Below are 72089 nucleotides of genomic sequence, written 5' to 3' on the forward strand. Positions count from 1 at the left end.
AAAAACAAAAACAAATCTAAACCTTGACAAATTTTGTCTAAAAACAACTAGAGAATTTATAAGCCTTTTTATATAGAGTTATACAGAAATCTTTTAAACTCCCACCATATGGCACTAATCAGCCTTTAAAATTTGGATTTAAAGGCTATGGGCCCTATCATACACTCAGAGCAATACGACACCAGGCGCGACGCAAGTGTTTTTTGCTAGTTTCTGCTCTGAGACTTGAAGGTAAGATCCAATTGCAGCTTTTATTTAGGGATATCCAAAGAGAAGTACAATGCCAGGCAAAAGTCAAAATCCATGAAAATGGTCCACAAAAAAACAACAAAACAAACCAGAGAAAGTGCTCAGGTGTTCAGATAACATACACAAAACCTCGATGGTCATGACATTGGTGGCTATCAAGGGCACTCCAGCAGGTAACCATGACAGTTTCAGCCCAGCGCAGTTACCATTTCCACGTTCTGCGCCACGTTGTTTAAATAGCAAATGCATTTGCATCCATCTGTGTGCCCATGCGCGTGCTGGTCTGAAAACGAGGTGTGTTCAGGTGTGTTGTTGGCATGTTGCTATTTTGAGGCAACTAAAATACATTGTGCCATTGACCAACTGAAACCTGGTCTAAAGTCAATGGCACAATATTTGTTTTCTTATTTAAAGAGCGCATTAGTAATATGTGCCTATATGCGGGTGCACAACGCACGTACATTCTGCTTATTATACACACAAGGAAGCGCAGCAGCAGACAAACATGCCAAATATTCAAAATAAAAGGATCACAATGTAAAATAATATTATTGTGTGCATAAAGAATAAAAATGCTTTGGTGGAATCTGGCTTTTACTGTGAATGGCCTGCTTGCTTTAACCTCGTGCACGAGCAGATCCATTTCCTCACTATAGATGTGTTCACTTTTTCCGCTTGCAAATTCCACCTTGTAAATAGCCATGCGCCATGGCACAAGCACAACTGGCTTTTAAAGGGAATGAGAGACATGACTCTGGTTGGTTTATTCATTAAGAGAATAGGGACAACCCTTTCAGACAATGCACCAGGCGCACCAACCATTTTTCCCGTCCTTAAACTAGCAAAAGTGCATTCAAGCTTTAAGCCCCTGGTATACTTCAGCCGTCCGCGTTTGTGCATGACGTAATTTTCGTCACGCGGAGGGCTCGCGGCTGGCCACACACTCCGTCCGCATACGCGTGCAACAGCGCATGCACAAACAGGACAGAAGAGTCTAGTAGGTGGCAATATGCACATACTGAGCACAATGTGCAGTCGTCGAAGAAGTGTGTGTATAGAGCGATTCAAAAATAAGACGTGTAAACTCAGAAGCATGCCTTCTCCATCATTTTTGTTCTTGTTCTCTTGGTGTATCTTCTAAGTTGCAATGGTGGATGCACTATTTTTCTTCTCCAGTCCTGCCCAGCGAATGTCCCGTTGATGACACAATGTCTGGAGTATAGAAAATGTTTTACTGCTCATGTGTTGAACTCGGTCATCCACGCACATCCGTGGTTTAGTATACTTTAAAGGATGCTCGGACACGTCTTGTGCGGAAAGTGAAGGGGCTTAAGTGCACTTCCGCCGTGCGCTTTAGATTAATTTAAAAATAGAACAAACAAGTTTGTATTATTTTCAATAAAGAAAAATGTATCATAATTATTGATAATTATTGCAAAAATATTAATTAGTACCATGAAATTTTCTCAAAATAAAAAAGAAAAGAAGAAAAAATATATTACTGAACAAAAATATGTTGCATTGATTTTACTGAAAATAAAACAAATGTTACATTTCAGGTATTCGGTCACTTTTAACCTTGAGCAACACAATGTAACCCCCATAAACAGTACCAGAGGGTTAAAAAAACTAATAATTAATGTGTTATAAATATTAACATTGACTATGTTGTTGTTGATAGTTTACAGTAGTTATTATTGCATTAACCAATGTTAGCAAATTTAACCTTATTGTAAAGTGTTAATAAACTTCAGATTTTCTGGTTGTCTAGTTTAAGTAATGTGGAGAAACCTGAATTTCTCCTGTTTATTTCCTGCATGGTTTTGTTTGAATAACAAATATGAATTCTATTGATAGAATTCTGGGTCCTTGCATTCCAGAAGCAGAGGTCACCTTTGCAATTCAGAGGCCCGTTGGTCCATTGTAAGGTATGCAATGAAACTGCAATTACTTTATTATCTTTGTTATATTTAATATAAAAGCAGACCCCTTCTGATGTGAGGCTCGTTTCAAGTAAAACAGCTGAAACATAGCAAAGGCTTCTACTGTCCAGAAAATATCCTGAAAGCATAAAAATTTTCTTTGGCTCAAACAATGCTGTCAGACTATTGTTTTCTGTTAGTGAATGTGTTTGTTCGTCATGTTTACAGATTCCCTGTAAGTAAAGCATTGTTCTTAGTAGAAGGAGTTTGCATATTATGAACTATTTAGCTGATGCAGTGCCTAAACGCTCCTGTCCAACATATACCCTATTAAAAAAAAAAAAAAAAAAAGTATATTTAAGCACAATTTATTTGTATGTACTGAAAAAAATGTTTTCATTCATCCAGTTAAAAAATAAATAATAAATAATAAATAAAAAATAATAATAATGATAATCTGACACTTAAAAGAATATCCTTGCTCTCCAAAGATGTATAATGGTATGAATGGGGGCATGTTTTGAAGACAAAAATCCATTATAAAAAAAAAAAATGTGGGTTAATAAAGGCATTCTGAAATGAAATGGGTTTTTGTAACAAATATATTATAAATATATATATATATATATATATATATATATATATATATATATATATATATATATATATATATATATATATTACAGCCTGCTCCTACACATGAAGTCATTAACATTACATGAAAGTATGAGCTATTTCTCAAATTCAGTAAAAAAAAAAATAATAATAATAATTAAAAAAAAATAAATAAATCCAAACGAGTTAACACATGAAATTGTCATGTAAAACATCTGCAATTGCTGATAAAGAAGCTCAACTAAAGCAACATATAACCTGAAATAAAGACAGTCTGGTTAGTAATAAGTGAAGCTGGTAATGCTGTTTGTGGAGTTGTTGAATCAGATCTTCAGAGATTTAATGTCTTTTATCTTCAGTTCATCTAAGGCTGTGTCTGAAGAAAGTTGTAGTTTGTGTTCTTATTTCTCTTTCTTTCAGTGTTTGTTCACAGCAGGTGTTTGAATGATTGAAAGAATGTTTCAGGAACATCCTACTAACCTTTAAATAACATTCTACTAACATTAAGGAAACTGAACATTTTCATGTTCTTGGAATGTTACAAATCAACATTCCTACAATGTTGAATTTTCAATCAAAATTAAGTTTGAGGAACATCATACCTTATAAAAACGTTCCTGTAACGTCAAGAAAACTGGAGATTTTTATTGTTCCCAGAATATGTAGAGAACGTTCTTATAACAAAATTCTGTTAGCTCGGATAGGCTATCAAAGTTTGATCTAAAATCTGTATTTGATAAAAACTTTGAAGTTGACATGACATCAAGTGTATGTTTATGTATAAAGAGAAGAACCCATCACCTGGAATACTGTTATAAGACAGAGAACTTGGTTCTTTCTGTTTCACTTTAGTAAGAAAACGTCTCGGTTACAAAGGTAACCCTCGTTCCCTGAAGGAGGGAACGGAGACGTACGTCGGACAGACCGACGAATAGGAATCTCGCTAGAGAGGCCAATCTACTTTGAGTGTAACTAAAACGAGCCAATGCACATTGGCATGCAATCATATGCATCAGCTGCTCGCCTCGCAGCGCGGGTATATAATGAGCAGCAGGTGCGTTGCATCTTCAGGTTTTCGCTGAGGAGCCGAACCGGATAGGCGGCAGCATCAGCGGGGTACAGCGACTGTGGCGACGGGACGTACGTCTCCGTTCCCTCCTTCAGGGAACGAGGGTTACCTTTGTAACCGAGACGTTCCCATTCAGTCGGTCACGTTCGACGTACGTCGGACAGACCGACGAATAGGAATCCCTACCAAAGCGCCACAGGAGCTGCCCCCTTCCAGCGCTCTGTTGTAAGCCACCTGAACCCCCTTGCCTGAGGATGGTGGGACAGGGCTAACACAGAGAGAGTCGATCACTGCTGTTCCCCAAAACCCATTCAGTGAGACTATTGGATAACGCTGGGAAAGCGTACCCTTCACTGGGAAAGGAACGCTGCGGAAGCCACATCCTTCCCCGAAGGAGTTATGTGGAGAAGCACATATGGACTAACCCTGTAGGGCTGTGCTACATATGGAAGAGCTGGGGTGACTCCAACCCGATGAAGGGTAGGTTCTCCCAGAGGGAAAGACACGGGCTTCGTTTAGGAGCAACCGTGGAACCAACCATATGGGATCCCCGTAGGGTCACACATATGGAACCCAGCCTAAACCCGGTTCTCAAGGATACAACGGAGTATAGGCCTGGTGCCAGACGCTCCGCCACGTCGGCTGCCGAAGGGATATCGGAGGACTCGACAGGGTCTGCCTTGTAGGGACTCTCTGGAGAAAAGAAGCGCATGTAGCGCAGCAAGCCGACACTAAGCTGGGGCCTCTCCGTGCCTCTGACCTGTGGCGAGAACATGGGAGGAGACCGGCTCGACACGAAGGCTATAGTATCTAGCGAACGTGTTAGGTGTCGCACAGCCCACAGCTCTACAAATGTCTGTCAGCGAGGCGCCACGAGCCAGCGCCCAGGAGGATGCGACACCTCTCGTGGAGTGAGCATGCAACCTGAGCGGGCAGGGCACGCCCTGAGCTTGGTAAGCCAGGGCGATGGCATCCACTATCCAGTGGGCCATCCTCTGCTTGGAGACAGCCTTTCCCTTCTGCTGGCCTCCATAACAGACAAGAGCTGGTCTGAGGTCCTGAGGCTTTAGGTTCTGTCTATGTACAGTCGCAAAGCGCGGACTGGACAGAGTAAAGCCAGGGCTGGGTCTGCCTCCTCCGAGGGCAGCGCTTGCAGGTTCACCACCTGGTCCCTGAAGGGAGTGGTAGGAACCTTGGGCACATAGCCAGGCCGGGGTCTTAGTACCACGTGGCTATCACCCGGCCCGAACTCCAGGCACGATTCGTCGACCGAAAATGACTGCAGGTCCCCTACCCTCTTGATGGAGGCCAATGCCACCAGCAGCAAAGTCTTCATAGACAGAATCTTTAAGTCTGCTGACAGCAAAGGCTCAAAGGGAGCAATCTGAAGTGCTCTCAGCACCAGAGTGAGGTCCCAAGAGGGTATGGAGAGGGGACGAGAAGGATTTAACCGTCTCGCCCCCCTAAGGAACCTGATGACCAGGTCGTGCTGACCAACAGATTTGCCATCTAAGTGGTCGTGGTAAGCGGATATAGCAGCAGTATGGACTTTGAGGGTGGAGGGGGGACAGCCTACGCTCCAACCCTACTGCAAGAAGGAAAGCACGACTCTGGTCGAGCATCTTCGGGGGTCTTCCCGGCGAGAAGAGCACCACTCGACGAACAGGTTCCACTTTGAGGCGTAAGCACGTCTCGTAGACAGTGCACGTGCCGAAGTGATGGTGTTAAGTACCTCAGGGGGTAAGTCACCTAGAACCTCCGCATCCAGTCCAAGGGACCAGACATGGAGTTCCCAGAGGTCTGGACGCGGGTGCCAAAGAGTGCCCCGTCTCTGAGAAAGAAGGTCTTCCCTCAGAGGGATGGGCCAGGGAGGGGCTGTCGCGAGGAGTGAGAGTTCTGGGAACCAGGTCCGGTTGGGCCAGTAAGGCGCAACTAACAAGACCTGCTCCTCGTCCTCCCTGACTTTGCACAGGGTCTGTGCAAGTAGGCTCACTGGGGGAAACGCATATTTGCGCAGGCCCCGGGGCCAGCTGTGAGCCAGTGCATCTGTCCCGAGTGTCCCCTCGGTCAAAGAGAAAAACAACTGGCAGTGGGAGGTTTCTGGTGAGGCAAACAGGTCTACCTGAGCCTCTCCGAATTCTCTCCAGATCAGCTGAACCACCTGGGGGTGGAGTCGCCACTCTCCTGGCAGCGCAGCTCGTGATAGCTCGTCGGCCACACGGTTGAGCACACTGGAGACATGAATGGCGTGAAGCGACCTCAGATGCTTCCGACTCCACAGGAGGAGATGGCGGGCGAGTTGCGACATGCGACGGGAGCGTAGACCACCTTGACGGTTGATGTACGCAACGGTTGCAGTGTTGTCCATACGGACCAGTACATGCTTGCCCTGAAGCAGGCCTTTGAGGCGGCTCAGAGCAAGGCGTACCGCCAGCAACTCGAGGCAATTGATGTGCCAATGCAGATGGGATCCCGTCCAAACCCCTGAGACTGCATGCCCGTATTACGTGGCACCCCAGCCGGTGGCAGAAGCATCTGTGAACACCACAGCATGCCGGGACACCTGTTCTAAGGGCACTCCTGCCCGAAGAAACAAGGGGTCCGACCACGGACTGAAGGTTCGGCGGCACTCCTGAGTGATTGGCACCCGGAATGTGCCGCGCTGCCACGCCCATCTCGGGACTCAGCCGTGAAGCCAGTGCTGAAGCGGTCTCATATGAAGCAGACCGAGCGGTGTTACAGCCGCAGCAGCCGCCATATGCCCCAGGAGCCTCTGAAAGAACTTCAGTGGGACCGCTGTCCTGCCATTGAATGTATTCAGGCAGTTCAACACTGACCGAGCACGTTCCTCTGTGAGGCGTGCTATCTGCTCGACCGAATCCAACTCCATACCGAGAAAAGAGATCCTCTGCACCGGGGCGAGTTTGCTCTTTTCCCAGTTGACCTGAAGCCCCAACTGGCTGAGGTGTCTGAGCACCAAATCCCTGTGTTTGCACAACTGATCCCGGGACTGTGCTAGAATGAGCCAGTCGTCGAGATAGTTGAGAATGCGAACACCCTGTTCTCTCATGGGAACAAGGGCTCCCTCCACGACTTTCGTGAAGACGCGGGGAGACAGGGCCAGCCCGAAGGGTAGGACTCTGTACTGATATGCTCGACCTTCGAACGCGAATCTCAGGAATGGCCTGTGTCGCGGAAGAATTGAAACATGGAAGTACGCGTCCTTCAGGTCAATCGCTGCAAACCAATCTCGGGGACGGATGCACTCGAAAATGCGTTTCTGCGTGAGCATTTTGATTGGTAGCTTGTGGAGGCTCCGATTCAAAACTCGCAGGTCCAAGATCAGTCGTAACCCACCGCTTTTCTTGGGTACAATGAAGTAGGGGCTGTAGAAGCCCGACCTCAAATTGGCTGGAGGGACCGGCTCTATCGCGTCCTTCGCCAGTAGGACTGCGATCTCCGCACGCAGGACAGGGGCATCGGCATCTTTCACTGTAGTGAAGAGGACGTCCCTGAACTTGTGGGGGGGAAGCCGGGTGAACTGAATCGCAAGCCGACCCTGATGGTCCGAAGGAGCCAGCGAGACGGACTGGGGAGCGCTAACCCGGCTCGCAGAGACCGTACAAGCAGGACCAAAGGGACCACCGGTGTACCCGCAGCAGGGCAGCGAGGTGGAACACAGGGACGCGGCTCGGGGGGCTCTCTTTGTGAGGCGGCCCGAAGCGGCGTCACAGTGAGCTAGGCAACACTTACCTGAATCCACGGATGGACAGAGGGAGCAGTCGAGGCTTTGGCTGCCCGCTGCTCGCTGCTGTCCGCTGGCGACAGAAGAGGGGGATGAGAGTGGTGAGGTTTTTCTCCTCCCACTGCTCTCCAAACCCTCTTCAGACCTGGAAATGGAGGAACTGCTCTTTAAAATTTGGGTACCGCTGCCTCTTGGGTCAGTGGCGGAACAGAAACAAACCCAATAAAGGATTTACCACCTGGCCCTCCTCCAGGGGTGGAAGAGCAGCCCCACCCATCTCTGGGTCGCCCGTCTCAGGGGTGATTCTCACCAACCAGTTAAACAGCTGCAGAGACGGGAGGCGTCATCTCCCCGCAATGGATACAGCAGAGCCTGCTGGGCCGGAGTTTCTTGCAGGGGACGACACCCTTGGCGACGAGCAGACTGAGGGGCGGCCCAAGAGGAACTCAATGGTTTGTCATGGGAAGCTCCCCGATCCGCTACTAACTGAGGAGAACCGCTGGGCTCAGTCCTCGACAGTGTCACCGAAAGGCCACCTCGTAAGATGGGAGCATTGAGAAAGCATTTAGCTTGACAACCTCTCACACCTCACAAGGTAAGCCAGGGGGCACTTCTGGACCACGGAGGTGGACATCGTCTGGCTGAGGGCCTGCGCCGTGACTTTGATCACGGTTAGTCAACAAGCGCAGCTCAACCCCAGCACAGAACTACCCTCATGCAAAAAGAGTGCCTTGGCCTCACATGCAGGGTGGGTGTGGTCTGTGTACAGCCACCCCATCCAAGAGGGTAGTGAGAGAGGAAAAACTTATGCAGATTGGCACCTTTGGCATTCCATATTTATGGCACCAATATACCCCCATACTGCCAAGTTTTCCATGCACATCTGGAAGACCCAAGAAAGCATGGCTGTAAACTCTGAATCTGAGTCAGCATAAGCACACACCATTACAGTGGGCAGCGTCACCCTCATTTCCAGAGCATAACAGCACTCTCTCCGATGCTGCAATCGACGTCTGTCCCTCAGCCGGAGCTCTGAATGAAATGCTAGGAAAGGGACCAGCAATCCAATCCAGAAACTGCACAGCTTGCAATGCGCTAGAGAGGGAGGGGCCCTAGGGGGTTGGTTCCCCGAAGGAACCACTCAACCTCATGTCACCCAAGCCATATCAGCAAAGTAGACCTCTTCTGGTGCACCAGAGAGGGCGCTACAATGGACATTACGCAAGGGAACCGCGCATCTAGAGCGCCGAGCGAGCGCTGGGTTGCCGTGACAACCCGCGCTGCAGCCCGGCAGCTCGACGGCACACGACACGCAGAGGAGCGAGAGGTTTGCTCTCGCTGATCTCCGCGGCCTCCCAGAGTGTCGGGCAGACCCGCGGCTGTGCTTTTACACACAAGCGGCAGCTGGCCAACAACAGAGGGGACTCAAGCTTCCCGGAGAAAGAAGAGTCACGACCGGCGTGTCGACGTGATCATGTTCTCATATGAAAACATGAACACCTACGAACATCATTTCAGCACGCGCCCAGACATGCGAAACGGTGATCGTGGCCGTCAGTGAGGACAGGAACGATCGCATCCAGAAACACAAGTAGGATGTCGTCTTTAAAAAGACGCGAATCTACTTGTGTAAGCTCTTTCAGGGACTTTACTCTTTTAGAAGTGCTGAAGCACGCAGGGGAACGGCCACCGCAACACAGACAGGGATTGTGTGCAGCCTGTCATGTGCTTTCTCTCTCTTTGAAGGCGCTCACTCTTACCAGCTGTAAAAACGGCTTTTCAGCGCTCAAAAGCGCACCGTACCGGCCGTGAGAACAGCCTTCTGACGCTGTCAAACAGCTATTTGCTCAAAAACGGCAAACGAAACAAAAACAGACAAAGAGAGGACTTCGACCCCGCTGCTGTGCTGTTCGCCCGCACTCGGAAAAAAAGAGAAGTTCAACCAAAAAGCTTGACTCGTCTTCTAGCAGACACTCGCTTGCAGAGAACAGGAACAAACACCGTTCGGCTCCGAAGCGAAAAGCTGAAGATGCAACGCACCTGCTGCTCATTATATACCCGCGCTGCGAGGCGAGCAGCTGATGCATATGATTGCATGCCAATGTGCATTGGCTCGTTTTAGTTACACTCGAAGTAGATTGGCCTCTCTAGCGAGATTCCTATTCGTCGGTCTGTCCGACGTACGTCGAACGTGACCGACTGAATGGGAACCAAGTTCTATGGCATTTCCAGCTCAACACTGTCCCCTAGCAGCCAGGAGCATTTCTGTTGCATAGTGATTATAACCATCTGATCATATTTGTTTTGTAAAGTTGTGCTGATCAGATGAAATCAAAATATATCAACTAAGAAAGGATAGATAAGAATGCATACTGTATAAATATGTTTAACATCTCTGTCATTTGTGCAGTCTAACAAAGTTTGAAGGCAAACTTAAATCTTAAAAAAAAAAAACTTAAAACTTAAAAAAACTAAAAAAATTAATAGCACAAATTGCACCAGAAGCACAAATAGTTCAGGCACGTCCATGTTTATTCATTTTATTTATTTATTTATTTTCTCTCTGAAATGGTGGATAATCACACAGCATCAGAATATTATGCATGCAAGCATATATTTTTGCATATGAGCACACAATGCTGTTTCTCTTGAACCTGGATGAAATCTTTGTCAGGGCTGCACAAAGGTCAGCTGCACATCTCCACTAACTTCCAAAACATCAATCTCTTCCATGTTATTGTAGCGACGGCTGAAAGTACGAGTTTTTTTACCACTGACAAACACCTCGTAATTATCAGCACTGCAAGAAATGGTGACCTGAAATGCACAAAGACAAAGATGTGAACTCATATATCCAGGCATCTGGGCGTGGATATATATTGATACAATATTATGAAGTAAATATCACAACCTCTATTGTACAGTCAGGGATCATAAAGTCATATGTACCAGAATAGTTTGCCCTCTCTCAAAAGGCATCTGTCCAGACCGTTCCTCCTCGCCCCACTTCCCGTTTTCATAACAGTTGCAAACAACCACTTTCTCATCAAAACGAAGACTGTAGTCAAACGCAATTCCAGTTCTGTGTCGTAGACTAAATCCTACTCTGTTGATTAAAGAAAATGAGAGGAACAGAGGAGTATATCAGTGACCAGGTAGATGTCATTACAACATTCCAGCAGTATAGTAGGATTTTTAAAAGCATTTTTAAAACAGAATATGTTTGATATTATATCTGTGTAAGAAACAACCCAAATAGCAAGAAACAATCTAAACAATATTAAATCAATGTTAATTTGTCAATTTTAAATGCATTGAATTAATGTCACTTTTGCAACACCCAATTAATGTTGAAAGAATTCTATTCAAAAAATTTCATCCAAAAATCTACAGAAGAGGATTTGGGCCAAGCAATAATAAAAAAATAAAATCATCTCGAGATTAAAGTTGTTAAATTTCGAGAAAAAAGGTTGAGATAAAATGTTGAGAATAAACGCGTTAAATTATGAGAAAAAAATTGTTAAAGTTCGAGAAAAAAGTCAAGATAAAATGTTGAGAATAAACTCGTTAAATTACGAGAAAAAAGTCGTTAAATTTTGAGAAAAATGTTAAATTATGAGAATTTAGAATTAGACATTTTTTTCATAATTTAAAAAATTTGTTCTTGGAATTTAATGACTTTTTTCTTGTAATTTAACAACTTTTTTCTCATAATTTAACGAATTTGTTCTCATAATTTAATTGACTTTATTCTCAACATTTTATCTTGACTTTTTTCTCATAATCTAACGACTTTTTCTCGTAATTTAATGACTTTATTCTCAACATTTTATCTTGACTTTTTTTTCATAATCTAACGACTTTTTCTCGTAATTTAATGACTTTATTCTCAACATTTTATCTAGACGTTTTTCTCGAAATTTAACAAGTTTTTTCTCATAATTTAATGAGTTTATTCTCAACATTTTATTTTGACTTTTTTCTTGAAATTTAACAATTTTTTTCTCAAAATTGAACAACTTTAATCTCGAGATGGTTTTATTTTTTTATTATTGCTTGGCCCTAATCCTCTTCTGTAAAAATCAATGGCAATATCATTGAATCAATGTTAAAATGTGATGTTGGCTCAACTTCATGTTTGCACTCTCAGAAAATAAAACACAACTACTGACTTAAAGGCACACAGTTTGAAATAAACTGCAAATAAAAGAAGTTAAATCTTTTATCAAAAGTTTTTTTTTTTTTTTTTCTTTTCACTTTTAACCAGGGATAAGATGAGTGAGTTATTTTACTTTGTGATGCAGAAAACTTTCAACCTGATCATCTTTGTTTCATTATAACATATTGTGAGTTTCAAACTCACACAAAAAGCCAAGAGTCAAACTGCTCAACTAAAGGAAACAACTTACCAAACATTTTCAATAAAACATCAACATCTAAATCTGATAATTCTCAAAAAGAACTTCTGCTGAGATCTTGAAAGATTTATTGTCTTCTTTTATCTTCAGTTGATTTCAGGCTGTGTGGCTTTAAGTCAGTTGTAGTTGTGTTTCAGTTTCTGAGAGTGCAAGCATGATGTTGAACCAACAAATGTAACATTGATTCAGTGCCATTACCATTGATTTTTTGTTGAAATTTCAACATTTTTTCAACATTAATTATGGGTACAAAAGTGATGTTTATTTAATGCAGTTAACATTGACACATTAACATTGATTTAACATTGTTTGATGGTTGCTTGCTATCTGGGAAATGATACTGCCAAACCTTTTTGCTTGGGGATTGATGACCCACTGGATGACAATGCATTTTCCAGGCTGTACTCCACCATATATGATGCTTTTGTATGGGACCATCTGTTTGTTGGTCAAAATTATTAAAGATATTCATCATATACTGTATATGATACATTGTATATTAACAATTAAGTTAATGTACTTAGAGAAAACATTGCATATTAAGTTATTTAATAAAATAATCTTAAAATGATAAATATTGAAAATGTGTTTATAGTGACATTTGTTTCATGATAATAACAACATAACAATAACAACATTTAGAGCTCTGTAGAAAGTCTTTATCAAAATGTTCTCTTCAGAATCACCAGAAAGTGTGAGATAAATCCAGTCCAGAAAATTAAATAAAACACAATTTTGTGCATACCACACATTTGTTGTATTGTTACTGGATATAAAAATGTTAGAGCCCCAAATAAAGGGTTTGCACACTTTCAAACCATTAGGTCATTCTTATTCTTTAAGTGACCCAGAGATTTAGATTATTTGTCTATCAAACATTTGTGCAAAATGCCTTTGCACACAGCAAAATCCTCAGCGAACACTGCTCAGTGTTTATATCTCAGGTGTTCAAAGAAACACTGAAGCAGAGTTGAAGTTAATGAGATAAGTGATAAAATATGTGATGACTGCAGAGGTGGAAAGTCCAGGGGTCAGAAAGTAAAAGTCCTGCCATATTTTTTATTCCACCCACTGAAGCAGTGTTAAAGTTAACGAGATTTTTAAGTGTTTAATTGTGTGATTATTGTTCATCTGATGGTAACAAGCAGAATCACCAAAGGAGAAAATCACAATTCTTAAGCCACCATCATGGAGATCAGGGCTTGCTTTAGTTGGGCTCTTGACCCTTGACTTTTTAAAATTAGATTTTGTTTGTAGTAATAAGTGAAGCTTGTAATATTATTTTTTCCTCTGCTGAGATATTGAGATTTAATGTCTTTTTTATTTTTTTTATTTTTTTTATTTTTATTTTTTTTATCTTGATTTCATCTAAGGCTGTGGCTGGAAGCCTGTTGTAGTTCTTGTGTTTCTGCTCATCTTTTTTTCTATTCTGTTGTTTCTTTCCTTCAGTGATTCTGCTTGTTAACAGCAGGTGTTCATCACTATTTCTCAATCATCACATAATTATCTAATTAATTTCAACACTCCTTCAGTGTTACTCTAACACTCTGCAGTGTGGACACATATGTGTTCATTAAACACTGGGGATTTTGTTGTAGGGTTTAAAGGGTTAAAGGTGTAAGATGAAAAAACATGCATATTGAAACACTTTTTTACAGCAATAAACTGTAAATTAATTTTACAGCAACAAACCGGAGAAAAACTCTGTTGCCAGTAGATTACTGTAAAATCATGAAAAAACAGCAATGTATTGTAAAATGTAAATCTAATAGAACTCAATAATTGATCAGTAGTAAATGTTGAATTTAAGTGTTTTCGCACAAGATGTTGGCGTTTAATGTTTTTTTGGGATTTAAAGGGTTTCTGCTTTCTGAGTTTTGTGGGTCATCATTGTGCTGAAGAGTAGAGCCTGTGTTTCAGTCAATGATGAGCTGACAAACACTGATGTTATGCAGTGTCACAGACACGTCAGGTTCCACCTCCCTGCAATACCCACGCACTCAATCACCGGAGTTCTAATCACCGCCACCTGCACGTCATCACCACAGCAAGCACCAGCACTATATCTGCCACACTCACACACACAGTCATTACCGGTCTTGTACGTATCAGAGACTAATGTATACACTGTAAAAAAAATCCCGTTGTTTCTACGGAAAAATACCGGCAGCTGTGGTTACCAGAACAATACTGTAAAAATGACATCAAACCGTAAACATACTTACGGAGTTACATGTGAATTTTACATTTTAAATATGTATATTTAACTTTGTATTTCAGTACACTGTAAAATTTACGGTAAAATAACGTATTTCATTATCTGATATAATGTTAATTTACCAACCTAATGAAGTACTAATATCTGTTTTGTACCTTTATAATTCACTGACAGTCACCAAACACAGTGGTGATAAGAGTCACATGATGAATCAAAGCTCATCACAAGCAGCTTTTCTACAAGCTGAGAAGGACAATACTAATATATAGAAGGAGCACACAGTGTCATTCACACACACACACTATACACCATCATGGTAACATGCATGACATTTTAAAAATGCAATAAACATTAGTTTAACAACATTAGATGTAGCATAAAACCCTAATGTACATAACTGATTAGAAAAAAAATGAGAAAAACTAAGAAGAAACAGAGTTATTTCAACGAAAATATATCAAATGTGAAGTGTCACGCAGGGAATTGTGGGAATGTCAATTTACGGTTTTTCATGTGAATTTTACAATTAATTGTTATTTTTCACTTTCAAAAACTGTGAATTTAACGGTATTTTACGATAAAATTACATTAAATGTAGCGTTAGATCTATTACAGTCATTCACTGTATATAGTACGGAAAGTTTCTGTAAACCAATTAACAGTTTTTCACCGCAGCATTTTTACAGTCTTTTACTGTTAAAATCACGGTCATTTTTTAATAGACCCTATTATGGTAAATAACTGTAAAAATTACAGAAATATGTTAAACCTTATTAAAACCTTTGACAGTAAAAAACACAGTGAAATTGTATAACAAATTACAGCATTTTATTTTGACCAGATACATTTTACGGTAAATTCCTGCACTGTAAAAAAAGTCAGTAAAATATACAGCAAAACACCGTTGAATTCCAACGGTAATGGAGCGTAAAACTAAAAACTTCCTTTTACTGTATTAAATAGATTGAATAACCGTTAATTAGGAGACTGGATAAAACTTTGTTTTTTACTGTAATAAAATGTTGAAATTATAAATATTTTCTGTGAAAACAAATAAATATGCATACATTTTACAATTAAATATTGTAATGTTGAAAATGTCTAAAAACCTTAGATTTTATGGTATTATTTGAGTAAAACTACATCTTTTGGGGTTGTGCACATTGGAATTCACAGTATAAATCTGTAGATTTTTAAGCAAACAAAAACATTCATTTTTACAGAAGCAAGATGTTAAAAAATCCCACTAAACACTGGACGTCGGATAGACATGCAGATCATGTCTATATTAGGTCCTTCGGTCCATGACCATTTCTGAACATCTATTCGACGTCCAAACTACACAGTTAAAAAACAAAACTGTCAAATTTACGGTAAAATACCGGCAGCTGTGGTTGCCAAGAATATATTTCAATTCAATTCAAATTTATTTGTATAGCGCTTTTCACGATATATATCATTTCAAAGCAGCTTTACAGAAAATGGATGTCAACATTACAATTTAAAGAATGTAGTTAGTAAATAATATACTTTAGGTAATTACAATCACTGTTAGCAGTTTAACTGAAGGTAGAAGTAATGAGCTCCTGGAAAATGAATTACATTAACAATAAATTAGGATATAGAGATTGTGCAATGTGAATGTTGATCTAGATGATTGCATCTCCTGAAGTCCTCGCAGGAGCTGGCGCCGTCATAAACCAATATACCATGAAAAAAATGTGGAATCTGTAAAAGACAATACGGTATACTGGTTCCCTTTCAGTCGGTCACGTTCGACGTACGTCAGTAGTGACCGACGAATTGGGATATCGCTAGAGAGCCCCTATCAGCTTCGAGAGAACTAAAACAAGCCAATGGAATTGGCGTGCGATATTTGCATAATGCACACCTCCCCTAACAGGTGGATATAAAAAGGGGGGCAGATGCAATCGCACTCTGTCTTTCGCTTCGGAGCCTACCTGGTGTCCTGCGGCTGTTTGAACTTCAAGCCTCTGAAGAAGTTTCGGCGCTTGTGTTGGTGTGACGACGCCTGCAGCGAGGTCGCGAGTTGGAGTGAGCCGGGTGGAAACATCCAATGTTTTCCCAGCGTTCCGCTGTAATTCCACTGGTCTGCGATTTGGTCTGGTTCCTCCTGTGTTTTTCTAAACACGTCGTGACGCTCCCTGTGTGTCTCGACACAAAAGAGCTGAAGTTTCCCCTTCTAAAAGAGCTTCACAGACAGACACTGCGTCTTTTTCAAGATGTCATTCTGTCTGTGCGTTTCTGGAGGCGGTCGTTTCCTATCCTCTCTGACGGCCACGATCACTTTCTCTCATGTCTGCTTAGCGTGCTGAGACTGTGTTTGTGGGTGGTCATATTTTCTTATGGAAATATGTCCACGTCGGCGCGTTGTTTGCTCGCCTTTCTCGTAAGGGCTTGAGCGCTCAGCGCGCCGTGTGCCGTCGAATTGCCGGCTGACAGCGCGCGTTGCCACGGCAACCCTGCGCGCTGTCTGGCGCTCTAGATGCACGGTCGAGACTCGGCTGCCTTTTAATGAGGTGGAGTCCCCTCACTTATTCCCCGATCTAGTTATTTTTCTGAATCAGAAAAGTGCTACTTTGGTTAATAAGCCTGGGTGACCAGAGGATCACAGTGGGGCAATACCCGCCGACTCATTCTCCGTGGGCCCCCCACTCCTCTAGTGCATCGCAAACATGTTGTGACTATGTTCGTGGGTGGATCATGTTTAGATACATGGCCACGTCGGTGCCCAGGGTGCCGTGTGTCGTCCAGTTGGGCGGCCACGTTCACTGTCCAACATGGCTGGTAGCTTCTGCATGTGTTGCTGGTCCTCCTTAAAATAAATATGGAGGACCTAACATCTTAGTCAGGGCTCCAGCAGAGGATCAGATGTCGACTGCTACATTGGAGAGAGTATTGTTGGGCTCTGAACATGAAGATGAGGCTGAGCGTCCCACGGTTGTGGCGTGCTCATGCTGAATCGGATTCAGACTTGGCAACCATGCTTTCCCGGGCCCCTGGGGGTGTCGTGCGACGCGTACTCGCCTTGCCGCGCCCCTGGCTTAGCCCGGATGTGCATGAAAAAACTTGGCAGTTTGTGGCCTTTTTTTGGCGTTAATATGGAACGCCAAGAGGGTCATAATCTGCACTACAAGTTTTTTCTCTCACTACCCCTAGGGTGGGGTGGCAGTGCTACGGGCACACCACCTCTGCCCTGCATGAGTCTTGGCCCCTGGCAAGTCTGCAGTAGGTCAAAGCACTCATTGCATGTGGGTAGTTCTGAGTCGGGGTTGAGCTACGCAGGATGCAAATCAAAGCGCAGGCCCCTGGCCAGACAATGTCCACCATGGTGGTCCAGAAACACCCCTGGCGAGTCTTGCTGGGATGTGCCGTCGTCAAAGTGTGCTTTCTCGATGCGCTCATCTCACAAACTGGCCTTGAACCCAGCCCGCTCAACCCGCAGTCACCTGACTAGCGGGAGACGGTCCTGGAGATATGGCGACCTGGAGCTGACGTAAACGGTTCTTTCTCCCCGGAGGAGGGCCGGGTGGAGAATTGGTCTGTTCCGCCGCTGGCTCTCCGGAGTCCAGCGGTACCCACTAAGAACTGTTTTCCGATCCTCTACGTCCCAAGAGTGTGGCTGGCGATGTGCAGCGCCCCGCGTTGCTACTCCCAGCCCCCTCTCACCTCGCCAGCAGGTGTCAGTGTGTTGGTGCAGGCCGCGCCCCGTGTGCCGTCTCCCATACGCACTGTTACCTCGCAGAGTCTGATCACACTCTGGGCCGCTACCACGCCGCCCGAGTCGGGTCCCCGTACTCTGGTTCGCTGCCCCACCCCAGGTACGTCTGTGGTGCGTTTGGTTCTGCTGGCTCGGTGTCTGGAGGCCTGGTTAGTGCCCCCAGCCCGTTCCGCTGGCTCATGCGTACTATCAGACTCGGCTATGCGATTCATTTCGCCCGGTGTCCTCCGGCGTCCAGGGGTGTCCACTTCACTTAGGTGTCGTTGGACATTGCACCTGTTCTCCGAGTGGAGATTGCTGTCCTCCTGGCGAGGGATACAATCGAGCCGGTCCCTCCAGCCGAATTGAAGTCAGGTTCAGCCCTACTTCATTGTACCCTAAAGGGCGGTGGGCTATGGCCAATCCTGGATCTGCGCGTCTTGAACCGGTACCTTCAGGCTGCCGTTTAAGGTGCTCATGCAGAAGCGCATTTTCGAGTGCGTCCGTCCCGGGGTTTGGTTTGCAGCATTCGACCTGAAGGATGCATACTTTCATGTCTCGATTCTGCGCTCGGGTCGAGCATGTCAGTACAAACTCCTACCCTTCGGGCTGGCCCTGTCGCTCCACGCCTTACACGGTTGCGGAGGTGGCCATTGTTCCCCTCAAGGAACAGGGCGTTCGCATTCTCGACTGCCTCGACGACTGGTTGTTCCTGGCCAGCTCGCGAAGCAGTTGTGCGTACACAGGGAGATGGTTTAGCTCACCTCAGCCTGTTGGGTCTTTGGGTCAGCTGGGACAAGAGTAAACTCGCCCCCGGGCAGAGGATCTCTTTTCTCAGTCTTGAGCTAGACTCGGTCGCCTGGATTGTGCGCCTCTCTGAGGAGCGCGTCCAGTCGGTGTTGAACTGCCTGAGTTCGCTCAAGCGCAGGATGGCGGCCCCACTGAAAGACTTCAGAGGCTCCTGGGGCATGTGGCATCTGCAGCCGCGTTTCGCCGCTCAGGTTGCTCCATATGAGGCCGCTCAACACCGGCTCTGCGACTGGGTCCCGAGATGGCCATGGCAGCGCAGCACGCTCAGTGTCCTCGTGACACGGCGCTGCCGCCCTACCCTCATCCGGTGGTCGGACCCTTTGTTCCTGCGGGCGGGAGTACCCCTTGGACGCTGTGGTCCACACAGATGCCTCTACCACCAGATGGGGGGCCATGTACAACGGGCATGCGGTTCGGGTCTTGGACGGGGCCTCGACTGCATTGGCATATCAATTGCCTCGAGTTGCTAGCAGTATGTCTTGCACTGGGCCGCTTCAAGGAGCTGCTGTCAGACAAGCATGTACTGGTCCGCTCGGACAAGCACGGCGGCCGTTGCGTACATCAACCATCAGGCTGGTCTACGCTCCCGTCGCATATCGCAACTCGCCTGCCATCTCTTGCTATGGAGTCAGAAGCATCTGAGGTCGCTTCAGGCCACTCATGTCCCAGGTGTGCTTAACCGTGCAGCCTACGAGCTCTTACGGCAGCCTCCACTTGCGGGCAAGTGGCGGCTCCATCCCCAGGCGGTCCAGCTGATCTGGCACTACTTCGGCGAGGCCCAGGTAGTCCTGTTGCCTCCCCAGGAACTGCCCTCGGCCAGTGGTTTTCCCCTGACCGGCGAGTCGCTCGGCACGGATACCCTGGCACTCAGCTGGCCCCGGGGCCTACGCAATATGCGTTTTCCCCAGTGAGCCTTCTCGCACAGCTCCTGTGCTAGGTCAGGGAGGATGAGGAGCAGGTCTTGTTAGTGGCTCCATATTGGTCACTCGGACCCGGGTTTCGGACCTAATGCTCCTCACGACAGCCCCTCCTTGGCCGATTCCTCTGAGGAAGGACCTCCTGACTCAGAGATGGGGCTTCCTATGGCACCCGCGTCCCGACCTGTGGAACCTCCACGTGTGGTCCCTGGACGGGATGCGGAGGTTCTGGGTGATCTCCCGCAGGCGGTCGTAGACACCATCACTTCCGCTAGAGCTCCTTCACGAGGAGCCTCTATGCGTTGAAGTCGAACCTATTCGTTGAATGGTGCTCCTCTCGCAAGACGAGAGGACCCCCGATCATGCTCGGTCAGATCTGTGCTTTCCTTCCTGCAAGAGGGCTTGGAGCGAAGGCTGTCTCCCTCCACCCTCAAGGTGTATGTTGCCGCTTCGCTGCACATCTCCATGCAGTTGATGGCAAGCCCTGGGGAAACACGGTCTGACCATCAGGTTCCTGAGGGGGGCGAGGGGACTGATTCCTCCTTGCCCACCCTCCTTACCCTCTAGGGATCTCACCTTAGTTCTTAGCTAACTTCGGCGTCATCCCTTGAGCCTTTGCAATTAATCGAGTTAAAAGTACTGTCTCTTAGACCGTCCTCCTGGTTGCATTGGCCTCATGTTAAGAGGGTTGGGGACCTGCACGCATTTTCGGTCGACGAATCGTGCCTGGAATTTGGGCCTGGGGATTCTCACGTCTTCCTGAGACCCCGGCCTGGATATGTGCCCAAGGTTCCTACCACTCCCTTCAGAGATCAGGTAGTGAACCTGCAAGCGCTGCCTTCGTCGGAGGCAGACCCAGCCCCTAGCTTCGCTCTTTCCAGTTCACGCCCTGCGTGTTTACGTGGATAGAACTTGAAGCTTAGGACCTCAGATCAGCTCTTTGTCTGTTACGGAGACCAGCAGAAGGGAAAGGCTGTCTCCAAGCAGAGGATGGCCCACTGGTTAGTGGATGCCATCGCCCTGGCTTATGTTCCCAGGGCGTGCCTTGCCCGTTCAGGTTGAGAGCCCACTCCACCTGAGTGGCCTCTTCCTGGGCGCTGGCTCATGGCGCCTCGCTGACAGATTGTAGAGCTGTGGCTGGGCGACACCCAACACGTTTGCTAGGGTTTTTAGCTTACGTGTAAGCTGGTTCTTCCCGTGTACTCGCTTCCACCAGCCGGTAGACGCGTTGAACCTGTGCTCGTGTCGGCTTGCAATGCCACTCCCGCCCCCTGGGCAGGATATGTGCATCTGTTGACTCCAGTCGTGTTCCCCGTTCGGTGAACCCTGTCGAGTTCCTCCACCTCCACCTTCGGCTCGGGCATTGCGGAGTGTCTGATGCCAGACCAACATCCATCTTCGATGTTGTCTGTTGGTTGGGTTCCATATGTTGCAATCCCTCTACGTGAGTGATTCCATATGTGTATTGTCCACGGTTACTCCCTACGGTGAGCCCGTGTCTTTCCCTTAGCAGAGCTTCTGCTTTCTCCTGTCAGATGAGTCTCCCCCTACTCAGGTGGAGCCATCCCAGGGACTCATATGCGTTCTGCCCTGCGGGCCAGTCCATATGTTTTCCATGTAAATTCCTTCCCCTCTGGGTAGGTAGTGGTTCCGCAGCGTTCCTTACGGGTTCGCTTCCCCAGTGTAGTCTAGTTTACTTAGTGGGTATATCGGAACAGCAGTAGACTTCCCGGCGTAAGCTCGCCCCCTTCTCCGTCCCCTTGGTGCGACGGGCGGCTAGAGCCTGCGCTGGGCACTGGAAGGGGTTTCGTAACTGTGGCGTTTAGTTGGGATCCCAATTCGTCGGTCACTACTGACGTACGTCGAACGTGACCGACTGAAAGGGAACGTCTCGGTTACGTATGTAACCCTCGTTCCCTGAAGGAGGGAACGGAGACGTACGTCCCGTCGCCACAGTTTCTGTACCCTCGCTGCAGTGCGGACACCGGTTGTCTCCTCAGCGAAAAACAGAGTGCGATTGCATCTGCCCCCCTTTTTATATCCACCTGTTAGGGGAGGTGCGCATTATGCAAATATCGCACGCCAATTCCATTGGCTTGTTTTAGTTCTCTCGAAGCTGATAGGGGCTCTCTAGCGATATCCCAATTCGTCGGTCACTACTGACGTACGTCTCCGTTCCCTCCTTCAGGGAACGAGGGTTACATACGTAACCGAGACGTTTTGTAACCCTAAATTTTACAGTAGACAACATATTTTTTTTTTACCAAAATCATGGTAGAAAAAAACAAATATATTTGTCAATTATACAGGTCCACTATTTGGACGTCCAACCATGAACCAACTTCACTGTTAAAAAAAAAAACTGTCAAATTTACGGTAAAATACCGGCAGCTGTGGTTGCCAGGAATATACCGTGAAAAAAATGTGGAATCTGTAAAAGACAATACGGTATACTGGTTTTGTAACCCTAAATTTTACGGTAGACAACGTATTTTTTTTTTAAAAAAACAAATATATTTGTCAATTATACAGTAATTTCATGTAAAAAATGCAACTTTCCATAGCTTTTTATGGATATTTGCAGTAAAAAAAAAAGTTAGAATATAATAATATTTACAGTAATTTGTTGTTAATTTAACAGTAATACACTGTAAAAAAAATCCCAGTAAAATTTACGGTAAAACAACGGCAGCTGTGGTTGCCAGAACTTTACCGTAAAAAATACAGTAGCAACGTTAAAAAAAATCTGTTTAATTTATGGTAAAATAACGTATTTCACTAACTGATATAATATTAATTTACCAACCTAATGAAGTACTAATATCTGTTTTGTACCTTTATAATACACTGACAGTCACCAAACACAGTGGTGATGAGAGTCACATGATGAATCAAAGTTCATCACAAGCAGATTTCCCACAAGCTGAGAAGAACAACACTAACATATAGAAGGTGCACACAGTGTCATTCACACACACACTATACACCATCATGGTAACATGCAAGAAATTTAAAAAATGCAATAAACATTAATTTAACAACATTAGATGTAACATAAAATTCTAATGTACATAACTGATTAGAAAAAAAATGAGAAAAGCTAAGAAGAAACAGAGTTATTTCAACGAAAATATATCAAATGTGAAGTGTCATGCAGGGAATTGTGGGAATGTCAATTTACGTTTTTTCACTGTAATATTTACAATGAATTGTTATTTTTCACTTCCAAAAACTGTGAATTTAATGGTATTTTACCATAAAATTACATTAAATGTACCATTAGATTTATCACAGTTATTCACCGTATATAGTACGGAAACTTTCTGTAAAACAATTAATAGTTTTACACCGCAGCATTTTTACAGTCTTTTACTGTTAAAATCACTGTCATTTTTTAATAGACCCTATTATGGTAAATAACTGTAAAAATAACAGAAATATGTTAAACCTTATTAAAACCTTTGACAGTAAAAAACACAGTGAAATTGTATAACAAATTACAGCATTTTATTTTGACCAGACACATTTTACGGTAAATTCCTGCACTGTAAAAAAAAGTCAGTAAAATATACAGCAAAACAACATCAAATTTCAACGGTAATGGAGCATAAAACCAAAAACTTCCTTTTACGATATTAAATAGATTGAATAACCGTTAATTGTGAGACTGGATAAAACGTTTTTTACTGTAATAAAATGTTGAAATTATAAATATTTTCTGTGAAAACAAATAAATACGCATACATTTTACAATTAAATATTGTAATGTTGAAAATGTCTAAAAACCTTAGATTTTATGGTATTATTTGAGTAAAACTACATCTTTTGGGGTTGTGCACAGTATAAATCTGTAGATTTTTAAGCAAACAAAAACATTCATTTTTACAGAAGCAAGATGTTAAAAAATCCCACTAAACACTGGACGTCGGATAGACGTGCAGATCATGTCTATATTAGGTCCGTTGGTCCATGACCATTTCTGAACATCTATTTGACATCCAAACTACACAGTTAAAAAAAAACTGTCAAATTTACGGTAAAATACCGGCAGCTGTGGTTGCCAGGAATATACCGTGAAAAAATGTGGAATCTGTAAAAGACAATACGGTATACTGGTTTTGTAACCCTAAATTTTACAGTAGACAACGTATTTTTTTTACCAAAATCATGGTAGAAAAAAACAAATATATTTTTCAATTATACAGGTCCACTATTTGGACGTCCAACCATGACCCAACTTGGACGTCATCTTGACGTTCAACATTTGACCTTTGAACGGGGTAATTTTTTTGGACGTCATTTGGACGTCAATAACAGATGCAGGAAATTGACATTATTAATATGTAATATTTGTTTTATAGGGCCTATCAACATGATTTATACATGAAGAGCTCAGATGCAAAAGCCTCTAAGTGCCATCTGAAATTTTCTTCTAGAATTATCATTTTTATCAAGCTTGTATATTTAAATTAAATTTAAATTTCACTTAAATGGCAATGCAAATTACCTATTAATTGTCATTTAAGTGAAAGTACTTAACTATCCACAGCAAAATCCCCAGTGTTAAATTAACACCCAAAGTGAACATATGAGTCCATCTTACCGGGTGTTAAAAAGTAACACTGAAGCAGTGTTAAAGTTATTAGATAATTGATTGATGATTCAGTGATGATTGACAATTAGATACCTCCCTTTTCAATAAAACATCCAGAGGTGGAAAGTCCAGGGGTCAGAAAGTAAAAGTACTGCTATATTTTTATTCCACCCACTGAAGCATTAATGAGATAATTAAGTGATTAATTGAGTGATGATTGACCATTATTGAAGACACCTGATGATAACAAGTAGAATCACTAAAGGAGAAAATCACTATTTTAAGTCACCATCACAGAGGTCAGGGTTTGCTTTAGTTGTGCTCTTGACCCTTCACTCTTTAATATTAGAATTTGTTTGGCTGCTGTAATTGAGTTATAACAGCCAGACAAGCAAAGAGGAAAGATGATCAGGTGGTGTTGGTTATGTTTTCACATAATCATTATTGGATCTGAATCATTGAACTCTAGAGCCCAATCTCTGTGTTAGATTTACATTATTGAGTAGCCTACAGCAGAAGATCAGCTTTATCAATATAATCTGAAGGATATCTTAAAAGTTGTTCTGATCAACAACAACAACAAAAAAAAAACCTTCTTTTAGGCACACACAGACATCAAGTATCAGTGTATGAATCTCAACAACGGTGACAAGCAACATATTCTGATCAACAGATCAACTCTAAACATTAGAAAACAAGCTTCTGAAAAGTCACAGAAAAACAGAAAAAATAAAATATGAGAATAAAGGAAATTACTAAGACAATTCAGCTCATAATTTATTCATGCAGCAATGCATGATGGGAGCCATGGATGAATTTTGATTGGTGGCTCCCAGAATGCACTGCAACATGCTTTATTATCCTCACCACTGTTGAGATTCACAGGATGATTCTTGATCTATGTGTGTCTAAATAAACCTTTTTTCTTTAGAACAAATTTTTATAAACCTTTGGATTATTTAAAAAAAAACTGGAACTTCTGCTGTAGAATCACAGTGCTGCTGTAATCAATAATGTAAATCTAACTCAGAGATTGGGCTCTAAATGAGTTCAGTGATTCAGGTCAAATAAAGATTATGTGAAAACATAACCAACACCACCTGATCATCTTTCCTCTTTGCTTGTCTGGCTGTTATAACTCAATTACAGCAGCCAAACAAATTCTAATATTAAAGAGTCAAGGGTCAAGAGCCCAACTAAAGCAAACCCTGACCTCTGTAATGGTGTCTTAAAAATAGTGATTTTCTCCTTTAGTGATTCTGCTTGTTATCATCAGGTGTCTTCAATAATGGTCAATCATCACTCAATTAATCACTTAATTATCTCATTAATGCTTCAGTGGGTGGAATAAAAATATGGCAGGACTTTTACTTTCTGACCCCTGGACTTTCCCCCTCTGGTGGTTGGACGTACAAATAGTGGACCTGTATAATTGACAAATATATATATATATATATATATATATATATATATATATATATATATATATATATATATATATATATATTTTTTTTTTTTTTTTAAATACGTTGTCTACCGTAAAATTTAGGGTTACAAAACCAGTATACCGTATTGTCTTTTACAGATTCCACATTTCTTTCACGGTATATTCCTGGCAACCACAGCTGCTGGTATTTTAGCGTAAATTTGACAGTTTTTTTTTTTTTTTTTAACAGTGTGGTTGGACGTCTAAATAGTGGACCTGTATAATTGACAAATATATTTGTTTTTTTCTACCATGATTTTGGTAAAAAAAAAAATACATTGTCTACTGTAAAATTTAGGGTTACAAAACCAGTATACCGTATTGTCTTTTACAGATTCCACATTTCTTTCACGGTATATTCCTGGCAACCACAGCTGCCGGTATTTTACCGTAAATTTTACAGTTTTTTTTTTTAACTGTGTAGTTTGGACGTCGAATAGATGTTCAGAAATAGTCATGGACCGACGGACCTAATATATACATGATGTGCACGTCTATCCAAAGTCCAGTGTTTAGTGGGATTTTTTAACATCTTGCTTCTGTATAAATGAATGTTTTTGTTTGCTTAAAAATCTACAGATTTATACTGTGAATTCCAATGTGCACAACCCCAAAAGATGTAGTTTTACTCAAATAATACCATACAATCTAAGGTTTTTAGACATTTTCAACATTACAATATTTATTTGTTTTCACAGATAATATTTATAATTTCAACATTTTATTACAGTAAAAAACAAAGTTTTATCCAGTCTCACAATTAACGGTTATTCAATCTATTTAATACAGTAAAAGGAAGTTTTTGGTTTTACGCTCCATTACCGTTGGAATTTGACGGTGTTTTGCTGTATATTTGACTGACTGTTTTTACAGTGTACCTGTCTAAAAGGTAGGAAATATATGGATACATTTATTTGGGCCAGGCCACAGATAATTTTTTTTTTTTTAAGCTGTTGCTTTAAGTTGTTTCTACATTAATTTGGAGAGTAACGGTAAAATTATTACAATATTAAAGAGGGGAGAAGAGTCAGGGGCCTCCAACATAAATTATGCCTAGGGCCTCCAAATGTCTAGAACCAGCCCTGTATATATCCCCTACATAACAGTTTATTTAAAAATATATGTAATAGTTACAACTGGGCGTTCAACTATTGTTTATTTTGGCGCGATCTCCATGGTAACAGCAGCTTTTCTGGTTGGTGGATCATGAGATTCACGTGATGCATCGGTTGAAATTTCTCCCACTGAAAGGTGAAGACGTCTGTCGGACAACCGCTGTTCTAGGTAAGTGAAGTTATGTTGTGTACGACCTAACATTAGATGTTATGTTATGTTAGATGTTTTGAATCAATATTTGGCCTTTTGGAAAGAATTGAACTTAATTTTTTTTTTTACAAAAAAGCCGCCAAATGCGGTTAAAACTCGCAGATTATTTTGGTTATTATGATAATGAATTCCATCACTCTATGTAACAGCTATCTTTAAAAATAGAATAACAATCCATTTTTGGCGCTTTTTGAAATACATGAAACTCGGATGCCACTTTGTTCTTTATTGAAGTGAATTCTGCCTATAAGGTAGCTGATTCACTGCCCCTTGAAACATGACAAACCAGGGCCCAGATCAGGACGCAGACAAACTGGCTAAACCGACCGTCTGCTAGCCGCCTCACGTCACATAACTCAGATAATTCACAGCACATAGAAACACTTTCACCTTGATATTATCACATAGAGACTGTGTCTGTACCTCGAACTAGTAAATACAAAAAACTTCCAAAACCTTTTAAGGGTAAAAATTTAATTGATGTTCAAAAAATGAAAATCACAGATAAATCAGATAAACAAATGATAAAGCTTGGGTTACTGAATATTAGATCTATTTCTTCAAAAGCACTTATTGTAAATGAAATTATCACAGACAATAAACTAGACTTGCTGTGTTTGACAGAAACCTGGCTAAAACCAGACGATTACATTACTTTAAATGAATGTAGTCCTCAAGGTTATGATTATCGACACAATCCTCGACAGAAAGGCAAAGGGGGAGGTGTTGCTGTAATTTATAGTAATATATTCAGAATCATTCAAAAGAATTTCAAATATAATTCCTTTGAAGTGATGGTGCTTTATGTAACATTATGTAAGTTGACATTTGTGCTGGCTACTGTATACAGGCCACCAGGGCACCATACTGACTTTATCAAAGAATTTGCTGAGTTTCTATCAGAGTTAGTACTGGCTGCGGATAAAGTCCTTGTTGTTGGTGATTTTATAAATAATCTCCCCGAGCAGTTTCATCGCCTTAGTATACCTGACAACATAGAAGAACTCGATGCTGCAACAGAAACTATTGGCTCTCTCTTTTCCAGCACATTAGATGCGGTCGCTCCTTTACGTCTAAAGAAGATTAAGGAAACTAATCCAACGCCGTGGTATGATGAGCACACTCGGGCTCTAAAACGAGCTGTTAGAAAAGCTGAACGTAGTTGGAAGAAAACAAAACTAGAAGTTTTTCGCCTTTCGTGGAAAGAAAAAATGATTGAGTACAGAACAGCCATAAGAAATGCTAGATCTACTTATTTTTCAAATCTCTTAATAGAAAACAAACATAATCCTAGGTATTTATTTGACACAGTGGCTAAATTAACTAGAAACAGAGATTCAACTGCTGACGTTTCCATAGAGCACAGCAGTAATGACTTTATGAACTTCTTTACTTGCAAGATTGATAATATTAGAGAGAAAATTATAAACATGCAACCGTCTACAGTTTCTCTTCAGACAGTGCACTGTAGTGTCCCTGAGGTAAAACTAGAATCATTCGCCGCTATAGGAGAGGAAGAATTATCTAAACTTATCAAATCATCAAAATCAACGACATGTATGTTAGACCCAATGCCGACTAAACTACTGAAAGAAATGCTTCCAGAGGTCGTAGGTCCACTTCTTGATATAATTAATTCATCTTTAACACTAGGACACGTGCCAAAAACCTTTAAGCAGGCTATTATCAAACCTCTTATTAAAAACCTCAACTAGATCCGAGAGATATAGTAAATTACAGGCCAATCTCGAATCTACCTTTTCTGTCAAAGATACTAGAAAAGGCAGTTTCAACACAACTGTGTTCCTTTTTAGAAAGAAATGGAATCTGTGAGGATTTCCAGTCAGGATTTAGACCATACCATAGTACTGAGACTGCTCTCGTTAGAGTTACAAACGATCTACTCCTATCATCCGATCGTGGCTGTATTTCTCTATTAGTGTTATTAGATCTCAGTGCTGCTTTTGACACTATCGATCATAACATTCTTTTAAAAAAGACTTGAAAACTATATTGGCATTAGTGGAATTGCTTTTGGCATGGTTCAAATCATACTTATCTGACCGTTATCAGTCTGTGGTAGTTAATGAAGAGATGTCGTATCGATCACAGGTTAAATATGGGGTACCACAAGGCTCAGTATTAGGACCGTTGCTTTTCACTCTGTACATGCTGCCCTTAGGAGAGATAATTAGGAAGCATGGTGTTAGTTTTCACTGCTACGCTGACGATACTCAGCTCTATATTTCCTCGCGCCTGACGAAACCTACAAATTCACAAAACTAACAGAATGCATAGCTGACATTAAAAACTGGATGACAAGAAATTTCTTATTATTAAATTCAGAAAAAAACTGATTTCCTAATCTTTGGACCAAAAACTTCCTCACGAAAAAACCTTGAATACTCTCTAACACTTGACGGGTGCTCCATTAAACCTTCATCCTCAGTTAGGAACCTGGGTGTGCTCTTTGATACCAATCTTTCATTTGAAAGTCATGTTTCTAGTATCTGTAAAACCGCCTTCTTCCATCTAAAAAATATATCTAAATTACGACATATGCTCTCATAATGACAATGCGGAACAGTTGGTTCATGCATTCATGACCTCAAGACTAGATTATTGTAACGCTCTACTGGGTGGTTGTTCTGCTCGGCTTTTAAACAAACTACAGTTGGTTCAAAATGCGGCAGCTAGAGTTCTTACTAGAACCAGAAAGTATGACCATATTAGCCCAGTTCTGTCAACATTACATTGGCTCCCTATTAAACATCGTATAGATTTTAAAATCTTGCTACTTACTTATAAAGCTCTAAATGGTTTAGCTCCCCAGTACCTAAGTGAGCTCTTAATGCATTATAGTCCTTCACGTTTATTGCGATCTCAGAATTTAGGCCAGTTGATAATACCCAGAATATCAAAATCAACTGAAGGCGGCAGATCATTTTCCTATTTAGCACCTAAACTCTGGAACAATCTTCCTAGCATTGTTCGGGAAGCAGACACACTCTGTCAGTTTAAATCTAGACTAAAAACACATCTCTTTGCTCTTGCATACACATAACACATTATCAATACATTAACATTTTTCAAATCCGTTAAAGGATTGTTACGCTGCAATAATTAGGTCGGCCGGAACCGAGAACATTTCCTATAACACTAGATATACCTGTACATCAGAACAAGAATGGCATCTACGCTAATATCTGTCTCTCTGCTTATCCTGAGGTTTGCCGGGTGCTGGATCCAGGCCGTATCCAGGTCAGATGGAGAACCTGCGTCTGGACCTGACTACAACGTAGCCCAGGATCCCCGTATCCGCTTGCATATATTTATATATAATCGATTTTTAATCTCTATAATAAAAATGTACAATTCAGATTTTGATCTCCATATACATTTACATATATATATCTTCCAAGGGGTTTTTTCCCTCCTAGGACTTTTTTCCCAGTGCTAGCACGCTGGGTTTTTCTCCTAGGGGGTTTTTTCCACCCCTGGAAGTCAGCCGACATTGGCTTAATGTAGCACCATCTTGTATATGTTACATATTACCACGCTTGTTTGTACAGTTTTAACCACTTCCCTTTTTTTCTGTGCTTCTAATATGTAAAGCTGCTTTGAAACAATTACCAATTGTAAAAGCGCTATATAAATAAACTTGACTTGACTTGACTTGAGAACCCAGATATGATGATTGACGCAACCGGGGTGAGATAGACCGCCTGCGGGATGTCCGAGGCGCGGTGCTTCCTATCCGGTGTGCGGAACAATATAGCCTAATGCTGTTAAAATGATAGGAAAAATCACAGCAAAATCAGCAACAGTAATTGACTTTTTGAGTTGAAAGTGATTCAAAGGTTGTACAATCAGATTTAATTATATCTAAATCTAATCTCTGACTTTGATAATCAGGATAGGTCTATGTCTGATATTTTTGTTTTAGCTAGTAGACATTCTTAAAACAATAAGAAAGCAATTTGTTATTTTGTAAGCATTTTGCATTTTGTCATGTAGAATCAAATCTGGAATAATCATTGTGCCACATAAACAAAGACATGTTTTTGGTATTTGTAGGAGGTCATTGTTAGTTTACATTAACCTATGCAATAAGTAACTGTTTAAGACAGACCAGTACATTTTGAAATTAAATGCACTTTTTTTGAGGTGGAAATAAGATGTTATGCTTTGAATGCGTTACATTATCAGTATTTCAACAGTGCATTGGTTACTCTGTTTACACCACAGTCTCCATATCTCAACATTTTTAAGGTTTTTGTTTGCTAAAATGGCCTTACTTGTCATAATACTGTTGTCAAACTCTGACAAACCAGTTAGTCATTCAATAGTGCCATATTATTGGCAATCATTTCCTGTAAAAAACAACAAAGCAACCTTATTTTTCATTTGGTACTTACATTTATTTACAGTAGATGGATGAATGTTTGTATATGTATTTATTAATTTTGTATTATTATTTTGTCTTTTAGCTGCTGTGAGGAAAAAATTGTCTGACACCACTAATAGTCTGCTCCTGATAGAGATGGAATAAGGAGAGAGCACTTGTGGAGAAATGAGGGGCTGCAGAGCTGTACTTCACTTCATGAGGACAGTCCTGAATAGGATCACGTTCTCCCTCACACATACAAACATTCTGATGTGTAAATTTGTTTTAACTATTTTTTTTTTTTAAATTTGCTCTATATGTGTTGAGAGTAAAATTACATTATAATATCTTTACATTTCAGTGCTAGATTCATTCATATATTCATGAGGTGGTAATAAGATATGCTTTGATTGTACTAAATAAAATAGCCTTCACACAGTTACACAATTCTGAATGTGGTTATTATTATTAATATTATTATTATTGGCTTGTGCAATATTGTTAAATAAACTAATTTTGAGAATTACATTTTCTTGTGACTCATTTCACATGGTTTGGGTAAGATTAGGCTGGGTTATGGCTCATTTTTGGGGTTTCTGGTTAAAGGGTGGTGGTGATATGGTTAACATATGGCTGAGAATTGGTACCAATAATAAAACCTGTATTGGCCCAGTTCAGGGCCAGTTAAGGGTGATTAACTGGCTGAGATTCGGGCCGGTTATGGCCCATGTGTGACCCCTGTCTTTAATCCAGTTCTGGGCCACTTCAGGGCCGTCATTCTTTGCGGTACTTGGGCCGAGGGAAACGTGATCGTGTGGCCCGGAGCTGGGCCAGAAAACATTTGCTATGTGGGTAGTTTTATCTTTTGTAAAACTCTAAACAGCCTCCTTTTATGACCAATTTACAAAGAGAATACTGTTACATCATCATCATGTCCTCCCTCCAACATTATTATCAAAATATCGTTGAACACACAATATCAATCATTTACAGAATGTTTTCATTGATCCCCCTTATCAAATGTAGAAAACATTACAATTATAAGTAGTGTTTTCTAAATTTGATAAGGGGGATCAATGAAAATAATCACAAACTAATCATGTTCCAGTTAGTAATGTTAATGAGAAAGCTCCAGATGTCACATCATCCTTTTCTGTGGCTTTTTTTTTTTATATCGGGATGTTTTGAAAACTACTGTGACTTATACACAGCTAAATAGAAAAATAACAATATAAAACCTCCAAAGAATATTTGTTGAACAGTTCCTAAGGAATCAGTTACATGCACATCCTCATGACGATCCTTAAGATTTACCAGCTTGTCTCCAAAAATATCCCCATAAGGACAAGAATTTTAGATATTTCCATCTTTCTGGGAACCCCATTTTGTCCCATAATGTACAGTAGGGTTAACCAGGACCACACACACAGAGAGAGAGAGAGAGAGAGAGAGAGCACACCCCTGATGTCTTTTCCTGTAATTCAGGGCATTTCATGTATTTCATGAGCTCTGTTTACTTTCTCTTTCACTTTAGCTGAAACAAACAGCCTATTCAAGGATCCTTCATACTGATCACACCCAAGGAGACAGAAGGGAGGAATAGTATAATATATGTGTTATGATTTCCTGCATAGCATTTCCCATTTTAACAAATGGCAGAAAAAAAAGTATTTGACACTAATACAATAACAGGAAAAAAGTGATCAGAGTTCAGGAACAGAAAACCAGGGAGATTTCCTCTTTCCAAACTTAAAATATAATTGAAATCTCAATGGTTGTTATTTATTAATTAAAATACAGGGAAGATACATTGCTGTACATTTTTGATTTTAACTACTTTCTCAATTGTCATTTTGTACTTTTGTAAGTGAATCCTTACTACCCATAATTAGGTTAATAAGTTAGCATTTTAAGCTCATTTTGAACTGAAAGTATGTGCTTTTTGTGCATGTGATATAGTTGAGATATGTGTGCTATGCATTATTCACTGTGATGGAGGAACCCTGCACACCCTGTTCAGGACCTGTACATATAAACAGTATTACTTTAATTTAACATTAATAATTAGTATGCAAATACCTTGAAAACAGTAATGGACTCTCTTCTGATAATCACTGAAAATAGTGCTCTGCACTCCTCCATGTTTCTTCCTTATGGCTAAAATAATAGGTGTGTTCGACCTGAAGCAGCGTTGCACAGACCAGTCAGTGTATGACATCCAAGTTCCTGAAGAGCGTGTTGAAAGCATACAGAGTCATCTGCTCTCTAATCACTCAGCAGACTTTTGCAGTACTGTATGTTTGCAGGAAGTTTTGAACTTGCTGTTAAACATGGACATTTTTGGGACATCTGGTCAACCTAAACATGAAGAGGGAAGAAGTAGAATTGTCAGAAAATTGTTGGGATTTTATATAATTTTTTTTTTTTAAATTGTTAAGATAACCTGAAGATTTGTAAGATGCTAAAAACAGCTAAGGCATACCATTTTATTTTATGACTTTTAGTTTTCTACAGTTTTGTTGAAATTGTGATTCGCTTCATAAATCATTTATGTTTTAAGAGCAACAAACTCATATCAGATTCATTTTGAGTCACTCATGTTGCAACACAAAAACACTTTGCTGTGATCAAAGTAATATTGTTTAATTGTTTTCAGTGGATTTCATTGCTTATGCAGCAAATTCACACATTCTGAAGTTACTCAATTCTGGTTGGGGTTTATAGTGTTCAGCAGGAAACTTATCTGAAGTCCTGCTTCCTCTGCAGAGCAAACATGTTTTAGTCTCTGTTTTCATCATTTTACATCTGATGGACAAGAGACTCACTGAAACACGGTAAAACTATTACATATTTCTCTGTTTTTACCTCATTCAGTCACATTACTGTTGTAAATAATTTGTAAATTTCATTAATTGATTTTTGAAAAAAAGTTCTTCTAACTTGATTTTGTTCAAATTAAACATACTTGGATTAGAATTAAATGAAAAATAGTATGTTATGATCCCTTTAAATATGTAGAGATAGATGTTTACATCATAATTGTTGGAGGTGCAGTAACTGATGTTTATTGGTTGTTGTAGGTGTTGCTATGGTGATGTCAGTCAGAATGGCTCCTCCTCTTCCTCTGATCTTTCTGCTCATGATTCACAGTGAGTCTCTGATGTTACAGCAACACTTCTGTAGGAAAACACCCTAGGAAGCAAAATTAGCTCAAATGAAATATTTATAGGGAACTATAAAGAGTTGTAAGATTACGACCGAGCAACTGAGTCGTCCAGCGTTCATTTGCTCGAACCGTAATAAGCTCTTGTTGCGGATATAAATATCCAACAATCATGAAAACACTGATTAAAGCCCGGTAACTTGATCACAGTTTAAGACATTACATTTCACATAATACAAGACACTTTCTTTTTAAAATCTACAAGAGATTTTATTTATTCTAACACAAACTAACACAAACACATACACACACACACACATTCATACGCGTTGCAGTAAGAAGGAAATGAGAGAGAAAGAGTTTTGAAAGAGAGAGAGAGGGAGAGAGAGTGAGTGATATGATTAACAGAATTCCTATCAATGCATTTCAAAGACCAGAACGAACCATGAATCATTAATTTAAATGCACCAGTTCAGTTTTCATCTGGAGGTACTTGCTTGCGTTGACTTAAAGGTGAATTTCCCTCGTCGTGCAGAGAAGGGTTTCCCGAGTCGATGATTGGTCCAGATCAGGTCCGTGTGGAACAATGAAAGGAAGTCTCTTTGTCGTTGGAGTTGAAGCGGCAAAAGTCGTTGGTTGAACTTTGCGGCGAAACTTAGGACACAAGACTTTCAGCGGTAAAGGAAAATTAAGTAAAAGAAAAGAAAAGTGTGAAGGTTGGATGGCTTGAATGAGCAGCTGGTCTGTTCTTCTTGTTACTCCATTGTTCTTGGTACTTGTCTTGGCTTCTTTTCCCAGAACTGAACCAACTCCTTTCTCGTTTACTAACCAACTCCCCCTGTTCACTATCTTGCAATATGATCATTTAAACTTAGTTGTTTGTCACCCCTCTGAGGAGTCTTGGCCAATCAGACATTGTCCTGTTTCAAGAGGGCCTTCCTCTGCCCCCAATAAAACATAAGTGTTACATCCTGGTCTGTTTCAGCAGAGAGTGCCATTTTAACATAATTTCTATTAAATGGAATTCAATACAATTTAAACAGATTTCATTCAAGTCAGGATATAGAAAAGGGGGAAAGAATCAAATTAAGTCCAAATAAGGCATACTTTCAGTCATTCAGTCAAGAGTTAACATATTTACACAAATTGTGAGTGTTCTAAAGCCTAACCGTTTACAGGTAGTACTTGTGGACACATAATGCAAAATGTATGTAGTTAAAAGATGTTTGATAAGTCCGTTTAAATTGTTGGAACAATTTTGAAGCAGTTTTATTTGTTCAACAGTCTCTTTGGCTTTCCTGTGAAGTAAGGAAACAAAAAGGTCTGCATTGTCTCTCTGTTTCTTTGCTCTGATGATCAAAGAAACTTTGTCTTCTTGGGTGACCCTTTGGAATGTCGCTTCTCCTGCTATCAGGAAGCATGTGTCGTAAAAGTAATCAGCCTGGCTTTATCTGCAGACGGGCTGGAGCCGGAACCTTGATTCTAAATTAGAAATATGTTTTGAAAGAATCATCTGAATGATTAATTTGTCTGGTTCATCCACAGTTCCTACAGAATTAAGGCCAAAAAGTTATATCTTGGTCTCATCCGACCAGAGAATCTTTTTTCTTACCAATTTGGCAAACTCCATGCAGGCTTTAATGTGTCTTGCACTGAGGAGAGGCTTCTGTCGGGCCACTCTGCCATAAAGCCCGACTGGTGAAGGGTTGACCAGTGATGGTTGACTTTCTACAACTTTCTCAACTTTCTACAAATGCATCTCTGGAGCTCAGCCACAGTGATCTCTGGGTTCTTCTTAACCTCTCTCACCAAGGCTCTTCTCCCCTGATAGCTCAGTTTGGCTGGACGGCCAGCTCTAGTAAGGGTTCTGGTCATCCCAAACGTTTTCCATTTAAGGATTATGGAGGCCACTGTGCTCTTAGGAACCTTAAGTGCAGCAACTTATCTTCAGGCAGTTCCTTTGACCTCATAATTATCATTTGCTCTGACATGCACTGTGAGCTGTAAGGTCTTATAGAGACAGGTGTGCGGCTTTCCTAATCAAGTCCAATTAGTATAATCAAACACAGCTGGACTCAAATGAAGGTGTAGAACCATCTAAAGGATGATCAGAAGAAATGGACAGCACCTGAGTTAAATATATGAGTGTCACAGCAAAGGGTCTGAATACTTAGGACCATGTGATATTTCAGTTTTTCTTTTTAAATAAATCTGCAAAAATGTCAACAGATGTATTGTTTTACTAGTACTTATGTATATTTAATTGTCTGAAACCTAAAATAAACTAAATGTTGTTGAAAACACTGCATAGTTGTGATACATGACATGCGTTGAGCACGTCCGTCTCTGGCTCAGCGCCAGCCAAAGCGCGAAAACACAGTTTGAATCTGGCAGTACAATGACGCCTCTGAACATTCTGAGTTTCTCAAACTGTGTTAAATTCTTACACATCAGTGTGTGAGTTTAGGGACAACACTTGTGTTAATTCTGACACATTCATTGAATCAATGATTTTAACACAGTGAATGTGTTAATTCTTACACATCAGTGTGTGCAGAGGTGTAAAGTCCAGGGGTCAGAAAGTAAAAGTCCTGCCATATTTTTTTATTCCACCCACTGAAGCAGTGTTAAAGTTAATGAGTTAATTAAGTGATTAATTGAGTGATGATTGACCATTATTGAATACACCTGATGATAATAAGCCAAAGGAGAAAATCACAATGTTTGAGTCACTGTCATGGGGATCAGTATTTGCTTTAGTTGAGCTCTTGACCCTTGACTAATATTAGATTTTCTTTGGGCTGCTGTAATTTTAATTTATCAGCCAGACAAAGAAAAAATATGATCAGGTGGTGTAGGTTATGTTTTCATTTAATCATTATTTGATCTGAATCACTGAACTCATTTAGAGTCCAATCTCTGAGTTAGATTTACATTATTGATTACAGCAGCACTGTGATTCTACAGCAGAAGATCAGCTTTTTCAATATAATCTGAATGAATTCTTAAAAGTTTTTCTGATTTTTAATAATAATAATAATAATAATAAAACTTTCTTTTAGGCACAAATAGACATCAAGAATCAGCCTGTGAATCACAACAGTGGTGACCATAAAAAAAAAAGGCTGCATTTGAAGGCTGCATTTGTCATTGAGTCGGTCTCATTTAAGAAAAATAACTGTAATAAAAATTGACTGCTGTTCCTCGTGAAGTGTAAAATACCTAATTTTTTTATTTATTTATTTGTAATCTAACTGACATATTCAGCCTTAAAGTGCGACCTCCGGAGGACGCAGCCGCTGAATTGGGACACGGATATAGAAACACAGAATGACCAGTAATATCTGAAGCAGAGCCGCCAGTCCATATTTGTGTTTAATATGAGAAATTTGCATTTTTATTATACATGGTTGCAACAACATTTACTTCTAATTTGTTGTTATATTATAAAAGTGATTCTTTGACTTCTGTTTCTTAAACGCTCAGTTGTTATTCTTTCAAATTACACAACATTACCATCTAAATGTTTCTGAGCACATGCAAATGGTCTTCTGTATAGCTAACTTGTGTGCTAATCTTGTATTAATGCAATGTCACAACTTTTTTGTTGTTTAATAATCATGATTAAACTGTTATATCTTTTGTGTTAGAAAGAATCATGAAATTCAGAATTACGTTATTCGTAGAAAGAAATTTCACCTAATAAAAGCTAAATTTACAGCATTGTTCAATTTTATATTGCCAGCAACATCATCACTATAATGTTAAATGTATCACCCAGCCATAAAAATAAAGTGTTGATATTTTTTTGCGCATTGTATTTGGGATGTAGATGTTCAGTGAATATTTCTGTATGTAAAATGTGTATGTGTACTTGGCTGGAGTTTGACTTTTTTGTTTTTTTATTTGCAGGATTGGTACAGTGCAAACACAGTGGAAGCACAACTCTATATCGATGAGGTGGTGTTGCAAGATTTGTAGATTTTCCTCGCCCAACCAGCGTACCCTAATCACACACTATAAGCTGAAACACTGCCATCAGGCAAGTCACTGTCCACTTCCATGCATCTATAAAGATTGTGTATGCACATTTAGGAGTGAACTGTCTCTGAAGAAGCATTTAACTCGCGACCATAGTCAGTGTGTTCAAGCCTCCTCAAAATTTTTTAAAGCAACATCAAATGTGAGCTGTGACCTGTGTAATTATTCAGAGGCTTGCAGTGTTTTGCAGTATTTTGCACATCTTAAAACACACATTAAAAAGAGTCAGTGAGGTGCCCCTTTCAAGACTGTAGTTTCCAGACCAGTGTGTACAGCACTTTCCTTGCTCATAAAAGTAAGAAACATCACCACAGCACTTTGAAAGATTTTCGAACAGACTTGTATCAAACTTGCATTCCTGGTGATTCAAACCCTGACAGTGCAGACTCTCAAATCCATTCATTCAGCCTAGATTGCCCAACAGTAGATAGTAACATAGATGTCCAAGACCTACAGGATTTGGTTAAACACAAAGTAGCATCACTGTTACTTTGCATGCAAACAACTCTACATGTCTCAAAAGCCACCACACAGGAAATTGTAAATGAGATTTTCAGTGTTTATTCAATTGTTCACTCCATTTGTTCAATTGAGTTCACTCCAAGAATAATTGAAAGTGTATTGGTTAAGCACAATTGTGCATTAACCAATGAAGTGACTGCTGCCTTAGCTGAGATAGTCGAAAAAAGAAATCACCTAACTTCCCTTTCAAAGAGTGGCCCTTTTGCAACCGAATACAAAAGAACCACTTATTACAAGGACAATTTTAAAGTAATTGAGCCTGTTGAATATTTTTTTAGAATCATCCTCCCAAAAAAAGTTTGTTTATATTCCAATTTTGAACGTTTTGACAGAGTTGTTGAACCGTGATGACATTTTGGATAAAGTCCTGCAGGAAACTGCTGACCGGTCCGAGATGGACTGTACTGCACAGGGAATCCTTTGCTCTCCTCAGAGAGTTTAAGCATTGCACTTGGGATGTATATAGATGACTATGAGGTATGTAACCCACTGGGAACATAAAAAAAAGCATAAGGTCTGTGCAGTGTATTGGGTGATATCAAACTTGCCAGCACAGTATAGGTCTTCAGTACAATCATTTTTTCTGGCTTGTCTGTGTAATAGCAATGATGTAAAGTATTATGGCTATGATGCCATTTTTCAACCACTGATTAGGGACATTCAAGTCCTTGAAGAGGAAGGATTGTATATTCAAAAATTGGGAACAAGTGTCAAGGGTTCTGTGTTCTATGTGTCAGCGGACAACTTGGGGGCCCACTCGCTAGCTGGCTTCCAAGAATGTTTCAATGTTGAGAAATTCTGCAGATTTTGCCTAGCTAGTCGTACGGATATTGACTTGCATGAAGTCAGAGAGGGGGTGTTTCAAATCAGGACGATTGAAACTCACAAACAGACCCTTGAGGAATTGAAGACGAATTCACCGGTTTCTTTGGATGGAGTAAAGAGAGACTGTGTTCTTGATAAACTTAAATGATTTCCAGACAGATTTTATGCATGACCTGTTTGAAGGTAGAGTACCAACAAAGTTAAGTCTTTTCATAAAGTCCCATATTTCCAAAAGGTACTTCACATTAGATGATCTTAATGACATCATCAAGTCTTTTCCTTTCAAGTTTACTGATAAAACTAACAAACCACAACAAATTTCAAAGACATTTGTTTCAAAACATTCAATTGGTGGAAACTGCCATGAAAACTGGACTCTTTTAAGGCTACTGCCATTGATGATGGGTCACAGAGTACCAGAAGGAGACAAAACTTGGCAAATCATACTAGATCTGAAAGATATTGTTGAGCTCCTAGCTACTGGGCAATTTTCTGATGAGACACTGTGCTACTTGGAGTCCAAAATCTCAGAGCACAGGTGCTTGCTGAAAGAGTGTTTCCCAGATTTCCACATTCTCCCGAAGCAGGCACGTGCACACATAGACAAAAAAGAGGCTTGAGCACCTGCCCTTTTTCTTCCTCGAGAGAAAGTGCCCTTTTTTCTGGGGTGCTTTTTTCTTTTTTTTTTCTTTTTTAAATAATAAATGAATATATATTCCTGTTTGCACACAGCTTCACTCACTGTCAAACAAATATATTTACTGAATAAAACAAATAAAAAAAAATACTATATCAGGTTGGCTTTGTTGAGTTCAGATGCCCTCACTCCGCGACACACCATTCATGCCCGAAAGTACTCACACACGCACGCGCACCACCTCACCTCGAGTTTGCTGCTGGCTGTAAACTTGTAACAACTATTCCCGCAATAATGCAACTGCTGTCTGGCGATGAGAAACGAAAAAGAAAAAAAGCCTAAGATGGATGCATCCTATTTCTTTCAGGTAGGCTATGTTCACAAACCTGAAAGTTTGGGCTATTTAAGGGTTATTTATACATTTAAAGCTGCATTAATAGTTTGACCACCATCAACACATCTGGCTGATTTGATACTAATGAAATTTATGTCATATTATAATTTAAATTATTTTTAACCATGGTAAAGGTGTCGGTCGGTCGGAAGCTCCAGAAGAGGAGCATTCCATGGATGCACATCCATGAACCACATTATTAGACAGTTTTCAAAGGATGCATGGTTTATTAAAACTATTTAAAAATCATAATACAGCATTAGCTACATAATGCTATTCTTAAATCTATGCGTACACAGGATAATACATCAATATCAGTTTAAACCCTCGCTCTGTCTTTGCATGTTTGATATCCACATATTCTTGTTGAAGAAATTACAGTGGCTGTAGCATTTCTATCACAAAGAAGTGGCCGAATAGTATTATTTAACTAATAATATATTTTTAATTATGGTGGTTGGCTTTGATCGTGGATTTGATCGTGCTATGCTGTGTAACAACACAAATCAGCAGGCTTTTGGCGCCCTCTGCAGGCATTTGTTATAATATATAATGTATTAACAGGTCAGGAAACAAAATTCTTGATGTGTTTAAATATGCAGATTAGCTTGTTTTGGTTAATTTAGAAGAAATCTACAGATGCAAACAGACAGTAGGCTTAAAGCAAACTCCATCTAAATGTGTAGGGTTAGGGTTAAAAGTTTTCTTTCCATTAGAGTAAAAGACATGGAAGCAAAAATGGACCACAATCTTAAAATTGTCCACTTCATGAAAGAAGTATTCCAATAACAAACAAAAAAATAAAATGATTTATTGATTTGTGCAAAATAAACAAATTATTAGTGAAACTATGTCCTTCTCCTTGGTGCAGTCATTTATTCTATATATATAGCTACTTGAAAATAGTTGCTGTTGACTTCTCTTGTGATAAACCTAGTGAATACTAAAGAAGACCATGGTCTCTGTGTGAACTGATTATTTTGTAGAAATCTGTGGAGTATAAACAAATTGTGTGAGTGTAATGGAAGTCAAAGTTGTCTTAATATATTTAAGAGTTCATTATTTTTTAAATAAATAATTATGAGAAGTGCCCTTTTTTCCACTTGAGCCCCTGTCCCCCAAAATGTCTGTGCACGTCCCTGTCCCGAAGCATAATTTTTTCGAACATTATCCTGAAATGATTCGTCGATTTGGGCCTCTGTCTGAGTTTTGGACTATTCGCTTTGAGGCGAAACACAACTTGTACATGATGGTAAAAACTTCAAGAATGTCTTGCTCACTCAGGCCAAAAAGCACCAGCTTGCTTTGGCTTACTACCTTGATTTGCCAAGTGTTTTCAAACCTGATCTAGAAGTAGGACACGTTGCTGTCGTTTCACTTGACACACTTGAATGTTCAGTGAGAGAAGCCATTGAGCATAAATATGGAAACAAAAACAATGTATTTCTTTCAACCCATGCATGTATTAATGGTACCAAGTACTCGGAGGGAATGTTTTTGTCTGTATGGCACACCAGTGGACTACCTGACTTTGGCGAGATTGTTAAAATGATAATTGTTAACAACAAAGTGTCATTCATCCTCAAACCCTTCAAAGCCTGGTACATAGAGCATTTGCAAAGTTATGAGCTGACGAGTAATTGCACTTCTGAACTGCAGGTTGCGGAACCCCAGGAGCTTAATGGATACCATCCACTTTATCCATATGTAAGAGCTGGCAAGCTATACATCACACCAAAAACCTTATTGCTTCACTAAGGTACATTTGTTGAAATGCACATGATTTTCTAGTAGTTCACATTTAAGGGTTAGTTCACCCAAAAATTAAATTTCTGTTATCAAGTACTCACCCTCATGTTGTTCCCCACCCATAAGACCTTCGTTCATCTTCGGAACACAAATTAAGATATTTTTGATGAAATTTGAAGGTATCTGATCCACACATAGGCAGCAACGTCATTGCACCTTTTGACATCCAGAAAGGTAGTTAAAAACATGGTTAAAATAGTCAGTGTGACTGCAGTGGTTCAACCTTAATGTTATGATGCAACGTGAATACTTTTTTGTGTGCAAAAACAAAACAAAAATAACTTTATTCAACAATTTGAACCATTGTCATATGTAGTGAACTCAGTGCAGGCTTCCTTGCTTTTGACCGAATGCCGGCTCATTATTGGCTGGGTCCTGTGTCAGCATCACATGCATGTGTTGTGCTGCTCACGCGTTCAGCATCTGCTACTGAGTTGGTGTTTGGACATAAACAAGGAGGCCTGCATTGAGTTCACTATGTATGACAGCAGCTTAAATAGTATTCACGTTGCATCATAACATTAAGGTTGAACCACTGCAGTGACACTGACTATTTTAACCATGTTTTTAACTACCTTTCTGGATGTCAAAAGGTGCAATGACGTTGCTGCCTTTGTGTGGATCAGATACCCTCAGATTTCATCAAAAATATCTTAAATTTGTGTTCCGAAAAGATGAACAAAGGTCTTGTGGGTGTGGAACGACAAGAGAGTGAATAATTAATGACAGAAATTTCATTTTTGGTTGAACTAAACCTTTAAAGAATGTAATCATCAACCAATGTAATCACATCTTTTTACTCTTTCCCCAGTTGAAGAGAAACCCTGGAATTTCCTATTCTTATAACAAAATGCTGTTTCGCGTGATCATCTCCCCACAGAACATTCAAAAAGTTAGACTTGATCCTGTTCCAGATTCTGTTGATGGCCTCAAGCTTGAACTTAAAAGCATGCTCCAGCTGAAAGACCCTTTTGACCTTCAATATGAAGATGAAGACTTCCATGATTTCTGTAACCTTACATGTGTAGCTGGTCTGTCCAAAGACAACGTGACACTGAAGGTCCTTTTCAGCACCTTTCCAGATACACTCTCAGACTCCAGTTTAGACACTGTAATTTTAAGCGAATCATCATCTCCATCAACTTCTTCACTCAGCATCCATTCATAGCCATCTGCCACCCGTTTGCAGCCAACTGCCTTTCCCATCCCGGTTTTTACATATGATGTGGAGCTGAGGCTAAGACATGGTAATGAGGCATTTCGAAAGGATGGAACACTTCTGTCAATTCCCAGAGACATGAAGATTGAGATCCTTGAGAAACTTGCAGAAACCATATACTCATACAAAGCCTATCCTGGGAATGAAGAGATTGACAGCCTTAATTGAAAAACACCCCTGTCTTAAAGAGCCAAGCTCCACATCTGGATGGTATGGGTGGAAATTTAGTTTAAAGTTGAAGATGGGGAACTACAGACAAAAGCTGAGAGATGCAGGTTGTCAGGAACTGAAAGTGAATTCTGAAAAGAGAGGTCTTGGGGAGACAAGAGGAAAGCGAAACAAAGTGAAGAAACCTAGACATCGTGAAACAAATTTTCTTCCAGATCTACCTCAGGGCAAAGACAAGGAAAATTTAGATAAGGAAAGAGAGCAAATAGGTGATGAGATGAAGAAGAGGACTCCAGACATCACCTTTGTTGATGCTGCTATTCAAATCAGTTCATGTGATTACAGTGGTTCAATATTAATATTATAAACGAGAATATTTGCCACACCAAAAATATTCTCGTCGCTTTATAATATTAATATTGAACCACTGTAATCACATGAACTGATTTAAATATGTTTTTAGTACATTAATGGATCTTGAGAAAGGAAATGTCATTGCTCCCTATGCAGGCCTCACTGAGCCATCGGATTTCAACAAAAATATCTTAATTTGTGTTCTGAAGATGAACGAAGGTCTTACGGGTGTGGAACAACATGAGGGTGAGTAATAAATGACATTATTTTCATTCTGGGTGAACTCACCCTTTAATATCCTCAGATGATATGACCAGTTCTGTCAAGTTGAGTGAAATGAAAATGTTTTAACTTCTTGCATTATGTTTTAATTTAGTACTGTCAAAGACTGTCACTGAGACCCTTCTGTCTTTGTTAAATTTGTAAATGTATTTATGTTTTTATAGATCAGCAAAGAATTCACCAGGCTTGTGTCAAAGGACCTGAGCAAGTCCTTTTTTGAAGGCCTAGAGGACATCTCTCAAAGCTGATACAGTTATTCAGGTCAAAGCGTTATGAGGACATTCCAGAAATGACTTCAATACTCTAGAGCCTTGAAAAGGATGTGAGTCAATTTGTTTTAAAGCACTCTTTATCTCCTCAAAATGACAATTGTGTGATCATTTACTCACTTTCATCTTTGTCTAAACTTCTATGACCTTTTTTTTTTTTTTTCTATGGATCATAAAACTAGTGATAGTGACATCTTTTCATACAATGACTTTAGAAAAGTGGCCTATACAATTTGTGTCATATTCCAAGTCTTCTGAATCCATACAATCTCTTTGTACGATGAAAACAAAAAAATCTGTACAAAAAAGTCTTTACAATAATGTTTCATTGTATTAGCTGCTATATAAATATCAAAACTCATTGGTTCTTGTAAGTCTTTTGATCAAATTTCATGCTATAAGAACTAATGAGGTTTGATGTTTTTGTTGTATTATATCATAGTAACATCAAAACTGATATAATCAGCTCATTACACAAAGTTATCTTCAAAAAACTTTTAAAATAGGCAACATGACTCATCCACTACTTTTACTGCATTTTTTATAGTGTTGACGTATCATTTATAGAGCTTAACAGCCTAGCCACTGTCCATTTTCTTTGTATGGAATGAAAATATGAATATTTTTGCATGTGTTGGAGTGGCATGTTCGTGAGTAAATGACAATTGATAACTTATCCTTTTAAATCCTTTAAAGTGTTGTTACAACCCAAATGAATTTAAGGCAGGGGTACCCAATCCTGCTTCTGGGGAGCCAAGATCCTGCAGAGTTTAGCTTCAACCCCAATTGATCACACCTAAACCAGTCAATCAAGGTGGTCATGATCACAACAAACTTCCAGGCAGGTGTGTTGAACCAGATTGGAGTTGAACTCTGCAATATATTATTGGCCCTCCAGGAGCAGGATTAGACACCCTCTTTGCTTAGAATGGCTTAACTTAAAGTACTGTAAAAAAAAAAATTGGGGAATAAAAATATATATATTTTAAGGTACTTTATATATAACGTATAATTGTGGAAATAACTTAGAACAAGTGTAAGTGTATATAGTTGATATTTTTATGTTGTTTGTATTGAATCGACTGGTGCTATTATAAGCTTTAGCTTGTTAATTATAAACAATACCTTATACTTATTTTCCAACATCTTGTGCTTTTATTTATTCCATTCTCTTTTGCTGAATAATGCTTTATATTCCTTAAATTTCATTACATTTTTCATGAATATTATTTAAATTGCAAATGTAGACAGTTAAAAACAAATCTAATACTGTTCATCATGTATAATAAAACACAGACATAAAACCAAAAAATTGCAGTTCATGAAAATTCATCATTATGCAATCTTATGAGAGGAAGGTTATGAACATGAACCCCTCATAATCCTCAAAACTTTTGGTGCTCTTCACCCTAACAATACACTTACAGCCACTTGCACCTGCCTTTTTGAGACACCATGGTAGGTCAGTGGTTGGTCTGGGTCAGTAGCACTGGCTGTGGTGGCAGGTCTCCGATGTTGATTTAATCCATAATACAAATGCCATTGCAGTCCTTAACATACGACTAATCAACATTATATCACTAGCATTAATGTGTTTATTGTTATAGCTTAACAGACTGCAGCTGGCCTTTGCCAGCTATCTAACCTATTATAATAATGCCATTCCATTATTGCACAGTGTTGCCATATGGCAACACAGACATTTTCTCGATTTACCAAAAACTAATTTCATAAAAACTTTTTCGAGTGGTGAATATACCTTACCTGAGATGATGTTACATTTTTTTTTTGTGGATGTGACATAGGCGGGTCCTTGTTTGTTACTGACATTTTAGTTTGCTTTCAGCAACTACCGACAAGAGTCAGCAGTTTGTCAGATATCGCGTCACAGAAAAAAATTGCATGTGATGTGACTTAACCAAAGCACATCATTGGCTAGACTAAGGTCTTCTCTTACCAAAAAAAAAAAAAAAAAAAAAAAAAAAAACGAGAATGTTCTGTTAAAGAGACAGTGGCAAGGAAATGAACACAAAGAGTATGTTACCATATGGCAACACTATGCGGTAGAGGGATAAGTGGTATGACAAAGAAACCAAGTAAGAAAAGTTTTTTTTTCTGCAGTGCAGATGCCCAGAAATCTACTGAAGACATATTTAAAACAGTTCATGTGACTACAGTGGTTCAACCTTAATGTTATGAAGCGAAGAGAATACTTTTTGTACGCCAAATAAACAAAAATAATGACTTTATTCAACAATATCTAGTGATGGGCGATTTTAAAACACTGCTTCATGAAGCTTTGAAGCTTTATGAATCTTTTGTTTCAAATCAGTGGTTTGGAGCGCATATCAAACTGCCAAAGTCACGTGATTTCAGTAAACGAGGTGTCATTACGTCAGTGTTTTGAAATGTTTCGAAATTTCAATGGTTCACGTGACTTTGGTGGCTTGATACACGGTCCGAACCAGTGATTCAAAACAAAAGATTCGTAAAGCTTCAAAGCTTCATGAAGCAGTGTTTTGAAATCACCCATCACTAGATATTTTTGAATAAAGTCGTCATTTTGTTTTTTTGGTGCACAAAAAGTATTCTTGTTGCCTCATAACATTAAGGTTGAACCACTGTATTCACATGAACTGTTGTAAAGATGTCTTTTGAAACTGTTAATTGTCTTGCTGTCTATGGAGGCCTCACTGAGCCATTGGATTTTCTCAAAAATATCTTAATTTGTGTTTCAAAGATGATTGAAGGTCTTACGGGTGTGGAACGACATGAGGGTGAGTAATTAATGACAGAAATTTGGGGTGAACTAACCTTTTAATTTGCAAGGGTCTGGGGACTATATTCATGTAATTGCTTTTAAGTAATAGTACCTTGTTTTGTTTACATTCTATAAAGCCCAGTGACCGTAAAGAGGATTTGATCAAGGGTGTGGTGATTGGAATCCTAGTGGTAGTGGAAAATGTGATGGAACTTTTCCCAGCGTTCTACAATGACGTTGCCCTGGTGATTGAAGAAGAAGTGGTAATGCGTCACTTGTGTGACATACCGAATGCTTTTCTGAACCTGATGGGCCTGGTGTACGCGTTGAACCTTGACTACCCAAAGGAATTCAAATTTACTTTTGAAGTGATACGAAGTTTATTGGAGTTGGGTCAGATCCTTGCACCGCAAGAGTTCACTCTTTGAAGAGCAAGTTGCTGCGATAAGACAGAAAACAAACAATCTTTTTTCCTTCTTTTCCTTCTTTCCTACTTACTGTTTAATCAGTGTACTGTTGTAAAGTTTAAGAGCATTGTTGTTTTAGATCTTATCGTTTTAAGTATAACATTTGTATTCTTGAAATTTTTCAAATGGACTGTTGTTACCTTGTCCTGCTTCCTATTTCCTTGTCATGTTTCTACAATTGGGAATTGAAGACAGTGTTTTTGAACAGTTTAATGTGAAGTTTTTTTACACAGCTTATTGTGAATTGTTCATGAACACTTGTTCCTACAATGAAAATGTCTCATAATGACAAAGAGTTATTTGTACTATTTTGGCTCTAAGATGGGTCTGTGCATAGTGTGAGCTGTGTTTGAGGGTTTTTCTTGTGTTTTATATCTATCCAAGATAATTCTTTGTCTGTTTTTTGATGCAATGTCTCGGTTTACAAATAAATGCTGAGATTCGATTTTGCAGTTGTGTTGATTTCATAAAAAATCTGGTTCCAGATAGATATCTAGAACTTCTTGTCAAAGCAACTTAACTTAAATAGTTAAGTTATGATGTTGAGTAAAAATGACTATTTTATGTCAATTAGACTTGGGTTGGGAAACACTGCTCTGGCACTCTGTAGTGTGGACACATGTGTTCATTAAACACTGGGGATTTTGTTGTGGGGTTTAAAGGGTTAAAAGTGTAAGGTGAAAAGACATGCATATTGAAACACTTTTCTACAGTAATAAACTGTACATTCATTTTACAGCAACAAACTGGAGAAAAACTCTGTTGCCAGTAGATAACTGTAAAATCATGAAAAAACAGCAATGTACTGTAAAATGTAAGTCAAATTTATCAAATGAAACAATTTAATTTCACTTAAGTATTAGTGAAATCTAATAGAACTCAATAATTATTCAGTAGTAATTGTTGAATTTAAGTGTTTTTGCACAAGATGTTGGTGTTTAATGTTTTATTGGGATTTAAATTCTGAGTTATGTGGGGTTTTGTGTGAGTTTTTGTGTTGGAGAGTAGAGCCTGTGCTTCAGTCAATGATGATCCAGAAACACTGATGTTCTGCAGCATGTTGTTTTATTTAAAGGCAGTAAGTGTGTAGTTGCTGATGCCGTGACAATTTCTTAACTAATTTTAATTGCACATGTGTTGTTGTTTGCTAGCAGTTAGCAGGAGATTTATGCTGACTTGATGTTTCTAGTTTTAATGGTTTTGTTTAATTTGGTTATTTTTACTTTAGTAATATTCTTTTTTAATGGACTCAAATGAAATTAGTTAATGTGAACAATATGCTCATATAGCTATAAATATTAGTTTATGAATTTAAATGTCAGTCAGCCAATTTTTGAGGCAGTCAATTTTTGCGAAAGAAATTAGTTGACTCGAGTTTTAATTGAGTGCATGCTGAGCAAAATGAGCAAAAAAAAGAGATTTAACTCAGACTGAAAAGTCAAAAATTATTAAATACTCATCAGAAGGATGCAATACTAGAAATTACAAAGTTAAACCATGACCAAGGGACAGCAGAATGCTCATTGGGACAGCAAGGTCATACAAAAACAAATCAACTTGCCTGATAATTCTGCACACAGTGTAGTTGTTTAGAACTGAAATATGTGGCTCATATTTAATTGTAGTGCCTATTTTACCATTTGTTTTGATGCTTTCGGAGATTCGGGGTCCAGGCTGTCAGCACTCATGCAGTGCTCAAGTACCCACAGAGAACTGCTTCATCTCAGCTAGTCCTTCAGGTATTTGCCGCTGACTCATAGATAGTGGTTAAAATTATAATTCATTTGAGGTATATCAAATGGTCAATGTTTATTCTTATCAATCTATTACTTGTTCCAGAACAAAACTATTTGGCTTAAGGGGAAAATTACATTTCATAACTTTATATTTAGGCTATATTTAACTTAAATCCTGTACTAGAGTGCTACTTTTGTATATTTTACTAAATTGTTTGCTTGTGTTTTTTCATTTGATTGTATTTATTGTTTGATTGTGTGCAAGTCTTTTATAATGGCTATTGTTGTTCATTTAAATGTTGTTCAATAAATATCATTTTATATAAATAATATGCCATATTTGGTATTGAGAAAGGGGTTCTCCAAAAAAAAAAAAATCTCCAAAGTAATCTTGGATTCACGGCTGAGCACCATTTGCAAAATATGCATTCGCAGTTATATCCAATGCACAATGTCCAATGCAGCTAGATGGCTGAAGCTTCACTTACAGGTTTCAGTTTCTCCGAGTTAATGTTTAACCTCTGTGTTTTCATTACATTGTACAAGTTGTAAATATCTGTTCATTAGCATGTATTAATATAAGAACCACTAGCCCAATGACAGAATCTAGCCAACTGAGAAAAGGTCTCCTGCCTATATCCTATGCTTCAGGATAACCTCACTTGAAGGATTCAATTTAAATCAGATAGACATTGGCGTTGTTTGATTGACATAAGTGATAATGAATTGTGTATCAGAGTTCTGTTACATAAAACAAAGTACATAGCAGAATTTCAAAGTCCAGCTAAGATTTATAATGATCAATAACTCAAGCTTTAAGGTTTAGGTCAGGTAGTTCTAAACAGCTACCTTTTATGACCAATTTACGAAGAGAATACTGTTACATCATCACGCCCTCCTTGTGACATTATTATCAAAATATTGTTGAATACATCATAATACCAATCATTTACAGAATGGTTTCATTGATTCCCCTTATCAAATGTAGAAAACACTACAATTATAAGTGTTTTCTAAATTTGATAAGGGGGATCAATGAAAATAATTGCAAACTAATCATGTTCCAGATGGTAATGTTAATGAGAAAGCTCCAGATGTCACATCTTCCTTTTCTGTATATATATATATATATATATATATATATATATATATATATATATATATATATATATATATATATATAGGGATGCTTTGAAAACTACTGTGACTTATACACAGCTAAATAGAAAAATAACAATATAAAACCTACAAAGAATATTTGTTCCTAAGGAATCAGTTGATGAGACTGTGTTGATTTTGAACTAATGTGTCTGTATTATAGTTTTTACTCCTGCAGGTCATGGAACATGGCAGAGTATAATTCGTAGACATGGTGGTGGTTAAAGATGAGACTGATTTTGGTTAAAGATGAATAAAGTTACGTGCATTCAGCATTTAAAGTAAGACAACCTCAAAAATGGCTACTGGCATAACATATTTTAGATGGTGGGAATGGCTTTTATTTGGAAGTTAAAAATTTACATTTTTACCTTTGTGAATGACCAAGGTTTCTATATAATAATTAAATATTAAATTCTGTCTAAGTTACAGACTGATTCTGTTGAAAAGATTATTAGTGCAGTAAGAGAGAGAGACTGCTTGAGTGAGGCAAGGATACTCTGTCTGTCTGTTATCAGCCTGATAAAGCTTAAACAAAGCAATGAGATTAGAACCAAAACAACCCAGCTGACTTTTCTGAAAACAAATTATAGTGAAGAGACAATTTGAGACTGCATAAGAGTAAAACCTACAGGAAAATGGGAAATTTAAATATGTTTTTAGAATTAAAACAAAAAGCCAACCTTGACAATGAACAGGTTCATATTCATATGACTAGTGTGTATGTGAGGGTGGCTGGACTTTGTTTTGTATGTGTTAGTTGGGGGAAATAATCTGTCCTCAGTGTGTATATGTCATTAACCTCTGGAATGAGTGAATATAACTGATAAAAGTTTTATTTTTCATCCATTAAATGGATGCATGACATTAGATGCCTAGAGAAATATAATTTATGTAGTAAGGGTTAAAGGTGAAAGAAGCTATTAGGCTGTTTGTGCAACCTAGGGATTTGAGAAAAATTGATAATGTCTTATACTACAAATTTGTAAAATTTATAAGTGTTATAGAAGAAAATCTGTCCGTTTGTGTTTTTGTTTGACAATTTTGGTGCAGTGAGTGATAATGAAAAATATCCCTGCCAAAGAAGAGGGTTAAGATTTTGGTCATTAAGATTTTGGTCAGCCTATACAGTTATAATTGACAAGAAACTTGAGTTTAAAACTGACTTTAAAGGAAGTCTTAATTATTATTAAATTATTTTGAATGCTGTACTTTTGACAGTCTCATTACTGTGAAATGTTGTGAAAATTGAGTTTTAGATTAATAATAATTAGGTATTGAGGATTACTAACAGTGAATGTAATAATAAAGATATCAGTCAAGACAAAGAAATTGTAACTCTAACTAAATTTATATGTTTTGATGATTATTTCATTTTGATGAAAGTTTTTTAACGAAATGTTTTAAAATTCAAAGGTTTATGTTTATGTTTATTTTTATTTATATTGTTTATTTTTTGTGGGCTATAATGGATCTGTTGTGAAAAGAAATCTTAACAAAATGATTATTAAGTAAAAGTAACAATTCTATGTTTTATTGAAAATGATAACTGAAACAGTCATGTAAATTTGTTTTCTTTTATTTCTTTTTTTAAAGGTGTTTAAAAAGAGATTTAAAATATGTTCTTCAATTAAGGTGGTACATGCCGTCTATAAACTGAACAATGATTTAAGAAACTTAAAACACTTAGATGGATTATGATGGGTCTTAGTTATTTATTTATTTTTTGTTGTTGCTGTTGTTTATTTTAAATTAGACAACAGTTTTGTTTTTAATATTAAAAATTATCTATAAAGGTATAGTGAAAGGAGTGGATTTACGATCTATCAACTTGTAATATATAATGAATTGGAAATTATATTTTTCTAAAAAGCAGTGTATAGATCCTGGTGTTTATGATTACAGGCAATGTCTGTATTTAGTACCTGAGTAGTGACTGAGGGTCTGGCCCATGCCAGGAATGCAGTAACAGTGCTTGCTCATTTAGCCTGGCTTCCAGAGAATAAATATGTATTTAATATACATATATATTATATATATATAATATGTATACCATTATATTTTATGACTTTTAGTTTTCTACAGTTTTGTTGCAATTGTGATTTGCTTCATAAATCATTTATGTTATAAGAGCTACAAACTTATATCAGATTCATTGTGAGTCACTCATGTTGCAAAAAAAAAAAAAAAAAACACTTTGCTGTGATCACAGTAATATTTAATTGTTTTCAGTGGATTTCATTGCTTATGCAGCAAATTCACACATTCTGAAGTTACTGAATTCTGGTTGGGGTTTATAGTGTTAAATTGTTCTCACCACTATTGCATAATTGTTCCAGAATTATTTTTTATTTTATTTATATTTTTTTTTTATAAAGGTTTTTATAAAGGGATCAGGTTTCATACTGATCTGCTAGTCTTGATGCAGAAAGAGGCAAAGAAAGGCTGAAACAGAAGCAGATAACCATTTATAGTTCAGCAGGAAACTTCTCTGGCGTCCTGCTTCCTCTGCAGGCAAACATGTTTTAGTTTTCATCATTCCACATCTGATGGACAAGAGACTCACTGAAACACGGTAAAACTATTAAATTTTTCTCTGTTTTTATCTCATTCAGTCACATTACTGTTGTAAATCATTTTTTAATTGCTTCCGTTATTTAATAGCTTTTTGTTGTTCTTGTTGCTTGTTTTATTGTAAATGTTGAGCTGTAGGCAATATTGTGATTTGTTGAGTCTATAGTGATCCATGACATTTGATTATGAGAAAACTCCTCAATACTCAGCAGACTAATAGTTGTTGACAAATTGTGAATCACTCATTTAATGAGAGAGAGAGAGAGAGAGAGAGAGAGAGACATTTTTGACATTTATATCGCTTTATTTATACTAAAATTTGTTAATTACATTTTTTTTATAATCAACAACCAATCATAAACCACATTCAATTATTACAATCACTCACAAACATAAATTAATAATAAAAAATATAAATAAATAAATCTATATATATATTAATATACATACACATACTTGTATAAATGTATACATATACAACTCATATAAATATAAACACATTAACTTCACATCAAATAATATACTTTCAACCAACAATTAAAAGTTTAGAATTAGATTCTCCTCATGATCCACAGTACACAAAACTTCATTTAAACCCCATAATTCCTTGAAACAAACCAGATTTTTAATCAATTTATAATAAGCAAATTCTGCTTTGATCCTTGAAGTCACAAAGGCTCTTAAAATTATCTCTGGTTCTACTAAAACTTCTTCATTTATCTTTTTTTTCCTTGTTATCCATATAGCCTTTTTTGTTTCCGCTACTAGAAAATTAATTATACCAATTCTTCTCTTATCTGAAGCCTTATAATTCGGTCCAAATATGAAAACAGAGTCATTAAACTCTTCGCCCAATTTTTCAATACAATTTTACAATATTTGAAAAACACCTCTCAATCTAGAACAAAATAGGAAAAGATGATCAATTGATTCCTCTAAATCGCAAAAGGGACATTTCTTTTCTACAGTGGGATCGATGTGTGCCACGTGTCTGTTTGTAGCTACGGCCCAATGTATAACTCTCCACTGTAGATCTGCAGTTCGTTTTTCAATAGGAGATTTATACAATGTTCTCCAGCTCCTTCTAGGAGAAGAGTTTGGTCCCAACACATCTGACCACTTTGTTTCTCTACGGTCCTTTAGAACTGATTGGTGAGCGACTTTTACACAAGTCAAATATAATGTTTTCTTTGAAGCCTCTTTAAAACCATGTAACTCTGGAGTCCTGAAAGAGAGAATTGATTCCTCTTGCGGTTCTTCTACCACCAAAGCTGAAATTTTAAGTTCAGGAAAAACCACCTCCTTTATCTCCTTCTCTTCCTCATTCAAATCTTCCATCCCTCTCAACTTTTGACGATAAACCGAGGGAAAAAAATGAGAAAATGCCATCCATTACATGTTTCATCAATCTGACGGACCTGATTCCAGTCAGACTACACAGTTCCTCTGGACTTTTCCATTCATCACCATTTTCCAAGTCCATTATCCTTGTGCATCCAGCTCTTGCCAATGCTTTCTGTAGACTTTTTGAATTAAGCACCTTTACTTGAAGTAAGGGATCATTAAAAAGAGGTTCTTCATTGATCCATGATTCAGAATAAGACAAATCTCTCTTTACTTGAATAATTAAAGTCCATGTTCTCAACATTGTTTTATAAAAAGCAGATGTGTCTTTTAAGTCCATTTCTGTTAAATTAATTAAAAACAAATGTAAATCATATTTAAAAACATCAACTTTATACAACAGGGTTTTAGCAGTATCAGTCCAGCACCTGTTTGAATACAGCAACTTTTGTGCTGCCTGCAGCCTGAAGGTCTTAACTTTTGTTATCTAATCCCTGTCCACCTTCATTTACTGGTAAAAAAAAGAATGGATGCTTTGGTCCAATGTTGTCCAGTGCAGAAAAAATCCACTAATCTTCTTTGTAGTTCATGAACGATATCATCAGGTGGGTCCAGGACATTCATTTTGTGCCACAGTGCTGAAGCTACTAAATTATTTGTGACCAAAACTCTTCCCCTATAAGAAAGCTGTGGTAGCACCCATGACCACTTAGACAACCGGCTACACATCTTCTCCACCATTCCTTCCCAATTTTTAATCTTAAATCTTTCAGTCCCTAAATAAACTCCTAAACATTTCAACCCCTCTTGACTCCACTTAACACCAACTGGGAGCACTGGTGGACTATTATTTACCAATTGTCCACAATAAAACCCTTCACACTTTTCCCAGTTCACTTTCGCTGCTGATGCATTTTCATCGATTTTCAGAGTTTCTATTAATACAGACACATCCCTCTCATCCTTAATAAAAAATTATAACATCATCAGCGTATGCAACAGAATTAATAGGCCTTTCAACAGAAACCCCTTGTAATGTTTTCCTTAACTTACAAAGTAGGGGTTCAATGGCCAATGAATACAACATCCCTGATAACGGGCATCCCTGTCTGATTCCTCTCAACACTGGAATAGGCTGACTAAGCCCACCTCCCACTTTCAACATTGCAGAAGCATCATTGTACAACATTTTAGTCCATGAAATAAAACTTTGACCAATCCCAAAAGCCTCAAGCGTTTTAAATAAATAAAAAATGACTAACTCTATCAAACGCTTTTTCCTGATCGATCGCAAAAATGCCAACATTTTCACCATTCAAACTTGCAATGTCTATTATGTCTCTTACAAGAAACACATTGTCCATTATTGTTCTGTTAGGGATACAATATGTTTGATATTCATTGACAATACATTCTAAAAAAGGTTTCAATCCATTAGAAAGACACTTTGCCATAATTTTATAGTCGGTGCATAAAACAGCCACAGGTCTCCAATTTTTCAACAAACCAAGATCTTTAAAAAAGAAGGAACTTGGTGCATCCACTTCACTCAAAAATGCAAAGCGAGCTCTAATTAAAGCCCCCTTTGCCTTCTCATGAAATAATGTAGCAATTTTTTTTTTTCCTTCCAGCTTCCCCACTGCCACAATATCTCCAACACTTAATTCTCTTTCAATTTGTTTTATCTCTTTTTCTAGTTCAAAAACAGTTTTTTTTAATCCTACTATTTGTGTTATATATATAGTTTTGACAAAATATTCTTATCTGTGCTTTTCCTATATCCCACCACTGAACAATATCATCATAATTATTTTTTTGTTTTCTCCACTCAATCCAAAATACTTTAAATTTTTCACAAAAAAGCACATCTTGTAATAATTTCACATTAAAATGCCAATAATAACTATGACTTTGTGACTTCTTTACATTTATTTCAATTATACATAAATGATGATCAGAAAACCCATTTGGATAAATTGTTGATTTTAAAATCCTATTACTTTTATTCTTATTAATATAAAAACGATCTAACCTGGCGGTACTAATATGGTCATGTAAAGCCTTTACCCATGTATACTTTTTAACTGTAGGGTGTTGTAATCTCCATACATAAACTAAATTAGAATTACTAATAACATCCTGTAAAAATTTGGCAGAAGAAGTATGAGGTTCTTCTCCATTTCTATCTAGGGTAAAATTAACTGTACAGTTCCAATCACCCCCTAAAACCAACCACACATTTTCATCACAATTTTGTTTTAAAAACTCATGTAATTTTTTAAAGATTTGTATCCTCTCTGCTCCAGTATTTGGTGCATAAATATTAATAAAAACAAAAACAAATCCATTTACATTTGCTTGAACTGCCAAAATTCTCCCTTTTTCTATTTCATTGACAGACACATTGGTGATATTAATTGTCCTTGAAAATAAAATAGCGACTCCTCCTCTAACATTCGTACCATGACTAATAAACAAATCACTTCTCCACCCCATTTTCCATTCTATTTCATTTTTCACATCACTATGTGTCTCTTGCACAAATGTTACATCAATACTCTTATTTTCTATGTATTCATGTAAACTTGCTCTTTTTCTGCCATCTCTTCCCCCATTGATATTAATGGATCCTATTCTGAAGCCCTCCATGAAAAAAGAGGACAGAAAAAAGGAAAACACAAACGACAACACAAGAAAGGACAAGTAGTTCACCCCTTGTGATTCCTTCATAAATAAATTATAAGGAATTTTCAAGAACTTTCTCTTTTCTCAAGTTTGTTACCATTTTTTTCAATCTGAATCTTTTTCTTCTACTTAGCTCTTCATAACTGACCGTCTTTTGTATCTTTATCACAGAAGCCAAAAACTTTCTCACATCAGGAAAAAATTCTTTAACCTCTACTTTTCTTCCAAAGGTTGCATCAAGAAAATCGTTAATCTCTTTTACAGTATATAACTGATCCTCATCATAGTTAGAGGGAATATCTGACATTTCAGAAAGACAATCATCATCAGCCATCTCTTCAGTCACATCAGTGCTTTCAGAGAGCTGTGACAGAGGTACATTATCAATTTGATTCTCAACGTTATCTTTATCAAGCTCATCAGAACTCTCAAGATGACATTTTTTCACATCACTTGTCCCAGCCTCTTCATTATTCCTCTTTTTATTTTCTCCGTCACAATTATTTTTTTTCGCCTTTTTTTTCCCTAATTTCTCTTCACTTAATTCCTTCAGTCTTATATCCTCAATGGATTTGTTGTCTGTCACTGTTTCCTTACTTTTATCTGCATTCTCCGTTTCACCTACAGCAACCACCTGTTCACTTTCATTTGTTTTATTGGTATCGTCTTCTATTTGCGTTTTTTTTTCGGGCATTCCATTTTTTTATGTCCGATACTACCGCACTCAAAACATTTCAAATGATTGGTGCTTGCGTAGATCATATATGACTTGTCTTCATGTTTAACCCGAAACGAGATATCAAGCATTGGCGATTCTAAAACCATAAACAACTGCTGCCTAAAAGACAACACATGCTTCAGAGCCTCTTTTTTACATCCGAGTGGAATTAATGTTATTCCACTTACTATTTTCCCGAACCTCTGCAGTTCGTTTTCAATGCATGCATTAGGTATATAAGGTGGACAATCGGAAATGTTCACTCTTGTCGATTGCGATACCAAAGGTGAAATGGTAATAAAATCTCCACTTTCCCAAACACCGCTCACAATGAGTTTACTCACAAAACTTTGATCCTTTAGAAAAACTACCACGGCCTTGTTTATCCTGGATGCAGATACAATGTTATCAAATCCTACCTGTTCTCCAATCGCCAAGAGTACGTCCTCGACCGTCACACCGGCGTCTGGCACGCACCTGACTCCATGGCGGAGCGACAGAGAGGAAACCTCCATCCCCGCCCTCTGCCACGAGGCCCAAACTTTTACCTGGCGATTACAACTAAACAAGCTACTAATATTTTTAAATTAACCTCTATAACTCTACAAAAACACTCATACAAAAATAAATAAATAAATAAATAAATAAACGAAAATAGTAAGAAAATATAGCTGCAAGCAGCAATTCGGGGCCAAGCCCCAGAAGTGGCAGTAGCACAATACGGAGCATGAAGAGCAAAAACAGCAGAAATTGTATGTACATGCAAAACAGCTGGTTCAGAAGGACAGGTGGAAATGAAATGAAAATCAATAGAAGTTCAGATGAGAATGAACACAGAATTAACTAAAAACACTTGTATCTAATTCAAGAGGAATAAAGATTAGTACAATGCTTATTTGGATAAAAAATGAATCAAAATGACTCATTACACACAATTGCATAATAACCACCCAACACAGGATTCGAACCCACAACCTCCAGGTCCAGTGTCCATTTCTCATCTCATTGCACCACTGTGCAAAAAAGCTCATTAGTTCATGTGAAAATGAACTCAAAATGAAGAATTTTAATAAAACTGCACTGAATGTTATATTTAATAACTTTACTTTAGGTCATTCTGCAGCTCATCATGCTGTAGCGCAATACAGAGCAGGAAGAGGAAAAACAGCAGAAAATGAACAAACATGAAACAGCTGGTTCAGAATTACAGGCGAGAATGAACTCAGAATGTACAGAAGCTTAGATGAAAATGAAAACAGCATGAAACAAAAAGCATTTATTTCTAATCTAAGAGGCAATAAAGGAATCAAAACACACAATTTCATAAAACTGCTCCACCTGGGATTCGAACCCACTATCTTGGGATACAGAGCTCTTCAGGTAACTAGCTTTACACATTGAGCTACTTGAAGATGCACATTTAACAGGCTGTGGAAGAGAACTTTTAGTGTAAGAAAGAATTTACAAAAACGCATTACCTAGCATGCTAACCATATTAGCATGCTAAGCTAACTTAATGCTAATGAAGCTCATGGTTAACTTGATAACTGAAGAGCCACATTAAAGAGAATGACAACTGGTTAGCATGCTAAGCAATTAGCATGCTAAGCTAACTAGTATAAGACAACAAACACAAGCAAGGTCACATTCAGAGACGAATATCTCGGGAATGGTAGCGAATATCAAAAATCCGTTCAGTCATTTCTGTGCGGCTCGGTCCAAAGATCACCTGAGCTGATTTTGGACAAAATTGACCAAAATTTGTTGGAGGAGTAGCGAAAAAACTGTTTCTGATTTACTTCAATATGGCAGACAGGTACATTTAAGGAAAATGACAAATCACACATTGTCGGAATCGGCATAAGCCAGGGAATAAAATGACATAAAGCAGACAAATTTTGGATAATGTTTTCAAAAGTTATAAGCAATTTTGCAAAAATCATTATATCTGTGGAATACTAGGTGGCGCTGTGCTGAAACTTTTCATGTACCTTCAGGACTCTCTGATGGTCATATGTACCAATTTTTGTGATGATATGTCGAATTGTTTAAAAGTTATTGCAATTTATGACAAAATTCAAAATGGCGGACAGGTGGTTCATCCGATGTTGACAAATTCGATATCCTCAGATTCGGCATGGCACAGGGAATCCATAGACACTCATAGACAATCAAGATCTTGATTTTCTAACAAAGTGTTCAAAAGTTATTGGCCAAAATAGCCATCTTTCAGATCTCATGACCTGTAGTTGGCGCTGTTCCCAAATTTGGCATGGAACCTCAGCTCATGGTCTTGATCAAGTGTACCAATTTTTGTTTCGATTGCTCAAAGTTTGGCCGAGATACAGCCTCTATAGCAATTTTGGGTCAACCTCGTTAACTTCGTGACATCATAACTTTTGAACAAAGATGAATTAAAAAAATCTGTTCAGTCATTTCTGTGCGGCTCAGACCAAAGATCATCTGATCAAAGATTGGACAAAATTGGACAAATTTTGAAGGAGGAGTAGCGAAAAAACGGAATACTGTACTTTTCAAAATGGCTGCTACTGTAATGGGCGGAGACTTAATGTAAGAAGTTGAATAGCATCAGCATGAAGAGACAAATCAGATGTACTAAATTGTATTTTTCTAGAGCAAATGGATCAAAAGTTATAATCTTTAGAATGTTGAAATTTTGAACTGGTGGTGGCGCTATAGAGTTTGCCCTAGAGACTCCAAAATTGGTCAGATTTCTAGACATGACCATCTCTACAAGTATGCCACATTTCATCATTTTCTCATGTTCCATTGATAGGGCTGCCATAGACTCCCATTCGGAAGAATAATAATAAAAGGGAAAACGTACAATTACAATAGGGGCTACAGCCCCTTCGGGGCTTGGCCCCTAAAAACCCCACGAAAAGTTTATATTTAGGTCCATAGATATACAATTCAGGTGTGAAACCTTAATTCGCCTAAAGTCTGACACCACCCACCAAGAATTTCAAAAAGAGGCAATAATCTACTACAATTAGCAAACAAATGATCTTCTGTTGTTCACAGAAAGGACAACCTATTCCTGCTAGTGGATCAAAATGTGCTCTGTATCTGTTTGTAGCTATGATACCATGCACAACGTGCCATTTCACGTCTCCAGACCTTTTTTCAATGGGAGGCTTGTACAAGGACCTCCAGCTACCTTTCAGGGAAGAGTCAGGTCCAAAAAACTCTGTCCATTTAGACTCCTTTACAGTTTCAAGAACATGAAAATGAATAACTTTTACACACACTATATAAGTTGCTCCCCCCCCCCCCCCCATGTCTCTGAAATGTCCCAGTTGAGGTGTCTCAAAGGAAAGAATACCACCTTCAATTTCTTGCCACAATCCAGTTGCAGCTGCAATATCCAGTTCTGGGAAAGAAGAAACAGCATTTCCTTTTTTTGTGTAAAAATAAAGAGTCTCTATATCCAACGGTATACACTCATATATATGGTTCAACAACCTCTGCACAACTCGTACTGATCTTAGGCCAAGCTTGGTAGCCAGAGTCTCTGCAGAAATCCATCCATCTTCAGTTAGTAAATGTCCAAATTTTACAATACTAGCAGACCGCAAAGCATTCCTCACAGAAGTTGATTTTAGAACATCCACATCAATTTTTAGATTAAAGATCAAGGGTTCTTCCAGTAACCACCGACTCTGTTCACCATTAAGATCTCTGCAAATTTTTCACACTCCACACTCTCAGCATTGACTTATAGAATGATGACAGACCAGTTAGGTCCAGCTTATTAATGTCCATTAAGAACAGCTGACGATCAAAACCCATTTTGCCTGCTCTTCTCAGGAGGCCACAGGCTACCCCAAACCAGCTCACATCTTCACCATACAGGAATCTTTGAGCTGTCTGAAGTCTGAAAGCTTTAATTCTGGATCTGATGTCAATAAGTCCTTGACCTCCCTCCATCCTGGGCAGATAAAGTACTGGTGCTTTTAGCCAGTGATGCCTGGTCCAAAAAAATAAATAAAATAAAATAGTTGTTTTTGAATGTCCATTATCAGTTCTTCTGGAGGTTCTAAAATCATCATCTTATGCCATAAAGCAGCAGCAATAAGATTGTTACAGACCAAAACTCTACCCCTATAGGATAGCTGGAAGAGCAACCATTTCCATCGAGACAACCGAGCACATGTTTTCTCCACTAGTCCCTCCCAATTCTGTTTCCTATATTCTTCAGATCCTAAAAACAGCCCTAAATATTTAAAACCTTATCTTCCCCATTTCAACTCTCCAGGAAGGATAGGACCATTATTATCATCATGCCCACACCATACAGCCTCATTTTTGCCCCATTTAACTTTTGCAGAGGATGCTTTTTCGTAAGTTTCTAAACACTTTTTTTTACAACATTAACATCTTGATTGCCTCTTATTAAAACCGTAAGATCATCTGCATATGCAGTCAATTTAATTGAATGGGAAAAATCTATTTTCTCTGATTTGCAGTCCCATTAATTCTCTTCTAAATTTACAGAGAGCAATGTCTCAAGACCAATGCTATAAAGCTGCCCTGAAATAGGGCAACCTTGCCTAATACCCCTCTGAACCTTTATGGGACACTGAGACCGCCAACTATTTTGATCAAACAAGTTGCCTCGTTATACAGCATTTTATACATGAAATTAAATTATCACCAAAACCGAAAGCCTTAAGAGTCTCAAAAAGAAAACTATGGTCGACTCTGTCAAAGGCCTTCTCTTGGTCCATTGACAAAAACCCCACATCAACATTGTTATAAAAAGCATAGTCATGAAAGCGTATGCGCAAGTTCTACCAGAAAGACTCTAATGCACGTCATTAATTCGCAATCTGGCGTAGCCAATCACAGCTCGACATCGACTATATATAGAATGATCTCACCATACTACTTTGCTGCCCGTAGGTGTCATAGTGAAGTTCCCGCTTTATAGCACATTTTCTACGCAGCCACTATGTCGCAAAAAGCGATCGTAGACTTTGACCTTACCGATTCAGACGACAATCAAGTTCCGCCTTCTCCTCTGTCGGTGCGCCGGAGTACCCGCATTCAAACTCGGGAATCCCCCTGGTCCCAATGGCCTTCAGAGAAAATTGTCGCCATCCTGGAAGAGGCCGGTATTCCGGTCAGTAATGACATTTCACGCAACGATCTCATCGTCTTGGCATTCAACACCCTGGGCAGCTCCGCTGTCCCAACCACGGATGATACCACTACCTCTACGGCTCCCTCCGCCCAACCCAAAACAGCAGGCAGGAAGTGGACCGCCAAAACTTCACCACCAAGTCAGGCTAAAAGGCCCAAGTTTCCCGTTGCAACGTCACTTTCGCCTACTCACGGAGCAGAAGCATTTAATGTACAGCTCCTTAAAGCTGTTCAAGGACTAACCGAAACCGTCAAAGGATTCGAAAGCAGACTAGGAGCCGGATTTTCAATGCCTTCAACGTCTTCCGGTCATTACACTAACCTCTCATCCTTTCCTGGTGTAGCTGATTTGTCTACGGAACCCTCTACATCCGTCGCTCCGGCCTTCGCTCCATCTTCACATCTAAACGCTGCCACGTCAGCGTCTACGCAGCAATTTAATCTCTCCACGGCTACTCCAGCACAAAATTTCGGTAGGCGATTTGTTCCTCCTGCTGCAGTCTCAGTGTCTCCAAAAATGAGATCGGACATAATCTCAGGTAAGGATGTTAATTTGGCTGCTCTACTGCTTCCATCGCCAGCAGTCGATAGGCAAATGGTTGACTGCGGTGACGTGGCAGTCTTCCTGAAAACCTCCGATCCCAGACTACAACGTAACTTGTTGTTCGGCGAATTCGTCATCGCTTTTGGGATATATAGAGATATTTTGTGTCAATCTTTCCCTGACCGTAGGGGAGAATTAGATCTCTACCTGGCAATGCTGGCAGACTTTAATCAGCGTTACGGAGGAACGCTGTTCTACGAATATCACAAATCTCTCGCGGCCAAATCTGCTTCTTTCATTACACTCTACAACACTAGACTGGACTGGTCTGTGACCGATCCCGAACTTTTGATTCGTCACTTCGGGGGTCAACGAGCCTTGGCTTGCGTCGTGTGCAGCTCGCACGTGCACTCGGCCGCTTTTTGCCCTAAAAGCCTAGAGACATGGGAGTCGCCCGCTGTCCATGGTGCTGATCCTGCACACGCCCCACTTGATGTAAAAGGCAGACCCATAATCGGTCTTCACGGCAATCCTCTGTGTAACAATTTTAACGAATCTGTGTGTAATTATGCTAAGTGTAAGTTTTTGCATATTTGCAGCTTCTGCAGAGACCCGCACCCCAAATCCGTCTGCCCACGACGCTTCAGACCAGCGTCCAGAGGAAGAGCACAGCCTCGGAAAAAATTCTAAATGGTCACCCCTCTACTCCCATTAACATAGATATACTCTCTAGCTACCTCTCTTCTCACCCCGATTCTACTATCGTCGATTATTTAATCACTGGGCTCTCTCAAGGATTTCGGGTCGGAGTTTGTTCCCCTCTTTCCACCCCCTATGTAGCTCGGAATCTGCAGTCTGCTCTAGCTGAACCTGACATAGTCTCGAGCCTCCTTGATAAGGAGCTAAATAAAGGATATATTATCGGCCCTTTCAGCTCATCTCCTTTTTCCTTGCATCGAGTCAATTCCATCGGCATAGCTACACGCAAATATTCAGGGAAAAAGCGCCTGATTTTCGATATGTCCTCACCCCATTCTAATAATCTCGCAAGCGTTAACGAATGCATTCCTCCAGAGTTTTTTTCGCTGTACTACGCTTCGGTAGACGATGCGATTCATCTAATTAAGATTGCAGGGAATGGCGCTCAGCTAGCCAAAGCAGACATCACAGATGCCTTTAAGATCATGCCCATTCATTCTTCCGATTGGCCTTTTTTCGGCGTTAAATGGAGAAATCTGCTCTATTTCGCAGTAAGACTCACTTTCGGGTGCAGAAGTAGTCCACGCATCTTTAATTGCTTATCAGAGGCCTTGTGTTGGATCCTGTTGAATGTCTGCAAGCTCCCCTTCGTGTTACATCTACTGGACAATTTTTTGCTAATAGATTTTCCCTCGTCCCAAAGCTCCGTACTCGAAACACTAAAATCACTTCACTTTTTTTCGAGTTAGGCGTGCCCCTTTCAAACGAGAAAACTATGGGTCCGTCAACCTCTCTCGAATTCCTCGGTATCGTTCTCGATTCCGTTCAGATGCAAGCTTCTCTTCCCAAAGATAAACTTCTCAGAATAAGGTCGTTCTTAGAGTCTTTTCTCGTAGCTCCTACGGTTTCTAAACGGGACATGCTCTCTCTACTCGGACATCTAAATTTCGCTATGCGAATTATCCCTCAAGGTCGCTCCTTCATTTCTCGTCTGCTTACACTGGCCTATTCCGTCAATAGCCTGTTTGACTCGATTCACTTAGATGACGGGTGTCGATCAGACCTCAGGTTCTGGTCGCTCCTGCTTAACAACTGGAACGGCATTTCTTTTTTTTACAACGAGGTTTTTGAATCATCAGCTGCACTCGAGTTATTCACTGATGCAGCCCCTTCCATTGGTTTTGGGGGTTTCTTTCAAGGGCAATGGTTCGCAGAGAAATGGTCGGATGAGTTTACTTCCTCGTTTCCAAGTTCTCCCTCAACGGCTCTTTACGAACTATACCCCATCGTCGTAGCTTGTGTCCTCTGGGGTACCGCTTGGTCACGTAAACGCATCGCGATGTACTGCGACAACGCAGCTACAGTCGACATTATAAATAAAGGACGTTCGCATTGCCAAACTATAATGCCTCTGCTCCGTCGCTTAACTTGGCAATCCGTCACACACAATTTCTTCCTTAAAGCCGTGCATATTCCAGGGCATACAAATGTCATTGCTGACGCTCTCTCTCGTTCTCGTTTGCAGGCTTTCAGACATCTTTGCCCAGCAGCGAACCAGAATCCAACACCATGCCCGACCCTGGCAGAATTAATCCTGAACTAGGCTCTCATCTCAATATCCTATTAAATTCTGCTAGTCTTTATATCACTCAAGGAGTTGCGCCATCGACACTCAAATCCTACGTTTCGGCATGGTCCTGGTTTACGAAATTCTGTTTTTCGTTCAGAATTCCTATTCTCCCCATTTTAATTTCTACAATTTGTGCATTCGTAGTTCATTGTTTCGAATCCCGTAATCTGAAGATCGCTACAATACGTAAACTGCTTGCTGGCATTCAATTTCACGCACGATTCCATAATCCCAACTATCCAAGTATTTTCTCAACGCCCGCTATTCGGCTTTTACTCAAAGGCATAGAAAATCTGCTCAAAAGACACCAGACAAACGCTTCCCCATAACGCTAAATCTTCTGCACAGACTTATTTCTTCTCTAAGTAACAGTTCGTTTTGCGAGTACATAAACATTCTCCTCGAGGCAGTGTTTCTGTCTGCTTTTTATGGGTTTATGCGATTAGGGGAATTCGCCTCTGATTCAAAAATCTTTAATTCTGCTCGCGGCTTATGTCTCTCCGATTTGCGTTTCTCTTCATCTTCTTTTAATTTATTCATTAAATATTCTAAAGCTGATTCTTCCGGCACAGGCGTCACTATTACGATCTCAAAAATTAATAATTTTTTCTGCCCTTACACATCCATGGTCAGGTACCTCAAAGCACGTCCTCGCACTCCAAAAAAATCACCCCTATTTATATTACCTAATAGACTCCCAATGACAAAGCAATGGTTTAGAGCTTCTGTCTTAACACTTTGCGATCTTTCTCCACATCTATACACCGGGCATTCCTTTCGCATCGGAGCTGCGACAACAGCAGCTGAAGCGGTGTTCCTGACTCTACCATTCAAATGTTAGGCAGATGGTCGTCCACGGCATACAAGATCTACATCAGACCCGACAAGCAAATTCTACTTAACGCTCAACAAGCTCTCTCAACCTACAATCAAGGTAAGCCTACCTTTTCGCTAGCTACTGGTGGTGGCTACTGCAGCCTATTGCTTCTCACATTGCATTTGCATCCTTCTCTCTTGTGCTGCGCAGCCCATCGGGGCTTTCGTCCTTTATCCCAGCAATTTACTAAAGGAGCTCAGATCATAAAATTTATGCCTAACGTGGCTTTATTTATCATGTTACTTAATGGCTAATTGTAGCCAGTAATGATGCCTAACGTGGCTTTATTTATCATGTTACTTCTTGGCTAATCGTAGCCAGTAATTGTGCCTAACGTGGCTTTATTTATCATGTTCGCTTCATGGCTAATCGTAGCCAGTAATTTAAGCCTAACGTGGCTTTATTTATCATGTTACTTCTTGGCTAATCGTAGCCAGTAATTGCGCCTAACGTGGCTTTATTTATCTTATTTGCTTCATGGCTAATCGTAGCCAGTAATTTAAGCCTAACGTGGCTTTATTTATCATGTTTGTTTCATGCCTAACGTGGCTTACTTTCACCATGCCATTTTATAAGTTCATAACACAATGTCTATATCGTCTTCCTCATTCAACTCTTTCTACTTTCAATCACAGGTTCTTAGGTAAGCGGATTTTCCCTTCTTTTGGGGGGGGGGGGGGGTGGGGGGTAGGCTCCGCCCCTGCCTTTATCTTCAGGCAGGACCTACCAGCTAACATCAAGACCTGGAGAAAGACGGGGGCCTACGCCAAAGAACTTTGAGACAGAGCTTGTCGAGGGTTTTATTTTATTTTTATTATTTCTTTAATCTGATCTTGTACCAAATAAATCATTCATATTTAATTCTCCCTCGAGTCTTTTTGGTAGAAATGAAAGCGTATGCGCAAGTTCTACCAGAAAGACTCTAATGCACGTCATTAATTCGCAATCTGGCGTAGCCAATCACAGCTCGACATCGACTATATATAGAATGATCTCACCATACTACTTTGCTGCCCGTAGGTGTCGTAGTGAAGTTCCCCTCCATCCTCCCCGCCACCACCAGGATGGTCCCTGTCCACTCGCAGGGGGGGTAGGCTCCGCCCCTGCCTTTATCTTCAGGCAGGACCTACCAGCTAACATCAAGACCTGGAGAAAGACGGGGGCCTACGCCAAAGAACTTTGAGACAGAGCTTGTCGAGGGTTTTATTTTATTTTTATTATTTCTTTAATCTGATCTTGTACCAAATAAATCATTCATATTTAATTCTCCCTCGAGTCTTTTTGGTAGAAATAAAGATCCCACATCAGATGTAAATTATCTGCAAAAGATCTGCCCTTTACACAATATGATTGATCTGTATGAATAATTTCATGCAATACACCATTCAACTTTTAGCAAGACACTTAGAGAGAATTTTATATTCTGAACAAAGATTGCTATAGGTCTCCAATTTTTTAGTAATGTCAGATCCCCCTTCTTTGGAAGCAATGTTAAAGTAGCACGCTGACAACTTCTTGTTAGGCATCCTTCACTTAATGATGTTTTTTTAACAAAATTCGGGAGGAGCAGGTGCAGATTATTAGACTAATTATCACAGGTGGAAAGCATTCAGCTAATCAACCAATGGAGGTATATATATGGCACACTTACCTTCGTTCGTTTGACAGTTTATCAGCATCCCTCCACCACCCCATCTCCTCACTTCTAAATTCCATCTCTCATAACCACATCCGGGGGGAGTACTCTGGGTTCGGGCCCAAATTCCGAGCTCGGAGCCCTCCCCCTGGACAGCACGCCAAATACGAATTACTCTCTCTATCTAATCATATGTATATGTGAACTCATGAATACATTTTTGAGCAACTTCAAAATCAAAGTCCTGACCAATAATAGTCCAAAAACATTTATAAAATTCAGCAGGAAGTCCATCAATTCCTGGTGCTTGACCTGATGAGAGTTCCATTACTGCTGAGGTCAGTTAATTAAAAGTAAGTTGCGCTTCCAAAAGTTTTTTTTTTTTTTTTTTTTCGTGGATAACACAGGAAGATCTTGTAAAAGTTCATATCTGCATTGATCATTTAAAGAATCAGCAGAATATAATTCAGTGTAAAAATCCAGTGCAAGTTTTTGCATCCTTTCTGGATCTGGAACAAGATGTCCATTCTCATCTTTTAAAAGCAACATCTTTTGTCCATGTTTAGTTTTCCAAATTAAAAAAGAAGGACGTAGGAGCATCTATGTCTCTTTTTGTTAGAAAGCGATTCTTTATAAGCTCTCCTTTGACTTTTTCATTAAGGATTGAATTCAAACAGTTTTTCTTTTCAGTCCACATAACCTTCAAGTTAGTAGAAGCATTTACAATCATATTCTCTTCAATAATCTTAAGTTCTTGCTCCAAGCTCTCCAATGTTTTTTTTTTTAAACACAAGTTGAAATGGGAAGAATATTGTTATATGGCAATATGGCAATACTCCTTAATAAACACCTTTCCAATCTCCCACCACTGAATAATATCATCATATCTTCCTTTCTCATTCTTCTAAACATCCCAAAAATTATTAAAATTTTTACAAAAATGTTTGTCTTCCAACAATTTAACATTAAAATGCCAATAAGAACTCTTATAGGTTTTTGTTATGAGACTACACTCAACTGTTATTAGTTTTTGATCTGAAAAAGGAACAGGAGTAATAGTTGTATTTAGGGTCCTATTCTTCATATTATGAGATAAATAAAACCTGTCTAAACGAGCCTCAGAAAATGTCATTACTAAAACTTACCCAAGAATACTCTTTAACTAAAGGATTGTTTTCCCTCCATACATCTGACAGGTGTAGATTTTGTGCCACTTTTGCAAGACAAGTCGCTGACAATGGATGTGGTTCTTCCCCATTCCTATCTATTTTGAAATCTAAAGTGCAGTTCCAGTCTCCACCAAAAACAACAAAATCTTTATCATGTTGTTGTCTTAAGAACTGTTCTAATTTAGAAAAAAAACCTTATTCTCTCAAATCCTAAATTTGGAGCATAAATATTCACAAAAATAAAGTGCATATTATGTATTTCAGCTCTAACAATCAAAAGTCTTCCAGGTTCCAATTCATTTTTCCACAAAATATTGAAATTGAGAGGAAAAAATATTGCCACCCCTGCACTTAGATTATTCCCATGACTTAGAAAATGCTCTCCCTTCCACCATAGCCCCCAATCACCTTCATTATAGATAAGATTACATTACTAGATCTAGATTACTGTGAGTTTCTTGTAAGAAAATAACATTTAACTCATTCAAATTAATAATCACAGAAAGAGATGCACGTTTTTGCATATCCCTCATTCCATTCACGTTTAGTGATCCTACTCGTAAGATCTCCATCAGAAAGAGAGAGGAAACAAAGCAGAAAAAAAAAAAAAAGAAAGAAAAAAAGATCGCCATAAGTCCTTAACTTTCCCCCTCGTTATCTGCTCTTTTCCAAACTTTTTCGGGTTCAAGTTACTGAAGAAACAAATTTCTCGAGATCAGGAAAAAAATCACCAATTTCTACTCTTGCTTTCCCTTTTATTTCATCAAGAAAACGTCTCGGGTTACGAGTGTAACCCTTGTTCCCTGAGTAAGGGAATGAGACGCTATGTCGGATGACGTGATGGGAACCCTCTGTATTTTGTGTTCGTGAAGCACCTCTGTATCCAACCAATGAAAAGACGTGACGTCAGAGGCGGGTGACGTCACGGATCAGGGGCCGTATTCACAAAACATCTTAAGGCTAAAAGTAGCTCCTAACTTGCCGATTTAGGAGAAACTCTTAAAAATAATGGGCGTGTCAGTCCTAATTTTAGGACTCCTAAATTTTTGCTCTAAGAGTATTTCACAAAGCATTTTAGCGCTAAAACTAGCTCCTAAATCTGTGAAACATTAGGAGTAGTCAAGAGGACTCCTAAGTCACTACCCCGCTAGAAATTGTACGTTCCCAGAACATTCTCAGAACATCCCCACTGGTGTTGAGTAACGTTCCCATTATTCAAAGACGGTCACGATGTGGAGTTCTTTTAAGGTTTGGGGGATGTTATTTGGTGGACCTTCAGGGAACATTCAAGACATTCTCTGAACGTTTAGGGAACCATAATTTATTTGGAAATGTTCTCAGAACGTCCCCGCTGCCCTTGTCAAAAACCTGACTAATATAAGTGGCTGTTCAAACAAAAACTATTTTCACTTAAAGCTCTCTACAGATATTTTCTGGATTAATATTATGAAACCTTTTCTTTAAATTGCAAATCTCTTGCATTAAATCATTAGCTGACAAAAACACACACATGAGCTAAATGTAACTGCTGTATCATTGCATCAGCAACTACACAGTTACTGTCTTTAAATAAAGCAACATCCTGCAGAACATCAGTGTTTCTGGATCATCACTGACTGAAGCACAGGAGCTACCCTTCAGCACAATGGTGACACATAAAACTCAGACAACACAAACAACATTAAACAATAACAGGGGCTGTATTCACAAAACATTTTATCTTACCACTAAGAGTTCTCCTAAAAGTTCTTAGCTAAGAGTTTTC

The 72089-nt window shown here is 39.1% G+C and overlaps 1 protein-coding gene across 1 annotated transcript; it reads right to left on the bottom strand.

Moving 5' to 3' along the window:
• Positions 1-10134: 10134 nt before the first annotated feature.
• Positions 10135-35452, bottom strand: LOC137032925 (galectin-5-like). The gene is made up of 6 exons (XM_067404948.1): positions 35109-35452; positions 34510-34669; positions 33557-33835; positions 12368-12456; positions 10550-10706; positions 10135-10417 (listed from the first exon to the last, which is right to left on the bottom strand). Exons 3-6 carry the CDS (start codon positions 33617-33619, stop codon positions 10271-10273), a joined length of 456 nt encoding a protein of 151 aa, XP_067261049.1. The 5' UTR covers positions 33620-33835; positions 34510-34669; positions 35109-35452; the 3' UTR covers positions 10135-10270.
• Between the last annotated feature and the right edge of the window lie 36637 nt (positions 35453-72089).

This window comes from Chanodichthys erythropterus, chromosome 12 (genome assembly GCF_024489055.1).
Source record: "Chanodichthys erythropterus isolate Z2021 chromosome 12, ASM2448905v1, whole genome shotgun sequence".
In the NCBI taxonomy this organism is placed as follows: domain Eukaryota; kingdom Metazoa; phylum Chordata; class Actinopteri; order Cypriniformes; family Xenocyprididae; genus Chanodichthys; species Chanodichthys erythropterus.

Bases quoted from the DNA above. Each gene is read 5' to 3' on its own strand.
- LOC137032925 (XM_067404948.1), bottom strand. From the start codon at position 33,619: ATGGAGGAGTGCAGAGCACTATTTTCAGTGATTATCAGAAGAGAGTCC. The intron at 10,707-12,367 runs GTTTGGCAGTAT...TTTAATCAACAG, and splicing joins ATCAATCCCCAAGCAAAAAG to AGTAGGATTTAGTCTACGAC. The intron at 10,418-10,549 runs GTACATATGACT...TGTGCATTTCAG, and splicing joins AGAGAGGGCAAACTATTCTG to GTCACCATTTCTTGCAGTGC.